At 44.5% G+C, this 70,004-nt stretch overlaps 4 protein-coding genes and 1 long non-coding RNA gene across 8 annotated transcripts in view; 2 read left to right on the top strand and 3 right to left on the bottom strand.

The window, feature by feature from the left end:
* RHOF (ras homolog family member F, filopodia associated) overlaps positions 1 to 8,250 on the top strand; it is an 8,259-nt gene extending 9 nt beyond the window's left edge. Inside the window, exons 1-5 of the mRNA XM_042441699.1 lie at positions 1 to 756; positions 3,692 to 3,779; positions 5,777 to 5,886; positions 6,733 to 6,867; positions 7,423 to 8,250. The exon at positions 1 to 756 is cut by the window's left edge and continues 9 nt beyond it. Coding sequence (XP_042297633.1) covers positions 595 to 756; positions 3,692 to 3,779; positions 5,777 to 5,886; positions 6,733 to 6,867; positions 7,423 to 7,587 — 660 coding nt within the window. The 5' untranslated portion in view covers positions 1 to 594 and the 3' untranslated portion in view covers positions 7,588 to 8,250. The remainder of the gene's footprint in view (positions 757 to 3,691; positions 3,780 to 5,776; positions 5,887 to 6,732; positions 6,868 to 7,422) is intronic.
* Positions 8,251 to 10,727: 2,477 nt separating this feature from the next.
* Positions 10,728 to 30,070, bottom strand: TMEM120B (transmembrane protein 120B). 2 transcript variants are annotated; one of them, XM_042441952.1, is made up of 12 exons: positions 30,017 to 30,070; positions 20,154 to 20,272; positions 19,313 to 19,429; positions 17,590 to 17,649; positions 17,012 to 17,107; positions 15,832 to 15,921; positions 15,026 to 15,091; positions 13,904 to 13,965; positions 13,447 to 13,539; positions 12,545 to 12,609; positions 11,718 to 11,786; positions 10,728 to 11,177 (listed from the first exon to the last, which is right to left on the bottom strand). In XM_042441952.1, the coding sequence occupies exons 1-12, from the start codon at positions 30,053 to 30,055 to the stop codon at positions 11,070 to 11,072; spliced, it is 984 nt and encodes a 327-aa protein (XP_042297886.1). In that variant the 5' UTR covers positions 30,056 to 30,070; the 3' UTR covers positions 10,728 to 11,069. The 2 variants fall into 2 exon arrangements, with proteins under 2 accessions (XP_042297886.1, XP_042297884.1); XM_042441950.1 differs by lacking the exon at positions 30,017 to 30,070 and adding an exon at positions 28,607 to 28,964.
* Positions 30,071 to 31,088: 1,018 nt separating this feature from the next.
* LOC121916537 lies at positions 31,089 to 43,548 on the bottom strand. The gene is made up of 6 exons (XR_006100884.1): positions 43,504 to 43,548; positions 40,515 to 40,632; positions 38,658 to 38,701; positions 38,426 to 38,521; positions 34,089 to 34,209; positions 31,089 to 31,186 (listed from the first exon to the last, which is right to left on the bottom strand). It is a non-coding gene; the product is annotated as an uncharacterized LOC121916537 (long non-coding RNA).
* Positions 34,542 to 43,514, top strand: MORN3 (MORN repeat containing 3). 2 transcript variants are annotated; one of them, XM_042441763.1, is made up of 7 exons: positions 34,542 to 34,678; positions 35,244 to 35,393; positions 37,294 to 37,449; positions 37,701 to 37,858; positions 39,558 to 39,717; positions 41,055 to 41,239; positions 43,322 to 43,514. In XM_042441763.1, exons 2-7 carry the CDS (start codon positions 35,345 to 35,347, stop codon positions 43,412 to 43,414), a joined length of 801 nt encoding a protein of 266 aa, XP_042297697.1. In that variant the 5' UTR covers positions 34,542 to 34,678; positions 35,244 to 35,344; the 3' UTR covers positions 43,415 to 43,514. The 2 variants fall into 2 exon arrangements, with proteins under 2 accessions (XP_042297697.1, XP_042297698.1); XM_042441764.1 differs by lacking the exons at positions 34,542 to 34,678; positions 35,244 to 35,393 and adding an exon at positions 36,268 to 36,326.
* Positions 43,549 to 57,337: 13,789 nt separating the features above from the next.
* ORAI1 (ORAI calcium release-activated calcium modulator 1) lies at positions 57,338 to 67,236 on the bottom strand. Of its 2 annotated transcripts, XM_042441765.1 has the most exons (3): positions 66,801 to 67,236; positions 64,084 to 64,271; positions 57,338 to 60,370 (listed from the first exon to the last, which is right to left on the bottom strand). In XM_042441765.1, the coding sequence occupies exon 3, from the start codon at positions 60,362 to 60,364 to the stop codon at positions 59,804 to 59,806; it is 561 nt and encodes a 186-aa protein (XP_042297699.1). In that variant the 5' UTR covers positions 60,365 to 60,370; positions 64,084 to 64,271; positions 66,801 to 67,236; the 3' UTR covers positions 57,338 to 59,803. The 2 variants fall into 2 exon arrangements, with proteins under 2 accessions (XP_042297699.1, XP_042297700.1); XM_042441766.1 differs by lacking the exon at positions 64,084 to 64,271.
* Between the last annotated feature and the right edge of the window lie 2,768 nt (positions 67,237 to 70,004).

The following is a 70,004-nucleotide window of genomic DNA, read 5'->3' as shown; positions in this document are numbered from 1 at the left end:
CCGTTTGTTCCAAGTGCCCTGTGCCTATTTTAATATTTGAAATTTTAAACTTCACTTTTAACCTGGTTTTAAAAAAAAGTATCTATTTTCAACATTGAATGCATTTAGACTGTAATGTGATGACTGCGTTTTAGTTCAGGGGTGAGGGATGGGATCTTAGCTTGTATATATGGCTTGCAAATCGTTTATGGGTTTGTTCATGCAACTTTGTAACCCGCCTTGATCCTTTGGAAAGACGGTATATAAATACAATGTATTATTCTTATTATGAAAGTGAATGTGGAGGGCTCATAGGGCGAGGCGAGAAACTTCCACTGCCGAGAAGGGGCCTGGGCGCCTCAGTCACCGCATCCTTCCCCTTCTTCTTCCTCTCAAGCGGGCACCCGCAGGAGGAAGGAGGGCCCAGCTTGCTCCTCCTCAGCCGCCTAAAGCGAGCCGGCTTTTGAGAGCGAAAGGAGGCCAGGAAGGGCACACAACGAGGCTCCATCTCCTCAGCCGCGCTTTCCCTCACAACTCTGAGGGACGCGTCCCTGTTTTGTTTTCCCGCGCTTTTGCGCTAAGAGGAAAAGGGAAGCGGCCCAGCTCGTTCTCTTCATGGCAGAAACGAATGGCTCCGTCCGGGGAGGAACGGAGGCGGCGAACGGGGAGAAGAAGAAGCAGAAGCAGCGCAAAGAACTGAAAATGGTGGTGGTGGGCGACGGAGGCTGTGGCAAAACCTCGCTCCTCTTAGTCTACGCCAGCGGCGCCTTCCCTGAGGTAACTCGAAGGGGGATTGGAGGGGAGGCCTGTCACCTCAAGCCCTGGAGCCAATCACAGCTCGCTCGCTCCCCCCTCCCCAAATTGGCGCCTCTCACCTGAATTGGGAAGAGGCATTAAGGCCTAACCTTTGGGCTTCCAGGTGAGGGCGGAGCTTGGACTACAGCTCCCAGGAGCCTCCGCTATTGTGGCCAACGCTCAGCGGTTCTGGGAGATGAAGTCCCAAAAACCTGGACCAAAGACTAACATTTTATTTATTTAGTCTTTATTGTTTTTTTAAAAAAATACCTATGAGCCACTTTGGGTCCCTTCTGGGAGAAAGGCGGCATACAGGTGTCATGATAAAGCAAGAAGTGGCCAGAGGCTGGGAAACATTTTGGGTGTGTGTGTGTGTGTGGTATTTCTTTATTATGACATTTGTATGCCGCCTTTCTCCCAGAAGGGACCCAAGGCGGCTCACAGGTAAAAACATTTAACAACAACAACAAAACACACACAAAAAAAAACCCACACAATCAAATTTAAAACTGTCAAGATCATCTAAATGTAGAGAGGCCTTGGAGCCCCTTTGAGACTAACTGGAAGGAACTGGTTGGCAGCAGGGGCTTCCCTAGGCTTCGGTCTCCTTCCTCAGGTGCCTTTGGGTCTGAGGATCTCAGATGAACTGGGAGCAAAGGCACCTGAGGAAGGAGACTGAAGCCTAGGAAGGCTCCTGCTGCCAACTGCTTTCTTTAGTTAGGCTCAAAGATGCCACAAGAGCTCTCTACAGACTGATTTGACAGATTAACATGGCTATAGCTTTGAATTCTTTCTTTCAGTGGGTCTCAAAGGCGCTACAAAATCTCTACATACAGATTCAAAAGCGTAACAGGGCTATTGCTTTGAATTCTGCCTCTAGGATCTTGGAGCCCCCTTGAGATTCACTGAAAGAAAGAAGTTGGCAGCAGGAGCTTCCCTAGAATGCACCAAATGCATCTGAGGAAGTAGACTGAAGCCTAGAGAAGTGTCTGCTGCCAACTGCTTTCCTCTAATGGGCCTCAAAGGGGCTGCAAGGCCTCTCTACAGACTGATTCTACAGACTCACATGGCTATCACTTTGCATTCTGCTCACATATTTTGGTAGTTTTAACTTGTTTGATGCATCTGAGGAAGTAGACTGAAGCCTGGGAAGGCTCCTGCTACGAACATCTTTCTTCCAGTGAGTCTCAAAGGGGCTCCAAGATCTCCCTCCAGAAAGATCCCATAGACTCACAGGGCTATAGCATTTAATATTAACCTCCGCAGGGAGCAAAAACCACCAAGACAGACTTACACTGGTGTATGTTACTCACGGGATGCCATTCAGTGACTGCGAAGGAGATGACTCCCTCCCCAGCTTCAGTGAAGAATAGACTTTTCCAAACACTATATATGGTGGGACCTTGGTATCCATTTGGGTTTGGTTCCAGGACCCACCATGGATAACGTTTTAGATTTGTAAGCTGCCTGGAGTCTCTGTACTGGGAGGAAGGCTGGATATAAATAAACACAACAACAACAACAAAATCTGTGGACACTCATGTCCCATTAAATACCCTGGCCTAGCAAAATGGTGCCCCTTTATATAAAATGGCCAAATCAAGCTTTGCAATTTGGAATGTATATATTTTAAAAACATTTCCAAGCCGTGGATGCTTGAATCCACGGGTAAAAAAATCCGTGGATACGGAGGGCTGACTGTATATATGTCCATATAAACACAGTTGTCCCTCTGTATCCTCGGATTCGACCTGGATGACCGTAAGTATATGATTTCTAAATACTTTTCAAACTAATCGGCGCCGCTCTTTTTTACCTTCTTTTCACAAAGGGCAAATGAATCATGGATGAGTAACAATGTACAGCAGAACACCGGAAGTCTGAGATACTTTCATAAGAAGTGTATACAAGACATATACGCTTCCGGTATTGCTGGCTTGGTTTTTGGAGACTGGATTGAGATGGAGGGGGAAAAACCCACCTTAAAAGGAGGTTTCTAGGCAAGATTTATTCATAGGTGGTTTGCCATTGCCTTCTTGCCCCAAGCCCTTTGGTGGCTCTGCTCCGCTCAGGGCCCACAACAAACTCCAACTCCCAGAATTCCACAGCCTTAAGCCACAAAGAGTTAAAGCAGTGCCAAACAGGGTTATTTCTCCAACGTGGACGCAGCCCTGGTCTCCCAGAGTCTTAGCCTAATACTCCTAACCTGTGCTGGCTCTTGGTGTGAGACCTATGGGTACAATATATTATGCCCAACACAATTGTCTTTTTCAGTCAAAGGCGTAACAATGCGGCAAAGACCTGTGCCTGGGCTACGATCGCAGGAAAACTCTGCCACTCAGATCTAAACCGCACTGTGGCAGGATGTGCTGATGCTGGGTCTTCCTGTAGCAGCGTCGGCTGTTAGCAAATTTGAGAGGCAGTCGGTTGCACACTCCAATGTGACCGATCTTTTCAGACGAAACCTTGCCCAGCGCTCGCCTGAGCATTACGGACGCACCAGTTTTCAAATGTTAAAAAATAAAACTAAAAATGGTTTCGCAACAAGGGTGGCACAGTGGTTTGAGAGTTGGGCTACCGCTCTGGAGATCTGGGTTCAATTCCCTGCTCGGCCATAGGAACCCACTGGGCAACTGTGAGCAAGTCACCTTCTCTCAGCCTAGGCTTACCTTAGGGTCGCCACAAATTGGAAGCGGCCTGAAGACATGCAGCAGCACATGGCACTGTTGCATAATTTGGTGCAGAATGCAAAATGACAATCGGGCCTGTCATTGTGCTTATTGTCTGAAGCTCAGTTTAAATATGTAGGTGCTGTTTTTTTTGGGGGGGGGGGATGTTACCTGGCAGGGCCTTAGAGGAAGAGATTGTGGAACTCCACAGTATTTACTAATAGAACCATGCTTCCCTCTTCTGGCAGCAATACGCTCCCTCAGTATTTGAGAAATACACCACCAGCGTCACTGTGGGCAAGAAGGAAGTCATCCTACACTTATACGACACTGCAGGTAACCTCACTTTCAAGAAAAGCTTTGTTTATTCTATATGTTTAAAAAAGCAAGTATTGGCAATATCTAGGTTTCCTGTAATTGCTGGAAAGCGATTGCAAGAGCTCTGGGGAAAGCCAATGCAGTGGCAGTCTGTAAATCGGGTTTGTTTTTTAGCATTTTAGGAGCTTATCAGCAGAATAACTAGATGGCTAGTCTCTCTTTTCCATCCACAAAGACACTTGGGAGCTTCAAGTAGTTCTAAGTTTTATAGGGGTGAATGTTGCATTTTCAAAACGGAGAATCACATTTTAATGCTTCCCTTACTCCCTCAAAGGCTCTACTCTGCTTGAAACTTAAAACCGAAAGGTTACCATTTGTGAGTCTGCAGACCCTTTCTCTTCATTACATCTCCCAATAACAATATACAGGCGTAACGTTTAAGTCTCCCTCTTCCCACTGCCTGAGTTTTGTAACATCTTGCCTAAAAAAGACATCTGGAGAGCTTGCAAAGTGACAGTGTAGAAGCTACAACTTCCCCAGAATTCTCTGCAACATATTGGTGACCCCAGCAAATGTGGGGGCATTTCTCAAAGCCTTTATATATTTAGTTAGTTTGTTTAAAACTCCACCTTTTTTTCCTGTATAGGACCCCAAAGCAGTCCCTAAAGCTCCTTTTAAAATCCATTGGCGTACAAAAGGCTGGGCCTTCTCAAACCAGTGGCACCCAAGCTGATGTGCTCACAAGTCACAGCCCTGACAAAACGTAGGTTAACACAGCTACTCTAGGGCTGCTGTTCTTCCCTTAACAACACAGCACAAGACTTACTGCCCTCTCTAAACCAGCTTGTTGAACCTTTCCCCTCCCCATCTCTGTTGTAAGGGTGGAGGCCCTGATGTGCTGGAATGGGTGCTGCAGACACGACCTGTTTCTGTGCAACCCTCCCAGGCTGAGTATCTGTAGCTCAGTGCAAGGTACACCTGTGTGGCTTTTCCAGATGCAAGCATTGACACATGCCCATCAAGAGAAGCTCCCAAGTGTGCTTGCTAGTAATGCTCCCAAATTTTGCCATACTGTTCAAGGAGCTTCGTCTTATCTCAACAACCCTTACCAGAGCATCGTAAGGCAACCTTTTCATGGTTGTCAATGTGATGACAGAGGAAAAGAGGCTTGCCAGAGACCTTGTTGAGTCTCCTGAGTCCCAGCTCCTGAGGCCAAAGTGCAGAGTATGTACCTGAGAGCACACCCTTAGGCTACCTTTTGCAATACTGGCCACTCTTTGGAGTCATGGTCCTGGTAAAAGTCCTTTGTCTTGTTGCGTTATTTACTGCTCCACATAAACACTGGCCATTTGGAATTGCGTAATTTGCCCAGATTACAGGTTTATGTCATTTGACCTTTGCTTTCCTGCTGACTAAGCTAATAAAGCGTGCCACAGCTAGCATGACTTGGGGCTTAACCAAGGTGGAAATCTAAAGTACAGTGCTGTCTGAAGAGTAAGTCAATCTAAGTTGGACAAGCACAGTTGTGAGCAAGCAAGGACTGAAACCACGCAGCGTTGAGTCCTGTGTGTGGAACTCTGCTATGGTTCTCCTGTCCCAGGGGTCACTGTAGTGCTATGATAGCCCCCCCCCCCCAATCACTGCATTGCTGGTGGAGAGGAGGAGAGAATCAGAGGAGCATCTGACTATGTCCCCATGGCCAGATGTTAGCTGAAGACCTCTTCTGCTGAGATCCACTGGGAACCTCTGGATGATGTCTTCAGTTTGCATCTGTTGCTTTGGCTTGACAGCGTAGAGCACAAGTTGCGAGCATTAAATTAATAATAATAGTAATAATAATACATTTTTATTTATATTTCCCGCTTCTCCCTTCGGATTGATGAAAGCCATATGGAAGACGGTTTATAGATATCTCCAACTTCCTTCTTCAGGGGATTTCTCACTATCACACAGAACAATTGAGCAGAGAGACTAGGTTCGAATCAAAACCCTTAACTGTTCCCTCTCTGTTTTAGGGCAAGAGGATTATGATCGCCTACGGCCTTTGTCATACCAGAACACCAATGTCGTTTTAATTTGTTATGATGTCATGAACCCTACTAGCTTTGATAATGTATTAATTAAGGTAAGAAGCTTGACATCTTTGAAGCTAATAATTAAGGGCCTAAAATCCATCCATCCATCCTCATTTGGGCCAGCAGTTCTCAAGCTTTCATTGTCCCAACATTGTGGACTTCTTTTCCCAGCATCTCTCACCATTGGTTCTGTTTCCTGGGGCTTATAGGAATCCAGAACATTTGGAGGGCCAAGTGTTAAGAACCACTGGTCTAGGCATTCAAAGGAAGGAAGGAAACACCTACAGCTTCAAGCACATCAGCATCTTGCCTCTAGCCTTATCTCAGTCCAACTACAGGATGATATACTGGTGGAGCTTATTCTGTACAGTTGCTTCCTCACAAGTTAGAATTGGTTTTGCCAAGCTGGTCATACTCTCAGCTTTCAAAAGACCTATTTGGAACCAGACATATACATGCCTCCTGCCTGAGTGCCAATTCGGTTGTAGGCCTTATTTTTAAAAATAAGATAGGGAGAGACCATATAAACTTGCAAAAAAAACCTTCTGCTTCCAGTCTGAACCTATGAACAAGAGTCCCTTTTCAGGAGTACCTAATACCATAGGTCTGGGGCTGATGGTTGGGAATAAAGGAGTTTTCCAGTGCTAGCCCTGAATTATGGAGCGCTCACCCAAAAGCTATTTGGACCTGGCATCTAGCCTGTTAAATAGGTTGTATGCTGAGATAATGCCTCCCCCCATTTAATTTTGTGATTTTTAAGCTGCTTGTTTGTTCTTCTAGTTCCTTGAATGTTTGCATTCTCTCCACTTCCTCAGAGCTTCAGAAATGTTTCCATTGGTGCCTGCTAAAATGTACTTTGTTTCACATCAAGACACTTTGATCTCTTTTCCTGCCAGTGGTCCCATGAGGTGAACCATTTCTGCCGCGGAATCCCCATTGTACTTGTCGGCTGCAAAACAGACCTCCGGAAAGACAAAGAACATCTACGGAAACTCCGCTCAGCGGAACAGGAACCGATCACTTACAGCCAGGTAGGCACATAGAGCAATTCACAGCAAAGATGTATTGGAAACAAATTTAACTGAGTTCAGTTGAATTTGTTTCTATGTGCTTATGTTGGTAGTCACGGTCCATATATTAACCAGATTTCCCTGGGTTATGTGCAGAGATGAGTGTGTGTGTCTTCAAGTCACCTGTCGACTTATGACAACCTCATGTATTTCTAAGTGAAAGTCTCTCCTCAGGCAGCAGAAGCTACATGGGGCGGGGGCAACAGGACTAACTGTTCCTCCTGAGCATTGCCAGCCCATTCCTTTCTGTTGGAAGACAGAGCTATGTATGCAACATGGCCTGTCTAAAGTCCGCTCAGGTGCAGAAGGCAACACTGCACATCACAGTCAGCTTCAGTCATGGAATGGAGAGGAAGCACTTTCTTATCCTTTGGGTCAGGCAGCAAAAACTCTTTGTCTGCCCACAAAGACACTTTACTACTCCCGGTTAAAACAAACACCTTTTGCTTTTTGACTTTGCTGCTTACCTTTGGCCTCCCTCTGTCCTCTAAGCCACTTGTTGATGTTCTTCTCCAGGGTGAAGAAGCTCGTCGCCAGATGAATGCAGACATTTACCTGGAGTGTTCTGCCAAGTTCCGTGAAAACGTTGAGTCTGTTTTTCGAGAAGCAGCCAGCATTGGCCTAAATGCTATGAAAAAAGCCAAACGACAGACAAAATCGAGGCCATGCGCCATATTATGATAAATTGGATGTTACACGGACCCAGAAAGGACCCATTTCACTTCAACGATAAGCAAGAGATCTGTTTCAAACTTTGTACTGTATATATATATTAAGACTGGATTTTAATAGGAAAGCCAACTCGTTTTCATGTAATTTCTGCTTTTTATACCTCATATGAAGATTATGTATTTTGTTATCTATGGAATGGGACTGTTCCCTGCATGTGTCCAGAATTGGGTTTTTTAACTGCAGTTGTGGGAGGGGTGGGATTTTACTACTGCAAGCAACAAAAGGACATAACTTAGCTGTTTTTAAAATTCTCATAGACGTGCTTTTCTTGCTTTTTGAGAACTAGAAATACTATGTAGTCTTTTAAGCAACTGCGCTATTTGCACATGAAAATAATTCCTTCATTCCTGTTTGGGGCAACATTAAAGGTACTGTGTTATTTGAAAAAGGTCACCACCTCTTCTTATCCACCCTACGGTGTAGAGGAAACCATTCAAGAGAAAGATGTTTAACAAGATTCCAGGTTCAAAGAACCCCTATCATTGAGTAATAGATTACTAGGAGGACCCAACTCTGGACCTGTATAAGAAGTACTCCACCCTGTGTGAGGTGTACATATACATTGTTTCAAATGCAGGCTGCAATCCTGCATCAGGAGACACCTGTTACAGACTGCCAAAATAAAGCTGCTTCGGGTCTCTTTGGAGGTATGCTATTTAAATGATGCATGGGTCTTAAGAGTCCGGAGGTCGCGCCAAAGCCACACTCCATTCCTAAGCACTGGAGTGCAGCTTTGGTGCAGCTTCCGGATTCTTAGGATGCATCCATCATTTAAATAGCATACCTCCAAAGAGATCCGAAGCAGCTTTATTTTGGCAGTCTGTAACAGGCCATAGGTTCTATGATCTCCTATCCAATGAACTCCCTCGCCCATCTTTTCACAGATGCAGTCCTCCAAACCTGTCCCTTCCCTAGTTCACAAAGAATGGGGCAGCTGCAGACAAGAGTCCAGCTCTTTTCTTATAGATATGCATGGCATTCCTGTATGTGCAGCTATAGGAAAATAGCTGGATTCTTGTCTGCACTTTCGACTGCCTAGGAAAGATCCAGATTTGGGAGACAGCAGCTGAGAAACAGTAGGTTTTGGGGGAAGGGATTCTGATGGTTGCACCATTGGTAGACAACTGTGACTTCAGCAACAACCCAAAAAGTGAGTTGTGATGGTAAGAATCAAATTCACCAACAGGAAGCCAGCTAATATTTTTATTCTCCCTCATACGGAATAACTACCTCAAAATATTATCTGTTAAATTCAGTGTTACCCAATTTAGAAAGCCAACTCTGCTTGAAAACAGAAGTCTTACCCCATCTCTCTTTTGTTTCTACCTTTTAAAGAACGGGACTCTTCACTGAATTTGGATTTCTCTCCAAGGCACCAGTTGTCCTTATAGTGATCATGGAGGAGGGAGAGAAACCTTCATCATTTAATTTCTCCATGAGTCTTTTTAAATTAAGGGAAGAAAGCTGTGATGGGCGTAATCTCTTGGAACTCTTGGATCGGTTTCTTCTGCCTGCCGACCAATCACAAAAAGGTGGCAAAAAATCACTCTCGGTTGATACCTTGCACATGGAGATAACTTCTTTGAAAGACTGCATTCGGTACAATAGTTCCAGTCAGGTGCAGCTGGCATGAAAGCCAGAGGAATATGTCGTCCTGCTACATTTGAATGATAAGCAAATGAGAGTGTTGGGTTTGAACCAGAGAGTAAAACGTAAGAAAGCACAAGGGAGAAAAGACAGCAACCTTTCCTCTCAATCCTCCTTGCTCACAGCAGCTTGGAAAAGCTGTTTTGGATGACAGATTCCCAGAATCCTCCAGCTAGCCATGCTGGCTAGAGGATTCTGGGAGTGATTTGCAAACAGTGTGGAACATTTTAAATTATGTTTAAATATTTTGTTGTTGTTATTTGCTGTTTTTGTTTCAACACCCCTTTCTTTATGCCTGTAAGCTACCTTTGGTAAGAAATAAGATATTTTAAGTGGCCTAAAAATATGGAGAATAAGGAGTACACCCACAACTCTAGTAACAACTGAGTAAGCTACTGTAGGTGGTATGTTTGCCACTGAGACCAGAAATGTTTTCATCTTTTGCCCACTCATTTTGCCTGTTCTCGGGCGTTTGGCCTACAGATTTGCAAATGGGGCAAGGAAACAGCTACACCATTTTTCTATCCACCTTCCAGGTGCATTTGAAGGAGGGATGGCTAGGATTTGAGAACATGCCTCCAAACCATGGGGAGGCTACAGAAAACTATAAACCACTCCACAGCTGAGGCAGTTCTTTATTGGCCATCTTTTCCTTTCCCCCTCCCTCAAGGCTTAACAGGTTTGACCACGGAAACGGAAAACATTCATTCGACCTTTCTGCTAGCAAAGTGACAGCATCCATTGAATTTCAAGAGACTTTCTAATTCCTTCCAGCCCCCATTGTCATGCCCTGGAAGCTGGTTTAGTTGGAAGAGAATACATTGAAGAGTCTCAGACCCCCATCAGCCCGTATCTGCATAGTACAAACAGTCTCTATATGTGCCCACGGGAAATGTTTCCTATGGACCGCAAGTGAAGAGCAAGCATCAGGGAACACTCTCAACCAGTCCTGCTCCCAGACAATGGCTACTGCAGGAGGGGAATGTAGGGTCCATGTGCAACATAGGCCCCCTCAAGTTGTTGGTTTTTTTTTAACAATCCCCACTTTTTAGTCCATAAACATCCCTAAAAGGCATGGGAGGCAATTCTGGTACATTTTGGGCCTGGTCTGACCATCCTGGGCTGAGAAGAGGCTTTTTTCCAAAAGGAAGTGACTCAGAAGTTAACTTCCAGATCATTTCCTGTAGGAAAAAAACCCTACTTCTCTAGGGCCAAAAATGTTGTGAAAACACCCACCATGTCCCATAAAGGCACAACACGTTTTCTTTTAGAAATTGGGGGTATAGCCCTCTGAATTCCCTTGGAGAGGCCAATGCAACCCTACAGAAATCCACCCCTGCCTCATAAGCTTCCAAGACGCAGCCTATAAAGGGGTAGCACTAGGTGGAACACACCATGCGCAGTAGCTTGGGAGTAGCCAGAAAGAGTCCAATATCTGGAACTTCTAAGACAGCACTAAATCAAAGCTTTATTCCAGAATTATGGTCTTTCTTTTGTCTCCTGAGAGTCTTTTTCTCAGTAAGGACCAACATCCCAGGAAAGAGCAGAGGCTTGGGGGGAATGTAATATACTATCAGCTGGGAGAGAGCAGCACTTCCAGAATGAGTCAGTTGAGGAAGACTTCAGGGCATGATGCGGATGGCGTTCCTCCATGGTTTGCTTAGTGTGGGGTCAATATTGAAGCAGGAAGACCGTCTGGGGTATGAGTCGAATCACAGTGGAGGAAAGAGCGAAAAAGAAAACAGACCCCAACTTCTAGCGTCTATCAGCACAGTCTTCCTTTTTCACAACTTCTTCAGTTTGTTCTTCTGAAATTTGGTGTGCACAACTTTCAAAGTCGTCAGAAAGTTTCCAAGGAAGAGCACCAGAAATGTGAGAGCCAGCACAAAAACCTGAAAAGAGCAGGGGACAGATGCGTGAGATTCAAACTCCATTTGCACTGCAGAAATAATCCATAGGACTGGAAAAATTCATGGAAGATAAGGCTATGAAGACCTACTAGTCATGCTGTATACCGCATCAGGGGTGGGCACAGTATGGCTTGCGGGCCACTTTGTGGCTCCTGAAATCGCCCTTTTAAAAACCAGCATAATTTACAGACAATTTTTGCCACCAGAACATACAGAAAGCCATGCAAATCCATTAATATGCAAAAATATCCTCCAGCCCCCACAAGCACCTTGTATTACCCCAAACACTTCCATTTTCCTCTGTATTCCCTCTCAAAATGGCAAGAGGGAGTGACATGATGTCAGAGCCACTGAATCCACAGGACTTATATATGTGTGAACTCATCGTTCAACAATGGATTCAATGGCTCTACTCCAGTCGGGATTCACCAACAGGATTCTGGCCTTAGGATGTCTCAGGCACAGAACCAAGCAGCCCAATTCATTAGGATAAAGAGGGATAGGTAAAAGGAAAAGACTTACTTGCCATTCCTTGCAGTCCTTATGCCTTGACAATTCAAACAGTGTGATAGCATTGTAGAGCTGCCAAAACTGACGGGGAGGAAAAAGGAAGAGTTAAAAAACAGGACTCATAGAGAACTGAACAGTCATCTTAATCAAGACTTTGGCCAAATCCTTTATCACACAGTAGCATAAAAATTCCACAGGTGGAACTGCACTTTGGCTTCTCTCTCTCCCACACTCATTGTTTAGCTTTGGTATGGACAACTGCATGAGGGCCAGGATGCAATGTCCCCTCCAGGCCATCTGTGGGTCACACCTCCCCACAACAAACCATTTTTCTCTGCAGTCCTTCTCAAAATGGCAACAAGAAGTCATGTTGCATCACTTTCTGTCACAACTTTGAGAGGGATTACAGAGAAAAACACAGGTGTTGGGAGGTAGTACAGGATTATTGGGTGGTTGTAGGGGGTATTTTCACACATTTCACCAAAAACATTTGACACCCAGGGACCATAAAAATGGCCCTGGAGGGCTGCAAGCTGTACTTTGACCACTCCTGGCTTATGGGGACGTAGCCAGATGTTTCTCTGATCTGCACCACTCCCCACCAGCCACTGAATAGTCATGGATCATTTCAGAGGGAAAAGAATTCTGTGAAGGTCAAAAGGCAGCATATGAAGGCGTATGTTGGACTTTCACCTGCCTATACTACAGGTTGCCAACTCATTCATGTTAACATCCTGCACTGTAGAGCACACGAAACTATACCCATAACCTCTGTTTCTTGTAACAGCAGCACCATCACCCTGATAGTTTTTGCGAAGAAAAGATGGCGTCCAACTTACATGCCCAAAGAACAAGAAGGGAAGCAGGAAGGTCAATCCTCTCCACATCCAAGACTGAAATCCCTCTAGAAAGAGATCAAAAATGTCACAGCTGAGTGAGGCAGCACAAGCATCGCAGAAGCCAAGCACACTAACTTCTTGCATTCTTGAGTGGCTCTCTGGCCAAATGAACCCCAAACCCAAGGAGAAAAATGTCTATAAAGGAACTCAAGAGGATTTTTTAAAAGCTGGGAGGAAGTGACTTAAGTAGAAAATCTAGAGTGGGCTGCTGTTTTTATTGTACACAAGCAAAAGTTCACCTACTGACATGACTGGACATTTTTGTTGGGTGCACAATATACACAAGGTTACGGACGCAGAGTCATGCATGTGGTGCTGAAATTGGTGGTAGTGCTTCTTCCAGGATCCATGTTTATACATGCCATTGTGCGCAAGGGTTGTAAAACACCCCAGACAGAGAGAGCATGCAAGGGGGTCTTGCAGCACCTTTGAGATCAACTGCAAAAGAAGCTGTAGCATGAGTTTTCATAGACTTGGTCTGCTATGCATCTGAGGAAGTAGACCAAGCCTATGAAAGCAAGACCTTTTTGCATACTAATATTCTGAACTAACACAGCGAGGTCCCTGAATTCTCTACTTGACACAGGTATAGGATCTCAACCCTAGTGTTTGCCTTCTCTGGGTCACTCTGCCGCCCCTATTTCTAAAGGCTCAACTGAAGTTTTAAGTGACAGTGATGCTACAAATTCAGGGGCTGAAGGACAATTTCATGGATAGGGGGGTCAGGATTCTTTTGGGGTGGCAATGTCCACTTTTTGCCCTCGATCTCTCAGAACAACACCCCTGGGCTGGAATCAGGCATCGTCCTGTAATGTGAAATGAGTTCTGAACATGCAACTCACCCACAGTGAGATCTAACTGGTTTCTTTCCCCTAACGCACGAAGTCTGTAAAGACAGCCGCTTTGGTAGTAGTATTGTAGAAACTGGACACAACCTGAAGGAAATCAAAGGGGGGGGGGTCATTTTTTAACTGGTGTACTGTCCACAAAGTGTATCATGTTCTTCAAGTTTCCTACCCCGGGTCTGCTCTTCTTAGTCACCTTGTACCTGGAGTGGGCCATTTGTAGCCCTCTGATGGACTTGCTGTGATAAAGCTTCTTTGCTCAGGCACTCATCCGAGTTTCATGAAGGTTTTTTTTACATGAAATAACAAGTTAATGTTGCATCTCAATTGTGTGAAAGCCACTTTCCTCATACTTAGATCCTGCATGGAACCCACGGCCCACCAAGTGTTCCTTCACCCATGGCATACACTGAGAATTGCATATTTATTGGACAGAACTTGCCAAAACACTTACTCTGAAAAATGGAAAAAGCTAAAAACTGGTTGCGGAACATTTGGTACATAAGACCATCTGGCCTGTGAGGAAGAGAGAGAGAGATAAAAACAACAACACACAATGACGTTTTTGCTCCCATGGACATTGTGTCTGAACATATCATAATCCCATCTGAGAAATTAAAATGGAATCAACAACAAGGCAAGAAAACAAATCCTAGAAGAGCTTGCTAAGCCAACAATGAACAGCATTTCTAAAATTTGTCTTCAGGTGTGCAGAAGCAGCTTGCAGGAGCTTGCCAAAGTGGCAGTTATTTCATGCTACACAAACAGTCATTTAAGGTCTCTTTCACACCACATAGTTACAGCACTTTGATACAGCTTTGGCTACATCCTATGGCAATGTGGGATTTATAGCTTCATGAGGCACTACGGTTCTCTGGCTGAAAATTCTAAGTCTCTTCCCAAATTACAAATCCTAGGATGCTGTAGGATGTAAGCATAGCAGTTGTAAGTAGTATCAAACTGCTACAATTGTTGTGTGAAAGAACCATCAATGTCAAAGCTAACTAAACGTGGTTTCTCCCCACATCTGAATGGAATGGTCCAGGAAAGACTTTACTAAGTGCTCTTTCTTCACATTTTGAAATCCTCAAAGCACATTTTTAATGCAACCCCCACTTTATTCCTTCAGCACTATCTTATATATACAGTCAGCCCTCCATATTCATTGATTCTTTATCAACGGATTAAACTATCCATGGCTTGAAAATATTCCAAAGATATATAAATTCCAAAGAGCAAATCTTGATTTTGCTATTTTATATGAGGGACACCATTTTACTATGCCACTGTATTTAATGGGACTTGCGCATCCATAGATTTTGGTATCCATGGGGGTTCTGGAACCAAACTCCAGTGGATACCAAGGGCTTACTATTTCTTCAATCTGCTGTCATCAGCTCAAATTATTAGTCCCAACTAGAGGAAACTCACGGAATCAGTAGGATGCACATTCATCATTCAAGAGTCAATTCAATAGGTCTGCTTTAACTGGGACTACCATCAGGTCTGAGGCCCTAGCGCTGCTGCGTTTCCAATGCTCATAATGCCTCCAAGTTATAAAAGGTCAAGAACTCACCATGTTAACATAACACCAGATAAAAAAGTAGAGACATAATGATGAGACACCCACCAGCCCTTAATCCTGAAAGGAAGAGGACAAAGTTTCAGGCCAGATCATACATTACAAAATGGCAAACCAGGATTACATTCTGGAAATGACATCTTTTAACTGCCGTGGCAGCATCCTATGGAATCCTGGGGTTTGCAGGTTGGTGAGGGATGAGAGGACTCTGGCTGACCATTCTAAATGATTGTTGCTGTGTGCCTTCAAGTCATTTGTGACCTATGGCGACTCGAAGGCAAATCTATCACACGGACAGGAAGCCTGAAGGAGCATCAGATGCATGAAGCAGCCAACTGAAACTAAAAGCTTGCTTCTCAAGACTCTCTTGCTTTCAACAATGCACATCTACACTACAGAAAAAACAACATCTATACAAAATGTGGGCCTGTCACCCCAACACCATCACTCCCCCCCAATGATTTTTTAACATCTTTCACCTGATGAAGCAGCCAGCGGAGCTTCCAAAATTTGCACAATGTGTTTTGTGCATTTTGGCTGGCCAAGAAAGGTAACACTTTGTGGATTTTGTGTTATTTTGCTGTACAGCTATCCCTGAACATGTTTACAGGGTGTTATTATTTAACACGTGGCTTATCCACCCCACTGGAACTCTGGTCCCTAAAATGTGGATTCCCCAGCTTATCAAACCAGAGAGCAAAGACTTTCGGGAGGGCATTTTACTCAGTTCTCACAGCAGTCAAGTCCATTCCCCTTCACGGAGGCAAATAAAGCATTCCACCCATCTTGAGGACCAGTACCTTGAGCCATTGCTGATGAGGATACTTTCCCTTATTGTCAGCGTGCAGTAATACCACACTAAGAGGAAGTTGAACACTTCATCAGTCACCCTGCAGGAGAAAAGAGGGTACATTTTTGTACACCCAGAACCTAAGCAAAAACACTGCCCTGAAATAACCTGCTAGCCACTGTGCCACGGACTCTCCTGAGGTGCAACCACCTTTTCACTCTTGTTTCCTATCTTGTTAAAAACAAACATGGGGTAAAGCACTCCGCATTGGACCTCTCCGGATACTTTGTGGAAAGTGAGGTGAATTTCCAAGGGAGGCAGGCATGTTAACCAAGAAGGTGCTAATGCCTTCCAGGGGAGAGGCCTATGTGCCAGAGAAGTGGTGCATGATCCAATTTGCAGAGGCGCCTTGGGGCTAATACAGTGAAAGGATCCCATTAGATGTAGACAAATCCACTCAACTGGAAAAGCCACACTGGTAGGGGCTCAGCAGAACCCTTTGAGCTGGGAAAGAGTGGGAATCAGCTCCAGTCTGTCTGACTGTAGCTGTGTGTGCCTGCCTACAACAGGCAATGTAAACAGCTGCTGCCACCAAAAATTTGATTTTTTTGACCTGGAGATGCCACAGACTGAACCTTTTGCATACAAAGCATCTCTGTACCCCTTAGGGATGCCCTCCCAAGTGTTGTCTGCTCACATGGAGTGTCTTTGATCTCAATGGCCTGACCTGTATCCCCCCCTCCACCTCTTCAAATTCAGTGTACAATCTGGTGGGCAGAAGCAAGATGGAGTCTACTGACAGCTCTCTGAGTGACTAGCAGTCAGTTGTGAAGTTTACTGACTCCTGCTTGTTTAACCACAGCAAAAACAAAATCAATGTTCTGTCTTAAGTTGTTGAAATGAAGCATGCACAGGTCCTGGGTGCGAGAGAACCAGTGGGGCCTGATCCCCTCTGGGTGGTTGAGGCAGAGGGCACCCTATCTCTGTCCAGAAAGGGCTATAGCTGGTGGGCACCACCTCAACAAGGCTTGAGTAAAAGTACCACAAACTGGGCATTTCATTCTCCCCAGCTGTAGCCAGAATCTGCTCACTGAAATATGATTCTCAGCCTAAGGTAAAGAGGGATGCTTTGTCTCCACTGTAAGGTGAACATTAACACTGTTCCCTGGGAAACAATGATGCAGCCTTACCGGTAATGAAGAACAAATCGGCAAGCAACTGCTCCTAGTAGTAAGATTATTGTCAAGTACAGTTTGAATTTTTCATATTCGTCTTTGTAGGCAAACCTAGAACAAAATCAGGGAAAGCCTTTTAGGATCAACAAAGAGACAGAAAACCAAACTTGCCTTTAATTAAACAACTGAAATGATGAACACCTAAGGTGACCAGGGATATATTTTTGTGTGAACCATCTGTGATCTCCATTCAGGGATGGTAGTTTTCATTATGGGCCTTCAAGTTGATTCTGAGTGATGATCTTTGCCTGGGGTTTTCTTGGCAAGATTTCTTCAGAGGGGGTTTCCTCTGAGGCTGAGAGTGTGTGACTTGCCCAAGATCACCCAGTGATTTTGTCTGGCTGAGTGAGAATTTGAACCCCTTGTTTCTGGAGTTCCAGTCCAACACTCAAACAATTCCAAACAATTCTAGGCTCAGAATTGATTATCTTTAAACAAAGAGTCAGTGGATCTTGGGATTCTTTCAAGTAGATTCCCCCAAGTACAACATCTCTCTATCTCTGACCCAGAAGAGTGGAAAAGCAACAACTTACTTGGCCTGATTACTTAGTAGGGTTACATTCACATTTCCCAGCACCAGATTTAAGTACAACCTGAAAAGGTAAGAGCACAGCACATCAGAACTGCGAAGTGTTCATGTCAAGGTCTGTATTTTCAGAGTGTATTTTTGTGCCTTGGGTTTCTTTCATATTTTACATTTAAATACCAGCATAAGAGGGAGCATCCTGAGCTTTTCTATGACGCACGTACATCAGAAATAGTTTTTAAAGTAGAAAGCGACAGCAGCTCAATGAACAGGGCTAGTGGAGGGCTTTGAGAGCGACAAAATGGCCTTCACAGGCGACGGTGTCCTCATGATGGACCTTAATGGTGCGAGATTCAGGACAGATAAAAGGAATGACCTCTTCACAAAAGCACACTGTTAACCCATGGAATTTGCTGCACTGATGACTTTAAAATGGGGAAACAGAAACTGATGGAGGAGATGACTACTGCTAGTAATTGTGATGTCTGTGCATCTTCTTCAGTATTCGTGGCAGTTTGCCTCTCAATACCAGCTGATGTGGAACATGGCAGGAAGTTCTGCTTGCATTCAGATCCAGTTGGTGGACCATTAGGTCACCTAGTTGGCTCCTTTGGGAAGAGACTGCTGGACAAGAGAGGCCTTTGGTCTCCTCCAAAAACAGAGTTTCATATCCATATCTTTTTTAAAAAAAACATTTAGCCAATAAGGCTTTGAGCTTTCATAACAAGCTTGATGGAGATGTCAACCTGAACCATCACCCTTTCTAACAGTGGCAGAGTTCCTTTTGAGGAGGGGGGATTTGGGATGTTGTAGGCCACCTTGAGAAAGGTGGGATAGAAGTAAATAATAATAATAATAATAATAATAATAATAATAATAATAATAATAATAGGCCAAAAAGGGAATGTTTCCAAAAGCTGTGATCATGGAACATTTCCCCTTCTTCCTTGGGTTCTGCTAATGATTGATCTGAAACAACACACACTAGGTATGCAACTGAGTAGGCCTCAGTTAGGTGCAGAAGCAAGCACACAGTAGGCTGTACCAGTCTCAAATGACAATTAAATCCACCACCTTATGCTCCTCCATGTGCGGGAACATCATACCAGCCTTTTCTGTTTGCTACACAAATAAAACAGTTACATGCTTTTTGAAAAGTCACTTGAACATATGTTATTTTCCTCAAGCTAAAACTCTTAACTTGATTTCAGATCTTGTCTATACAGGTCAACCATGAGGAACATGTTCCACCAACACAGAATGGCCTGTTGGTGCAAAAGTGTAGTATAATGCCTTATTTTGGACTCCAATTCCCAGGATTTCCCAGCCAGGAAGACCACTTGGGATTCTGGGAGTTGTAATCTTTTTAAAAAGAACTTTTCCAAGCTGGGAACGTTGGAGAGCCCCCCATTTTCCCCTGGATTCTACTAATAATCTGTATCCTTGATTGTTCCTTACAGGCATCCTCTCCTGAGAGTAAACCTGCAACTAGGCACACCTGCATACAAGACCTGATCTATGTTAAGCATCTAGGCTGAGAGACCTTAGGCAAACATTTCACTTTGTGTCAGGGGATGACAGGCCCCAGGGAATGTGCAGAGTGGATTCTAATAACAAGGTCACATGCATTTCTCTTGCTGAACAATGCGCTTGTGGGAACTGTTAACGGTTTCAATTACTGAAAGCCCAGGTTTCAGAAAGAACAGCTCTCGTATTAATGAAGCACTTACCCATTCTTTTTGGGCAAATAGGCTTCCATATCGAAGAAGACATTTTGACGGTCTTTGATCTGGTTGTTGATTTGCTGTATGAGCTCCGATTCTTCCAAGCTGCAGTTGTGTTTGCATCTGTGAAGTTGGGAAGACAAACAGAAATAAGTGGTGCTTAAAAACAGCAACACTTTCTTCTAATTCTTCTGGGTTGCAGCAGTTTAACGTAATCAATTTTCAGTGGACGGGCTGCACCAGTCTGTGCCAACCTGACCAAAAGAGTCTTGTGGTACCTTTGAGACTGATTTATTAAAGCAGAAGCTTTCACAGGTGCTGTAACCAACAAAAGCTCACACTATACAAGGTCTCTTAGTCTGTAAGATGCTGCAAGACTCTTTGTAGTTTAAAGGAATCAATGTGTGATATAAAGCACCCTGATGTAGCCCGGGGGAATAAAGTATGTCCCACGGGCCACATGAGGCCCCTGAGAATCTGTTATGAGGCCCACAAACTCACCAGAGTCTTGCCATAAATTCATTTTTAAAGCTGAATTCAACCACCGCAACATCATGATGGTCGAGATTCTCTTGGTCTCCCCACCAGTCTCCACCTCCCATCAATAAAAGCGGTCATTTTCCAAAAGAAACATTATGGTCTCTGGGAAGGGAAGGAGGAGGAATGGCTCTTCACCCATCTTCACAGATTTTAAAAACTCGATTTTCATGTTTTAAAGACCTGTTAAGATGCAAGCCTCCATAATATCCTAAACTGATATATAACATAACATAACATAACATTCTCAGACACCTCGGGGAAACTGACCAGCAAGGTGGCCCAAGTAAGGACTCTTCTGCCCCATTACCTTTGAAAGCTGCGCTGCAAGTCTTTCAATCCCCTCTTTTGCTTCTGTATGGAACTACTGAAGGTGGCCTGCAAGGTGTTCAGCTCCTCAAGCTTTTGTTTGTAGATTTTGTGGGTTTCCTGAAAAAGGAAATTGATAATTGGGATAGGTTGGTGGGAAAAAGCATTCAGAGATATAAAAATGGCAGCAAACAACATTGAGACAATACGTGTAAGGAGCAACAGTGTGGCTGCCCCCACTCTGGTATCCTCCAGGGACACTGGATTCCCAACTCCCAGCCTGGCTGTGGATGATTAGAGTCCACTGCTTTCGGAGGGTGCCAGGGCGGGGGCAGCCATGCTAGTGTATTGGAGGAGTTCAAGTGCAGAGTACATTCCAGATGTAGGTCTGGGCCTTGAGAGCACTGTACTTTGGTTGAATGAGAAGATGCCCCCTAGTTTTGGTGTTAAACTGAAGGGGCAGACACAGATTCATAAGAATTGGAAGGGGTGGCAAGGGCTATCCAATCTACCCCCCCACTCGGCAAAAATGTACAACTAAGCACTCCCAAGAGATGCCCACCCATCCAACTTCTGTAAAGACCTCCAGTGAAGGAGAGCCCACCACCCTCCAAAATACCCTTGGGCAGCTCTTACAGTCTTCCTAATGTTTAGTTGGAATCTTTTTTCTTGTAATTTGAATCGACTGGTTCATGTTCTAGTCTCTGGAACATACACAACACCCTCACTACTTCTCAGTCTGATGAGTGGGGCCAGAGATTATTAATTTTTTCCCAACATGCCAGAGACTGGCACCATATTTCTGTCTATTGGCTACCACTGTTCCTTTCCTGGAAACTCTCCAGGGATTGGCAGCCAATGGCTCAGGGACTGGCATTGGTCTAGGAACCACCACTTTGAGTACAAGAACTGAAGCCTTGAGAGGAGTAGACATCAATGTCCAAATGTGCTGTTTGCAGGTCAAGCGCGAGAAAGTGAACTTGAAGATCACCCAGAAGACACTCAACCAAGTACTTAGGGGCAGGTCATCAAGGAGACAGCCACTGAGGAAATCCATTGCGGTCACAAGCCAACTTGCTGGCATATACTCTGAGCTTAGTAACTGCTTGCCAAGTGCAGCTGTAGCTTGAGACGGCATCCAAGGTCAGCCCCAACCCAACCTGGCATCTCAGAGGGCTGGATCTGGATGGGTCACGAGAGAGGAAACATGCATGGATGATGTCCAATAGCCAATGGACACTAGCATCCAAAAATCCAGAAAGGAGACCAGAGAAGGAAAGCCATCATTTATATACTCCAAGCAGATTTCTCTATTTGTCCGGCAGGGACCTCTGACCCCATTCCAAAGGTCTAATCCCCCCTCCACTCCTTTGCCATCTGTTTCTTCGGAACAGCTGGTTTGAATGGCACTGCCAGCACAATCTCATTCCAGGATCAGAGGCTAGATAAATATATAAATAGAAAAGGAGGGATCTCGCTGCCATTAGTATGAGGGGGAGGCAACACTACCCCCTCCGAGAATTGGTTGCGCAGACAGGCAAGCTGGCACCCAGACACATATACCCATGGACCTAACAACAATGTGTAAACTTTCCACATAAACAAATGTATTTGGGAGACATCGACTCACCCCCACCCTCTCAAACTTGGCTATTTTTTCATATTGATGGGTTACTGGCTAATGGGAAACCCATTTTTTGACCTGGAAATGAATGACACCAAATATTCTGTCTATACCTATTGTCCGACATTTACACTTTTCTAGAGGGTCTCACTGAAACCCACAGGCACAACCCAGTAGCTTATCAACCCCTCTCCTTGCACCGTGTCTCTTCACCGACAGACATATTCAAAAGCTCCAGACTCTGTTCCCTAATAAAAGGCAAATTAAACATTAACCAAAACTTTCCCCCTCAAACTTCCGCAATCGCCACTTTGTATTTGTTTGCAGTTGCAAGGGAAGAGAAAAGCTAACTTCCAGCTAAAGGCCTGCATTCTTTTAGTTCCGCCTAGAGCAGACCCATTTCGTCCATTAGATTTGTCTACATGTTTACTCCACATTCAACAATTGGTTGAATAGGCCTACTACAATTGGGATAAACCAAAAGATGCCAGCCAAAGCTTGCCTCTGTGCAGGCGCGACAACTGTTCCTGCACATGTGTGCAGAATTCTGCCCCCTGCCCTGTGGTCCCCATTTTTCAAATCAGATGGGTGAGCTGCTCAAACCCATATACTAAAACTAAGACTCCCGTTTCATTAAGCTGATTTATGTGGTATTGAGAGGTTAAGCATTCAAAAGAGACTGTTGTCATTCTGGGTGCCAGAAGTGTTCCAAACAACACCTCAAAGGCATCATCTTCCAAAGGAAGGACAAGAGCATTCCAAGAAGTTAGCCATAAGACAGCCTAGACACCTCTGTGGAGGCAATACAGCATGCCAAAGGCTAAAGCATTTGTTTACCCAGAAGTCGAAAGTGATACCTACTTGGAAGGACAGATCCCAACTTCTTGTTTAACAGGTCTTTGGTGAGATGGCCTCCCCAGACATCCTTCTATAACTCCTCCATCACTGCATCAATGCTTAGAGTTGCAAGCCAACAAAATTAATTCCCAGCCTTCTGCCTGGGTTCTGTGGGACATTTTTAGAATGGAGTAGGGAAATCTTTGACCCTACAGCTCACTGGCACCTTGTCTCACATTCAGTTTACACTCCTGGTGAAAACAACACATCCAACATACACAACTGCAGCTGCTGAAAGCATGTCAAGAGGACATCTTCCCTTCCCAAAATTCTGTCTCCTCTGAAGCTTAGCTAGGGTTGTATCCACATTGCAGAATCAAAGCAGTTTAACACTGCTTTAACTGCCATGGTTCCATCCTACAGAATCCTGGGATTTGTAGTCAGGTGGGACACTAGAGCTCTCACAGACCAGGCTGAACATCCCACCAAACTATAAGTCCCAGGATTCTGTAGGATGGAGCCATGACAGTTAAACTGCTTTAATTCAGTAGTGTGGGCACACCCTGATCTGCACTGACTGCCCTATTAAGTCTTAAATAGCAAGGAAGATGTGGACATTACGGCACAGTCCAATTCTAATTCCCACAGACATAAGTCCACTTACGAAGAAGCATCCAGCCAAGTACAACAAAACCTGCAAAACAGACCCCAAGTCCCCCAACCTAAAGGAACCATGATCCTTATGGCAGAGGGATTGGTTGACCCTTTGACAAAGAAATGCTTGTGTTATGGGAGAAAGCTTACATATTTTTGTTCCGTGTTTCCCTGCAGGCGATGCCGAATCTCAAAATGTGGGAGACCTGACAACAGCCGTGATGACGGTGATGTTTTTGAAAAAATATCACTAAAATTAGAATAAAAAGAGATCCTTGAAAACAGGTCTCTTATTCCTTTGGGTGGCACAAAACAAACAGGAAGAAGATTCAAATAATTAAATTAAATCCCTGCTGTTAGGGTTGAGTCCCTGTGGAATGATTAAGAATCAATCCTACTACTGTTGTTTTTTTACAACTGGTGAAGAGAGCAGAAGGTAAAAGACCGAATGGATTCAAGTGGCAGGAAAAAAACAGGAGGCCCATGTGCACTGGAAAGGACTGGCAGGCAATGAATGACATTTAAACACTGTAGCAAGTAATAGGAATGAATTACTTTTGACAAGCAACTCCTCCACCAGACTTCTTCAGCGAGTCAGGAGTGCTTCTGAATTTTCATTCCAAGGAGTTACATGCTTGCCTGTTTAGCACAACCAACTCCCGCAACCTAGCCAGAGCAACCTGGGCATACTCTGCCTACATCCATCACTTGTTCCTCTATGATAAATATTGGGGGGAAGAACGTGGGAGGTTTGCAGGATAGTCAACCCACTGGGTAGAGCTGGTAGGAGGAAGCAAGTCCCAGGGCCCGGCTCACAAGCCACAAAGAACCAACTTTTGTCGAAGTTCCTACCATCACCTGGAGTCTGCGTCCACTCACCATGGGAGAGTAGGCAAGGGGGTGATCTACAACCACCAATGCAGAGCTGTTAACCAAAACATTTTTCAGGAGATGGGAGCAGGGAACCCAAAGAGCTCCTTGTCTCCAGAGAAACTTGCCCATATACCGAAGTCACTTTCAGAGGCCCTTCTGCAAGCACCCATCATCCGAGGAAGGCAGCAAATGGAGGCAGGGACTTTTGGATGGTGGTGCCCTGCATTTTGAAACCCTTTCACCAGAGACACTGCCATGTCATACTGGAAGAAGCCAAAGATGTGCATTTTCAGTCTCCAAAGATTAGGATTTTCCTGCTGTTCAGAGAATCTTTCTAACTGCATTCAGACCCCACTCCAATAACTATCTAGTGGCACTTAAAATACCAGGGTTTTAATGCTGCATTCCACCAGTGCATCTGAAGATGGGAATCAAAATCCACAAAAGCTTATACTAAAGTAAATCTGTCTCGAAGGTGCAACTAGATTCTTTCCCCCCATCTTCTCTTTTTACACTATGATAGACTAACACAGGGATCTCTTTGGAAGATGTTGTTTGTACCAGCTGCTCTCAGGTTTTTAAAATTCTTTGATTGTATCCTTTTTATTGTTTTGCATGCCAACCTGGTAAAAGTTTGGGGCATTTATAAAATTCTGAACAACAGCTAGCCTGCACTTAAGACAAATAAGTGAAAAGATGTTTATACAGTACCAGAGTAACTGGCAAGCCAGAGTGCAAGGCGATTAAATATTGCAACTTGTACAAAACTTGCTGACAAGGGGATTGTGCCGATGTTCCCATGGTTTCGAATGTTAAACTGAGAGCAGGAGGGGCCCTCGGCAAGAGGCACACCCCTCCATCACCTGCAACAAAGCCACCCTGCAAGTCACACACAACCCTCCAAGCAGATTTCGCTTTGCAAGCACAAAACCTTGGCTGAGACGGAGGAAGGAATGCGATCAATGACCTCCGCAGAGGTCTGAAACAGGGCTGGCACTTCCATTTCTCTCCTCCTGGGACCTGATCTTGTTCTTTTGCAAACTAGGAGGGGCCCCACAGCTGCAGCCAAGCAGCTCCAAATGCAGCCAAGCATCCACACTGGTTGCACTAAGCCCCCTGCTCCAAATCATTCTGGGCAACGTACCCTGGACTATGATCCTCTGCATGTGCCAGAAAGCCACAGGAATCATCACGTTCTTATACATATGGGCTTCCTTAGACCTCCGAAGCTACTGGAGTTGGTGGATAAATATTTTTATGGTGTTAACAAAGGGCCTCAACACCCCAAAGGCACCAGATCCCTTTTGATCTTGGACGCTAAGCAGGGCCAGCCCTGGCTGTATGCCATGGGCAGGTTTACTCTTATCTATTTTATTGTTTGTACGTACAGCGCTGTGCAAATCTACAGTGCTATATCAATAAAGCATAAATAATAATAATAATAATAATAATAATAATAATAATAATAATAATAGGGTGGCAGACTGCCAATGAATCCCAAGTGCTGTGGGTTATATTTCAGAGGAAGGAACTGGCCAAACCTTATGAAATTCATGGGTTCCCCATAAGTCGACAGGTTGGATTTTTTTCCTGTCATTCACTTGATTTAAACTAGTCCAGGAGCTGAGAGCAGGGAGAGAAGAAATGCTTTAAAATTAATCCATAATAACACTACAATAAAAAGGACGGGAATTTTTTTTTGGGGGGAGAGAAAAGAGATAATACCAATCTGGCCAATTTGCCTTCTCTAAATAGGTCAGAGAAGCCAAGGGTTCTCCCCCTGCCATCTGACCTCTTCTTTCGATCAGCACAGTTATCCAGATTAAATGAAATTTGGAAAAACAGAGACGATGCAGACGTGGAAAAGCCCTTTCGGATTGCTCTGTTTATAGCAAAGGCCATTCTTCAAAAGCTAAAGAGAGGAACCAGGCTAGATTGTGGGGGTTGGGTGCTTTGGGTGCTTTCGCACAAGATTGTTTTAATAAGCGGTCAGCTTGTGCCAAGTGGAGAAAAGTTCCAAATTCCAGCCTGCCGCCTCTACCTTTCCTGGCCCTTCCAATGTTTTACACGTCTTAATCTGGCAAAGTGTTAATAGGTAAGGAATTTATTACTGGATCATCCCACCTCCTGCCACTGTGGGCTCAACCGGACTGTGAACTCAACTAAAGGCCTTTCTCCACCTCAGCCTTCAGAGCTGTGAGGTCAGCCATGGCCAGACCTCAACCATGAAGTCTCTGCTTGGCTTGCTGAAGGTCCCAGATTCGGATCTGGGAGCCAGATTTTGCTTGAAAGTGCATTTTGACACTGTGGGGTGGTGAGGGTCCTCCATACATTTTGGCTGCAACTCCCATCTGCTCACAGTATAGAGGACTGTGGGGTCTCCACCTTAAGGGTCACATTTCTTAGTTATGATTTTTAGCATTGGGGAAGGCTAGGTTAAATAGGCTCCCTCCTTCCCATCCATCTGTCTGTTGAGGTGCTTTTTAAAGCACTTATTTTTCCCGAGCCTCTCAGTGCCTGCATCCAAACTGAAGAAATAACCCAGGCTGACACAACTTTAACATCCATGGCTCAATGCTATGGAGTCCTGGAACGCTATGGAGTCTGGTGGGGCCACCACAGCTCTTTGACAGAAGAAGGCTCAACGTCTCACAAAGCTACAACTCCCAGAATCCCACTGCTTTGAGCTGTGGTAGTTAAAGTGGTGTCAAACTGGATTATTTCTGCAGTGCGGACGCAGCCAGTGTCTGACACCTGCACAAGTTCCCTGATGGAAGCGGATGGTCTTTTTGGCCAATATACGTTACACATTATATACTGTATACAGTACACAATATACTTTTTGCAGCTACGTCATGAGGTATCTTGGAGATGGGACCCAAGTCTAAAAATGAAATTCATTTATGGTTCGTATACACCTGACACACATACCCTGAAGGTTATTTGATACACAGCAGGACACGGGGAGGCCAGAATTCGAATCCCGGCTTGGCCATGGAAACCCGCTGGGTGACCTTGGGCAAGTCACATTCCCTCAGCCTCAGAAGACGGCAATGGTAAACCCCCTCTGAAGAAACTTGCCAAGAAAACCCTGTAATAGGCTCACCTTTAAGGGTCACCTTAAGTTATAGGTTGATAGGGTCACCATAAGTTGGAAAGGACATGAAGGCACCCAACAAGAACAACAAGCCCTTAGAAAGAGAAGCTCTACAGAGCCTGGAAATAGGTATCAAAGCACTCCTCCTGGGCAAAAACATAGGCAGAGCACTAGAGAGCGGAAAAGTGACTTTTGGGGACCCAAAGGTCATTGAAAAGCAAGCTGGATGAGAAATCCTGGGACCAAGAGTGCCGAGAAAAACCACCTTGACAAGCTCTCCCATGAATAGTATCCCAGATACAACTGGATAATAGAGAAGGATTCCTCTCCAACACTTTTGGGGTGAGGCTTTTTGATGCTGAGCTCCTTAAACATTTTGGGGAAAGACCAGGGGAAATGCAGTCCTCCTCTTGGGGAAAGCATCACAGAAATCATTTGGGGGTTGTTGTGTTTTTGGACTACGTGGCCATGTTCTAGAAGCGTTTCTTTCTCATGTTTTGCCAGCATCTGTGGCTGGCATCTTCAGAGAAGATGCCAGCCACAGATGCAAGAGAAATGCCAGGAAGGAACACTTCTAGAACATGGCCATAGAGCCTGAACAAACCACAGAAAATGATGGATGCCGGCTGTGAAGAAGCTGGAACTGCCTTGGCAAGGGTTCAGAGGTGCTGCTGCATTTGGCAATGCCTCCATCCCCTTGGGAAGCCCTTCCTTGAAGTCAAAGGGACAACCAGACCGAGCCCTTCTCCTTCTGTGAAGTCAAAGGCTTGTGGGTTTTGGGGGCTCTGTGGCCATGTTCTAGCAGAGTTTCTTCCTGATGTTTTGCCTGCATCTGTGGCTGGCATCTTCTCCTTCCCTTCCATCCAGCGTCTAAGAAGAGTGGAGGACATGGCCTCCGGCTGGAAGCAGAGATGCAGGCTCTCTCTGTGTTCTTTGTGGGCAGGAACACTTAGGCTGCTTCCACACGGCAGCATTCCTCCGCTTTGAGCCCGCTTTAACCGCCTGGGCTCCCGGCTCAGGCATTCAGGGCACTGCGGCTGGTAGAGGCACCAGAGCAGGGCTTGGCCTGCAGCTCCATTGCAGAATTGACAGACTTGGACACTGCTTTAACTACCACGACTCCAAGCTATGGAATTCTGGGATCTGTAGGATTGCCAGGTCTGTAGCCTTCCCTGTCAGAAAGCTGGGCCCAGAATGCCACAGCCTGGCGCCAGGGTGCTTCAAGCGGGGTCAAAGTGGGTTAATTCTGCAGTGTGGAGGCAGCCAAAGCAGCCTTTCCTCCATTGTTTCTCCCTCCTTGGCCTGCGATGGGCTTCTCTGAAGGCACCCTGATGGCTCTTAACTCTAGACAGCGGGGGAAAGCGCCTACCTGGAGCTGCTGGAACTCCTCCTCCAGCTCCCTCCACTCCTCGCGGCACTTCTGCAGCGGCAGGGCCATGCTGGGGCGGGCGAGGCAGCCGGGCGGCCCCGCCGATCCTCCCACTAGGCGCCACAGCCCCTCAGCCCCGCCGGGACCGCCAGCCCTCAGCTGGGCCCGGGCCCACGTGCGCCCGTGACGTCACCGCCGGGCCCCGCCCCGTTAGCCCCGCCCTCCCTCCCTGTCATTCAACTAGCAGGGGGCTTCTTTCCCCTTCCATTAATTGCTGGCCCGCCTGGCCTCGCCGCAGCCGCAGGGCGACCCAGCTTCCCAGCTGCCCATCCCTCCGACTGCAGCCCTTTCCGACAGGCAGCAAGCAAAGCAAAGGGGCGATTCGAAAACACCAGGGGCCCCCACTGCGCAGGCGCGCCCGTCCGGCTCTGGCCATTGGCCTCCTGGCTTCCGATTGGGCCAAAGGAAGTGGGGCTTCCGTTTGGCTCCGCCCCCTCTCCCCTCCCCTTGCGGTTAACTCTTGCTCCCCCCGTCGCTCTCAGCTGCCAAGAGGCGCCAGGACAGCTGCGCGGGTTTGCAGCGCCCCCTGGTGGAAAGGCAGCGGAAGGGGAGGGCTTGGGTTCTTGTTGCAAGATCTGTCTCTCTATCTATAGATATAGATATACAGCTCTCTCTCTCTCTAATTGTATTTTATTGTGGATGGGTGCGTTTGGGAGGCTTGGGATACAATGATGATAACTTTTATTGTGTTTAAAGGGTGTTTTATTATTGTTAGCCGCCTCAATCTGCTTGGAGAGGGGAGCTAAAAATAAATAATTACCATTATTATTATTATTATTATTATTATTATTATTATTTCTCTCTTTCTCTCTTTATCACTCAGTGGGGTGGAACGGTTTGGACATTGGACTATGACTCTGGGAGACCAGGGTTCGAATCCTGGCTCGGCCACAGAAAGCCACTCAGGGACCTTGGGCAAGTCACACTCTCTCAGCCTCAGAGGAAGGAAAAGGCAAACCCCCTCTGAACAAACCTTCCCAAGAAAACCCTATAGCTTCGCCTTAGGGTCACCGTAAGTCAAAAATGACTTGGAAGCCCACCACCACAACGACAACAGCAGCCAAACTCTTGCGATACACTGAACAGCTCTGGCGTTTTAGGCATCTGAGTAAATTCTGAAATGCTGAAAATCTGAAAGGCAGAAATTCATACTATCCAGGAGAGCCCACAATAATATATCACTGGTTCCAGAACTCATTCCAGGCTGGTTTTCAAGCCACACAATAAAAAGAAAGTCCAGAGTTGGGCTGGGAGAATAGATAGTAACACTTATGCGCTACTCAACATTTGCAAGCTTTCACATAACCCTGGAGACCTCCTTACAAAGACTCTGCAAAGCAGTTTACTCACAGTATCCCCATTTTGCAGATGGAGAGACGGAGGCTGCATCTGCCCTGCAGAAATAATCCGGTTTGACACCACTTGAACTGAAATTCAAAGCAAAGCTCTGGTGCCACACCAAACTACCATTCCCAAAATTCCATAGTATGGTGCCCTGGCAGTTAAAGCAGTGTCAAACCAGTTGATTTCTGCAGTATGGATGCAGCCATAGGCAAGTTGCAAGTTGCTTTCCTCCTAAGAGAAGTACGCTTTGAGTCACAAAAGCTGTGAGAGACGTATAGGTCTGAAGGGTGCGAGGAAGAAAAGGAACGAAGCGTAGGTATTCTGTCCTGCCCTTCAATCCCTTGCTGTCTTGTCCATGGCGGCTTGCCTAAATTTAGCTGCGGGAAGTCATTTGATCAGGTACAAAGCAAACCTAAGCAGATTCCAGGGCAGATTAGCTAAGATTTCACTTTCTTCTCGGAAGGGCTGCTCAGATTCGAAATGTGCGAACAGCGCCTGGTGAAAATGAATCACCTCCCCTATTCACCCAGCAATGCTAGACATGCACCTTTGGGATACAATCTTAGTGTGCTTCCTGTTTTGTCCCATCAAGTCGGCTTTGATTTATGCCAACCCCATGAATGGCAGCTCTCCAAGAGACCCATGGTAGAAAGAATGCCGTTTGACGCCACTTGGACTGCCATGGCTCCATCCTACAGGGTCCTGGGATTTCTAGTTTTGTGAGCTGCCAGTGCTTTTCTTGGCAGAGAAGGCGAAAGACCTTGTAAAATAAGTCCAAGGTTTCCATAGGAAGGCGCTACAGCAATCAAAGTGGGGCCAAACTGCATTATTTTGACAGTGTAGATGTACCTGCACTTATCTGTTTCTTTTATGGTTAGCTCACCTTTATCCCAGGGTAATAGCACAGTAGCAGTTATTATTTTCATTGACGTCCCATCTTTTCTACAATAATGGGACCCAAAGTGGCTTACAAAACGCAGCCAACATGATGGCTTATACAACAGTTGAAACACAAGCCTAAGAAAACCATGATTTTAAAATCCTGACAAAATACAGGAATAATGATAAAAACAACAGACCTGCTTCCGCCGATGGTTAGTGCTCAAAGGCCTGGGTGAACAAAAAGGTTTGGGCCTCCTGGCGGAGAGAAAGCAAAGAAGGGACCACACCAGCCTCCTGTGGAAGAGAATTTCAGAGTTTAGGAGCAGCCACCAAGAAGGCTCCTCGCCGGGTCCTCACCAAATGGACCCCCGAAGGTGGTGTTCAGGCCTTGCAGACTCTGGGCTGTGCCTTCCTTGACTGAGCGAGGAAGGCCATGGCAAACTACTATTGCATATCCCTTGCCTAAAAGAACCCTATGAAATTAATGGGGCCACAATAAACTGACAAACAGCATGAAGGTACACTACTACAACTGTGGGATATTATGCACCTTGACCAAGCAGTTGTTCACTTTTCACATAGCGTATATCCATGCCCATGTTGTGTGAAGGAAGGATGCATCTGCACTGCAGAAATAAAGCCATTTGGCACCACTTTAACTGTTATGGTGCCATCCTGCAGAATCCTGGGATTTGTGGTTGTGTGAGACACCAGCACCCTTTGACAATGACTAAAGACCATGTAAAACCACAAACCTCAGGATGCCGTAGGAGGGAGCTACACTACTTAAACCTTCTCTCTGGAGAAGAGAAGGTTAAGAGGTGACATCATTGCCCTGTTTAAATATTTGAAGGGATATCATGTTGAGGAGGGAGCGAGCTTGTTTTCTGCTGCTCCAGAGACTAGAACACGGAACAATGGATACAAGCTCCATGAAAAGAGATTCCACCTCAACATTAGGAGGAACTTCCTGAGAGTAAGGGCTGTTCGACAGTGGAACAAACTCCCCCAGAGTGTGGTGGAGTCTCCTTCCTTGGAGGTCTTCAAGCAAAGGCTGACTGGCCATCTGTCGGGGATGCTTTGATTTAGATTTCCTGCATGGCAGAATGGGGTTGGACTGGATGGCCCTAGCGGTCTCTTTCAACTCTATGATTCTATGGTGTCAAACTGCATTAGTGCAGATGGAACTTAAGTGATATAAGACATATTGACTATCTATAGAAGAAACCCTGGGAAGGCCAGTCAGGATACAGTGCTATGTCCCCTTACCTTGTGCCACCAATTCAAACACAAGCAGCTTCAGCAGTGACAGACAGTTCAACAATTCAGCTGATCAAAGATCATGGGGGTACTTTTGTGATGGATCCTGGGTTTTGGGGCATCCTGGTTTCTTCTTTGTAGTCACTAGGTGGCGTGCGGCACCCAGTCTGACCCATTTGTCTTTTGTACCTGTTGGCAGAGGCTGGAAGTGATGACCTCTTCCTTGCACCCCTTCCATCAATAGCAAGCAAGAACCTGACAAAGGACTCTGGACTAGCACACCCACACGCCCTCCAACATTTCACAGATGCAAAATGTGTGGCCAAGTAGCATCAGAGAGTGGTCAAGCATGCAAAAGTATTAATGAGGAAGAACAAACAAGCTAGGAGAGGCTGCGGCAGTTTGCTTTTGCCTGAGCCTCCTGGGAAGGGCAACATTCCACCCCATGCTTTCCTCTCTCCCCGCTTCTAAGTGAACTGAGTTCAAATGATTTTTGTACTTTAAACACAGTTTGCAATGGCTGAAATAAGTGGAGGTCAAAGGAGAAAAAGTGAAGGGGACACTGGGACACTTTAAAATCAGCTTGAAAAACGAGATGACAGAAGGTCAACAGAGATTGTCCCTGCCAAATTCGGACAGTCGGAGGGAATGGAGCCATGGTATTGCAGGTGGTGCCAGGTTCATCCCCCAGCATCCAGGGGTATAGTTGTGGGTGGGTGGGTGGGGCAAAATGTGGGTGTTCCTCAAATAAAAATTCTGCCTCCTGCCATGAAATTTTCCTTCAGTCCCCACATTTGCTGCATTGCAATCACTTAAAACTTCAGTTGGAAATTTAGAAATGGAGCTGAGGCATCCAAAGAGGCAAATAATGCAAACACAGTAAATAGATTTCACTCTGTGATGGAAAATGTTATCTGTTCCCCTTGGCATTCTTATAGGGGGCAATGCCCCATTTTGGCTTTTGAAATTAATACATTTGAAGGAATTTCATGCACAAAGCTGCTCTGCAAGCTTGTAGCAAAATCATGGCACCTTAAGATGACTTGCCCAGTACACATTTACTGTTCAGTCGTATCCTTTCCTTGGATCCCAACCTGTACTTCTAAACACTCAGCTGGAATGCTAGAAATTTGGGGGCTGAAGGAAAATTTCATTGCAGGGGCAGAATTCTCATGTGAGGGGAGCAGCACCTGCATTTGGCCCTCTTGTTGCTACACCCCTGACCTAGGCCAAGTAAGATTTCAATAGACTCACACATTTTCCCTTCATTGAAGGATCCCAAAGCATTTGTAAAGACATTAGCTGATACTCCACATCACATCCTTTGCTACATTGCAAAAGCACAACAAACCTCTGTTTGTGAAGATGCATATCCGGGCACCAGAAAGCGTGCTCCAATGAACATCAGTCATGTCTGATGTGCACTGAGCACATTTCATGTGTATTGGGCATGGCTGATACACATCAGCATATCTGATCACATTGGGCACATCTGACGCGCACTGGGCATTCCTGTTGTGCTCCAGCACTTCCTAGCCAGTGCCCAGACGTGCATTGGGGAGTACACATATGTCCCTTGAAGCCCATTGTTCATGGCACATCAGTCATTCCACCATTGTGCAATGGCTGCCTGTATGCAGTAATGTCACAGCAGTGGCAGACATGGTGAGACTACTCAGTTCTATTTCCTGCACACATAGGTCCATTTACAAAGGTGGAAGTCTCATTCTGAATTCCAGATACGGTTCCTGGGGTTCCATTCCCCCATTCAAAAGGTTCACGAGTGGAAGCTTCTCTGCCCCATACAATTCTGATATTCACATTGTAAGGAAAAAAAGAAGTACATCTGTTGTTGTTGCTGAGTACCTTAAAGTCATTTCCAACTTATGGCAATCACTATCATGGGGTTTTCTGTGGCTGAGTGTGTGTGACTCACCCATGGTTTCCATGGTCTAGCGGGGAATCCAACCCTGGTCTCCAGAGTCCTGGTCCAACTGTTCATGCTGGCTCAGAAGTATTTACACCCCTCAATATCTTAGCTGTTTTGATGATCCTGCCTGCCACCAAAACAAAGACCAGAAAAATCCTCAGTAGCAGAAAGTTTGGTTGAAAACCACAATGGATCTGGGAATGCAAAAGACAGATATTTGGGGGATTTTTTTCTTTTTCATTTGCAATAACTTGAACCAAGTGTTTAAACAGGGGTTGGAATAATGAGGACCACTGATCAAATTGCATGGATCCATTGGTCTCCTCTGGCGCCCATTTGGAGACACAGCCATTACTTTACAAAAGCCTTGAGCAATCCACATCCTCTGGAGGGCAGGGCTAGCTCAGAGTCCATCTCCAGCTTGTCCTCTTGCAATGCTTTGCTTGTCTGTGTTGCCATAGCTACTTCATCCACAGCACCAGCTTCAGTGCCCAGGCTGTGCATGAAGACCAAGACCCCAACTTTCCTCCTGTGGCCTTTAGGTAGAGTCTTGAAAAACTCCCAGAGCACAGACAGCTTTCGCTTGGGGGTCTGAGGTCAGTCTCTTCTCTTGCTGGCTTAGAAAAGGGGACCCACTTTGCCCTGGAGGATTATGTTGAAAGGGTGCCCAAGTTTGCTTCTGGGGCAAAGTGCCTTTGCAAGGTTGGTCTCAGGATGTGAGGAACGTTAAGGACTAGAAACCTTGGGCACCCTTCATAAGAAAAACGCAGGGCTGGAATCATTGGAGGCGGATTGGTGGGACTGAAACTTTTGAGAGCGAGAACAGGTTTTATTTATTGGAGAGATGGGTGAGATACCACCCTGGGTTGAATTGTATTCTAAACTTTGAAATGCAGTACCCAGAACTGAAACTCCTTTTTTGTGGATTTTCTAAATATCATGTTGTTCATTTTAATGCATAAAAAAAATCTTCATCAGTATATTACATTAGCCCGAATCCTTCTGGTCCGTACCAACTACATTAGATCCACTGAGTTAGTTGCTAAATTATGAATCAACACATTGATTCAGTGGGTCTACTCTAGTCAATACTCACAGTTGCTATAACTATTCAAGGTGTGTTATATTGTCTTATATCTGTTTCTTTCTTTTTTAAATCAGCATGTAAAACATTTTTATAACAACAACGACAATAAAACAGCAAAGGCAGCAGCAGCAGTGATGAGGTCTGCATCATTTATGCGCTAACATGAATACTACAGATGTGCCATAAGAGAATCCTACAGAGGACCTTTGAGGCTGAATCCATGGGTGAGTATTATAAGCATATCAAACCAGGGGAGATGTATGGCATGAGGGAAAGCTAAGAACACAGAATGGAGAGGCTGCTCAGAGAACCGCAATCCTCAGTCCATGCTCCTTGGCCCTCTTGGCCTTCTGGAGGTGCATCTACACTGTAGAAATAACGCAGTTTGACACCACTTTTAATGCTGGTGCTTCATCCTATGGAATCCTGGGATTTGTAATTTCACAAGGTCTTTTGGCTTCTCTGTCAAAGAGGGCTGCTGCATTACCAAACTACAAATCTCAGGATTCATTAGGATGGAGCTGTGGTGGTTAAAGTGGTGTCAAACTGCATTATTTCTACAGTGTAGATGAATCCTGAGTGTCTGGAGGTGAGAAATTGTGACATCGTTGTTGTGTACCTTCAAGTCATTTTGACTTATGGCGGCCCTAAGGGGACCCTATGATGGGGTTTTCTGGGTCTGAGAGTATGTGACTTTGTTCTCCATGGCTGATCAGGAACCTTGATTTCCAGAGTCCGAGTCCAATCTGGGTAACTTTATTTCTGGAAATCCAAAAAGTCAAGCATTACAAAAAGGAAGGGGGTTGAAATCTCTTTGCAGACGGAAGCACCAAGAGGAGAAGGACCCTGGAAAAGGTTTTCACATAGAGGATTCTGGGAGCTGTAATCCCCAAGCCTAATTTTTCACAGCTCTGATTCAACCCAATGTCATCACCTGTAGTGCTATGCACCAAGCTGAGGCCCTGGGGAAAGGACTGCAGGGCCCATCTCCTGGGTGACTAGTGCCTCACAATAAACAACCTCCTGAGGTCTTCCCGTGATGTCACCGTGACTTCAGGAGACCTGGGCAGAAGAGCCCAGAACTTTCTCAGTTGAAGGTTGCTTCAAGGAACACAGGGGAACATATTTACCACTTTCCTACCAACCTACCCAGGGGTGTAAGCCTGACCTTATATAATATAATGGCTCCTGAGCCCTTCTGATCCTCTTCTCAAACCAAGAGCTTTCCACTCTTCCCTCCAACCCTTGCGCATGGCACAGTTACTGTGTTGCCAACCCACTATAACTGCCCTGACTCCATCCTATGGAATCCTGGATTTGTAGTTTGGCAAGACACTACAACTCTCTTGCTGAGAATTCTAAGTCCCCCTCCCTAATCTCAGGGGTTAAGCTATGGGGTGGACAGCAAAAGGAGGGTGCTGGGCCCTCAAAGACGGATTCTGACTCCCCCCATGAAATGTTCCTTCTGCCTGCAAATCTCAAGCATTACAGGGAGCGAGGCTGCGTCTGCACTGCAGAAATTATCCAAGTTGACAACACTTCAACTGCCATGGCTTGATGCTATGGAGTCCTGGGGTTTGTAGTTTGTTGTGGCTCCAGAACTCTCTGACAGACGGCCAAATGTCTCACAAAACTACAAATTCCAGAATTCCATAGCACGGAGCCATGACAGTTAATGTGGTGTCAAATTGCATTATGTCTGCAGTGCAGACGCAGCCTGCGACGTGGAAAATCTTCTACATATTTACTCTGTTCACCTTCCCTGGGTCACTTTACTGCCCCTTTTCTTTGGATGACTACATTTTTGCTTCTAAAGGCCCAGCTGAGATGTTTAAGTGCTTGCAATGCTAGACATTTAGGGACAGAAAAATTCATTCGGGGCAGAATTCTTACCGGGGGAGTAAGGCCCTCATTTGGTCCCTTTTCCCCATAGCTACATCCCTGCCTAAACTCTAGGCCCCAGGATTCCTAGGATGAGAAGCTGGCCTCTTGAATGTGCAACCAGCTGATAAAATGGTGCACTGCTTATTTTTTTAATCGAAAAGCAATCTTCCAGGGCAATGTGGTGTTGTAACTGCCTTGTAGATGACTTCTGTGTTTCTTTTCTTCATTGTCCCTCTCCAGGCAGAAACGCCATGCCTACAGTTAAATATCCCAGGAACTTTGAACCCCTTTGGCACAAATGGGATAGAAAGGCTCAAAAAAGTGGTTTGCGGCATACGGTTTATGCCGTAAATGGAGATCAATACACCGGAGAATGGTTGGACAATCTCAAACATGGTAAGGACAATCTTGAGGAAGAGATGAGACAGGTAGATGTCTGCTGAATCTGGGATATAGCCACCCTGTAGGTCCTCATGGCTCTATCTTATGGGATCCTAGGATTTGTAGTTTGGTAGACGGACTTAGAATTTTCTCCTGGAGAGCTCTGAGTCCACCTCCCTGAACTACAGCATTCGTACTGTAGCAGAATTACAGTGAGAAAATGATGTGCGTCTCCTCTTAACATTCCTGCCTTTTGCTTCCCCCAGGCAAAGGGATACAAAAATGGAAACGGACAGGGGCGATCTATAGTGGAGACTGGAAATACGGGAAACGGGAAGGCTATGGGATATACGGCATTCCTGACCCCACCACAAGAGGTTATAGGAAAGTGTATTCAGGCTGGTGGATCAATGATAAGATGTGTGTAAGTCCTGCTCTTCCTAAACCTGTTCTGTCAGCTTACTCCTCTGAAACTGAGTAAAAGGACCCACCTTGCTGAAATCTCACAAAAGCCAAGAAGGAAGACACTACAACTCTACAGATACTATAGCTGCATCCACACTGCAGAAATAATCTGGTTTGACACCACTTTAACATCCACAACAAACGACACTTCCCGGAATCCCAGAGCATTGAGCCCTGAACATTAAAGTGGTGTCAAACCAGATTATTTCTAGAGTACAGAAGCAGACCATGAGAGCAAACAAACTGAAGCTAAATCCAGACAAGACAGAGATGTTCCTGGGCAGTCAAAAGGCAAGATTGGGGAATAGAGACTCAGCCTGTGCTGAAGTCTCAGATCCATAGATCAGGTGCTAGAGCCCTGTCACAATTGTATCCTGGCTTGACTACTGTAACTCACTCTGTGTTTGGCTGCCTTTGGAAACTGTTTGGAAACTTCAGCAGGTCTCAAATGCTGTGTGCACAGAGTATGGTATTTAAATTAAAAACACCAAGTCTAACAAATGAAGTACTGTAAATAGATACAGACCCATTGTGTTCTTGTCCTGAACTTCCTTCCCCTCGCTCTGAGGAGAGAGGCCGGGTCCAGAGGTCTGAGAACTCCATTTTTGTACCAGTTAGCAGCCTGAACATAGGAAAATACAATCATGTCAGACCCTCAGTCCACATATGAGCTTGGTTAGGCTCCTTTTTCAGATGAAAATTCTCAGAACCCCCAAGTTCAAAAAAGTAATTCTTTTAAGCTTTCTTTTGAAACTCACAGAAGGATAAAGTGCAGCCCATGGGCTGTGTCTTGCCCCAGATCCTAATATGAGTTAAAACAAAATACAGTTAAGACAATGGATAATACACATGGTAATAAAATAATAATAAATAATAATCATATTAAAAATATGGCCCAGAATCCTCTACCAATGCATGTTGCGTGACTTTATATATATTTATCTACATACCAGAGGCACCAAGAAACTCTGTTAGTGAACTGCAAAGCTGCATAACAGAGACACTGGCAAGAGTTTCTTGATGTACATTGGCACTCCAATGGCACTTGGCTGCATCTGCACTGCAGCAATAATCTGGTTTGACCCCACTTTAACTGCCACAGCTCAGTGGTATGGGATTCTAGGAATTGTAGTTTGCTGAGGCATCAGAACAGAGCTCTAACAGCAAAGGAGCAACAAAATGGCTATGACGTTGTGTGAAATGTATTGCCATAGGCTATTCTCTATCTTTAATAGCAGATTTAACGGCTTGTGTGGTAAAGTCTGAGGACTAAACAGTCCCAAACACACTGCAGAAATAATCCAGTCTGAGACCTCTTTAAGTGCCCTGGTTCAACGATAAGGGAATTGTAGTTTTGTGAGACATTTAGCCTTCTCTGTCAGAGAGCTCTGGTGCCCCAACAAAGTACAATTCCCAGGATTCCCTAACCCTGAGCCAGGGCAGTTAAAGTGGTCTCAAACTGGATTATTTCTGCAGTATGTTTTGGACCTCAGTGGGTATATAAACTATAACAAGTCCACTCCAGTTTGACTGATCAGAATGATCACATCCTAGTTGGCTGACCATTCCTGTTCTGCCTAAACCTCAGGAGAAAGAGGAGAAAGGTTCTGCTGTTAATCCGCATCATCATCACCATCATCCTCCGTTTGTGATTTTAGGGTTTTGGAGTTAAGTTTTACTCTGAAACAGCTTATTACGAAGGGGACTGGTATGCAGGGAAGAGATACGGCTGGGGACGGATGTACTACAATGATGGCTCCATCTACGAAGGCCAGTGGGTTGAGGATAAGCCAAGCGGGCAAGGAATGCTTCGCTTTAGTAAGTACCACTGCTGGCAAGGGTCCTATGGCATGTCTGCGCCAGGCCTTGGGGGCAGTTTTGTTTGGTTGGGGCATTTCAAGCTCAAGGCAGGACTCTGACTCTCCTTGTGCTTGAGCTGAGTGCCAACTACTTTTAAACTCTGACATTTTGCAGCAAATGAAGGAAACAGAAGACAAAGGGGAAAAGTGGGAGGAGGAGAAAGAAACTGGGATATTTTAATAGCTACTGAAAAGGTAGGATGGCACACCTGGAACTGTCCCTAGCAAACTGTTGGAGGGCAGGAAACCCTATTAAATTTGTGGGGTCAACTAGAAGGCACACACAATCTACAGATCCCAGGATTACATAGGACAGAACCAGGGCAGGGAACATGGGATCCTATACTATCGTTGTGCAGTGGGAAAGGGCCCTTTGCTTGTTTGGAAAGGGCTTTCATCCTGCCTTGCGCCAATTCTTCCAGAGGTGATGTAAGAAACAAGATGTTTAAACATCCCCTCCCCCCGAAAGAAAATGCAATAAAGGACAACATGTTAAAATAACAATCCAGGAGGAAGAGACAAGTATTGACGCAGAAAATAGAAGACAAAACAGTAAGGAGACAAGTTCCACGTGCTGTGAGATGACCAACTGTTTATTCCTTTTAAAATAGCCCAACACGTTTTAACGTGTTGGGCTATTTTAAAAGGGATAAACAGTTGGCCGTCTCACAGCACGTGGAACTTGTTTCCTTACTGTTTTCTGCTTTGAACGTGCTTTTCTGCAGAAAACAGTACGATAGAAGAAAGTGACTTTACCTGCAGAAGGGATTCTGTAAACCGGGCACCTGGGAGTCGCTTGCCGTTGCAAAGATGCGCTGGCCTTCACTGCGTACTCTCTTTCAGTGTCTTGGCTGCTTCTGTCTCTCTTATTTTTCTGCAAGCAAAATACTGTGAGCCAACCCTTCGCCACGAATGCCAGGTTTCGGTTACTCGTTCTGGGCCCCCCGCCAGATTCAACAATTTGATCTTGGACAGGAGTTCACCATGACCCTAGTAAAAGCAGCACCTGCCCCACCACCCAGCCATCCCGCCTTGTCCATTTTGCTGTGTGGGGCCTGCTTCCCTCCACAGCGTCCAAATTCCTTGAATTTGGAAATATTACTTTTTTGGATTAGGACTCCCAGAATCCCCCAGCTGTTGGGAGTTGTTGTCCAAAAAAGTAAGGAAACGGAGGCAAAGAGAGCATAGCAGAGCAGGAGGTTAATGACGAATGCTGCACAACAGAATGAAAATGCAAGGACATGGGCAATAAAATAAAAATAATCCAGTCCCTAACAACCTTGCTGTCAATTGCAGAAAACGAAAACCGGTATGAAGGCAACTGGAAGGATGGCAAGAAACATGGGCCGGGGAAATTCATCTACTTGGATACAGGGCAGCTTTATGAAGGATACTGGGTGGCCGATGCCGCAATGTGTGGAGCCATGTATGATTTTGGCCGGGAAGAAGCTCCGGCGGCAACCAAGTATCCAATCCCAAAGGTAATGTAGGGGTGGCACTGAGTGGGTGGCACCTGCCTTTCTACCTGAGTCTGTCCTGATGCATGTCTCCCCCACTCCCACCTGGATTACCTCTCCACCAGTCAGATTAAGGCTGCTCCCTTACAAAGGGGTAGACTTGAACTTAGAAAAGACTTTTTTTGAACGGCTCACAGAATTCCCCAGCCAACATGGTTAAGATCTGCTGGAAAAGTGCCTCTCTCTGTCCCACCACCTTCCTAGGCTAGTTTGGTCAGAACAAGGGAGACGGGGCCTCCTTGGTGGCTGCTCCCAGACCTTTGAATTCCCCCCTTAGAGAGGCCTGGATGCCTTTTTCCTTGCCCTCCTTCCACTGGCAAGTGAGAATTCTGTTCCATCAGGGTTTTAGGAACAGACTATGACTGGCTTTTAATGGTGTTGTTTTTTTTTTAAAAAAATCCCATCTCTTAACAAATCTGTAAATGGTTTAATTCTTTAGGCCATTGCATTGTGTTTTAAAGTAACTTCTATGTGTATTTTACTGACTTTGTATATGTTTTTAATTTGCTCTGGTTTTAATATTCCATAAGGCATCCTTGAGTCTCACGCGTGGGGAAAAGGCAGGCTAGAAAGGAATAAAATAAATAATACTAAAAATAAGAAATGCTGGAAGTTGTCCCCCTCCAAAAGTAACATTTCTTCCCCCCATCCCCGAAGGGTGTTGAACATTTTGCAAAAGAAGGTGGATTTTGTTGGCTGTTCTGGCTGGTCGTTGAAGTGCAGGGCTTGCGTTTGACTTTGCCTTGGGCCTGTTACAGACTGCCAAAATAAAGCTGCTTTGGTCTCTTTGGAGGTATGCTATTTAAATGATGCATGGGTCCTAAGAGTCTGGAGGTCGCGCCAATGCCACACTCCATTTCTAAGCACTGGAGTGCAGCTTTGGTGCAGCTTCCGGATTCTTAGGATGCATGCATCATTTAAACAGCATACCTCCAAAGAGACCCGAAGCAGCTTTATTTTGGTAGTCTGTAACAGGCCTTGGCTTGCTTAGCTAGAAAGATTGTGGCCACAGTTCCGGGCCCAACATCAGCTTGTGGAAACATCCGCTTTTGTTGCATTGTTCCTCACTAGAATGCCTCTCCATCTTGTTGGGCCTTTTGTGCATTTTGCCCCTGCATATTTCTTGGTAAGTTTGCAAGCAAGTGCAGCCCAAGGCATTGTATGCATAATAAAATAAACCTTCATTGGTTACTGTGGGGTGGAGGAGATGAAGGAGAGTGTTCCAACTTAATTGTGGAGGAACAATCAAGGACAGCTGGATGAAGATAATTCAAAATATTTGCTTTACAAGGCCTTATTTAGACAAGCAACATCCAGACCTCTCCCACCCCATCAAGCAGCCTTAGAAGTGGGATCTTCAGGCTGGTTCATGATCTGGAGCCTGGCAACTGATGGCATTTGAAATATTCTATTCCATATCGTATAGAACCACAGAGCTAGAAGGCATCCCAAAGACAATCTAGTCTAATCCCTGCCATGCAGAAAGACTGAACTAAACCCCTCCCAAGAGATGGCCATTCAATCTCTGTTTAAAGAACTCCACAGAAAGAGGGTCCATGACCGTCTGGGGCAGTCTATTCCAGTCCTGAAAAGCTGTTACTGTCAGAAGTTTAGGTGGAATCTCTTGCAATTCAAAGCCATTGTTTCCTACTCTCAGGAGCAGCAGAAAACAAACTAGCTTCCTCATCTACATGACAGCCCTTTGGATATTTAAAGACAACTGTCATATCATCTCAGTCTTCTCCAAGCTAAATGTACCAGCTCCTTAAGTGATGGGGTTTGGTGTTTCTGGTTCTGGTTTCTTTGACCAGCTTGGTAACCATCCTCTGAACGTTTTCCAGCTTGTCAACATCCTTCTTGAACGGTCATACCTAGAACCGGACACAGGATTCCAGGTCAGGTCTGACCAAAGCAAGAAAGAGTGGGACTATGAACTCCCTTGATCTGAACCCTATAGTCTTCTTGAGGCAACCTAGAAATGTATTGGTATGCAGGCGCACACACACTTATTTGCTTGAAACCTCTTCTCTTGTGTTTTTACTTCAGATTGAACTGGCAGACCCTAAAGGTGTGTTAGATGAAGCAGTTCGTATATTAGAGGATACTGCAGAAAACTTTCCGCAGTCTGAGAAAATATGACGATGGAAGTTCATGACTAAGGGAAAGCCATAGTCAACAGAGAGGTCCTCCTTGAACATCATCATCCCCAAATATACACTGGTACTTACTTGAGCTTATGGCCTGTCCTTCATTCTCTCCTTCTGGTAGTTCAAGATCCTTTGGGTTTCATTTAGCAGCTGAAGTGGAAAGAGAGAGGGAGGATGTAGCTGGCTTTCCTAACATTAGAAGTAGAAGACATTTCACAATTCTTTGTCAGTTACTTACTTCGGACCCTTTAAGGAGTGTGTGTGTGTGTGTGTGTGTGTAATTCTTCCCCACCTTTTCTTGCAGCAGATCCTAGATGCTTAAGACTGAGGATTTTTCTACTGTGCAGCTGGACATATGTGGTGCACTATGAAAATAAAACGTGCCAGAGGAAATAGGTTTTTGCGTAGTTGGCAAGATGAGCTTAAATCAGAAACAAAGGGGTTCCTTAAAACAAACAGATGAAGGAAAGATACAGAAATAGAGAATTAAAAAGATCACTGTTACTTTTCAGTCTCTGTAACCTTATGCTAATACTGTACAGTATATTATGGGGACCATCTGCCTTACTATGACCAAGGAGGATATAGGCAGGTCTCAATTTATATCACATTTGTGTTCCTGCACTCATAATATAAATTGAGACTGATGTAAATGGCAAGATGCAGTTCCAAAGGGAACCCTTGGCCTGCTGTGAGGACAACAATAGAGGGGCCAGAAGGGACACTTATGGTGAAATTATCATAGGGTTTTCTTGGCAAATTTCTTCAGAGGGGGTTTGCCATTGCCATCCTCTGAGATTGAGAGAGTGTGACTTGCCTGAGGTTACTCAGTGGGGTTTTATGCTCGAGCAGGGAATCGAACCCTGATCTCCAGTTGTAGTCTAGTACTCAAACTGCTACGTTACACTGGCTTTCTGGATTTCTCTTTGCTTTTATTCCTTATTTTGAAATCCATGCACCCCCTGTGCACATTCAATAACGTGTCATCTGGTAGTCCCCATTTCATTTTGTCAAATCCTCCAATCTGGAACCTGAATGGCTCAGGCCCCTGGATGGTGAACATCTTGTATGAGATCTTCTTTGAAAGTGACTCAAGGTTTTGGTGGCAAACCCCCTCTGCTGGCAACTCACTGTGTGCCCAAGCATTAGAGAGATCTTTTGGAATCTGAGTTAGTTATCACTGACGTGGAATATCACTTGTAACCCACCATGGAGTCGGTTTTCAGTCACACAAGACAGAAACTGGATGCTGTCATGGAGAGAATCTAAAACAGTCTTAATATAACAGAAATTCTTTCCCCTACCTTAGTCTAAGACTTCTTAAAATAAGCATTTTGAGTCAAAGGACTGATAAGTCATTCTCCCTTGTCCATGTGGGAGAACTTTGGCATTGAATGAGAGCAAAAGTTTTGGAAGCCTATGATGTATCTTTTAAAAAAATGTTATTTAGTTTTGTTATATGGAAAATGTGAAATTGACTTATCAGTTAACAACAGAAACAAAGTCTACGAACAACAATAAGAAAAGTAACAAATAGAAAAGATGAACAGTAAAGATAAATTGAAGATCATAAGGCTGTAATAGCTGGGACATCAATTCTAGGTACACTGAGTCCTTTTGAGATTATCAAAATGGATTTTTCCAGTATTTAAGTTGTGAGGCTGGTGGGCACTGAGGGGATGTTTCTTCCCAAGCAAATAAAACGAATGGGGACAAAATTGCCTCAGATGTGTCCTTTTCAATGTGTCCATGTGCTTTTTTGATCCTGGAAGTCAGATTTTGAAAAAGTGCCAAAGTCCACACTCTGATAGTTAAGTCTTTCAAATCTTGCCACCTCTTAGAAATCTCACTGTCTCTCATAGGGTTTTCTTGGCAAGATTTGTTCAGAGGAGGTTTGCCATCACCTTCTTCTGAGGCTGAGAGAGTAGGAGCTGCTTCTCTGGACACATTCCAGCTTGCCAACACCCTTCTTAAATTGTGGTGTCCAGAACTGAACACAATATTCCAGGTGAGGTCTGACTAAAGCAGACTAGGGTGGCACTACTTCTCTTGATCTGGACACTCCTACTGATGCAGCCTAGATTTGAATTGGCTTTTTTTGGCCAGTACAGCACAAGATTAAGAGACAGAGAATTACCAACTTGGTATATGCAAATGACTGGTCTAATATGTTTTCAGAGATGAGAAAACCAAAATTTGTTCCTTGCAACACAGAAGAAACTTCAAAAGTGTAGAAATGGAACAAGGCAAGGTGCAGCATCAGAGGAAGTAGAGAAATGAACCAACCACGTCCATTTCAGTTTATAACTGCTGTGCGTCATGGGTTTCTGTGCTGCCTCCAAGACTCGTTGAATGTTTATGCCGGTGGGTACAGTGGTTGGAGTCTTCTTCGAAAATGATGAAGACAAAGAAGAAATCAGTAAGACACGAGATAATAATGAAGAGTGCAATGCCCAAGAATGGAATGCAAACATATTACTCAGTGTTCTTTCAGCTGCTGAGGACAGAACTCCAAATGCTAGACAAAACCAAGGGAGTTGGCCTTGGTGCCCGCAGCCAGGCAGGCTGAGGAGGGGGCAGGGCTACTGCCAAAAGCAACTCTGCTCTAGAAGGTTCCATGTGGGCACAAGACCTAATTGTGTGTCACAGAGACCACAAAGAAAAACTTGTGATTTCCAGAAACAACCAAAGTAAGTTTAGCAGGGTTTTTTTTCATTTTTCATTCATTTTTCATTTTTGAAATCTTACCATGCTGCATGGAACATAACCAATGTCAAAGGGTGCCTCTGAGCGCATACAAAAGGCACTCTCCAGTTTCCTGCGCCCTCCTTATTCATGCTTTTGGCTAGGACTTTTGAGGCTCTCTTTTTATGGCTTTAAAAAAAGTGAATATAATCTTGCACCAGCCTCATTGAATTGCCATAAGTCTATAAGGTGCCTACTTGTGCCAGCTTCTTTTGGAAAGGCAAACCAGTGCCTCCTCTTCACATGTGCAAAATATTAAGCATTTCCTGTTGCTGTAACCACTTTCTCCTGCTCTTCAGAGTTCCTGACTCAACAAGCTGTTCATTTGCATTCCACATTTGAACACAACCTCAACAACTGTCCAGGTGCAATCGTCCCAGTTCAACCACACTAGCTTTCCCCAACTGGACACCTCCTGCCCCCTGTAGAAGTGTTGGACTACAACCCCCATCATGCATTACAGATGTCAGGGATGAAAGAGATTCTGGAAAGCAGATGCCAGTCAGAGAAGAGAATACTGAGTGTCTGAACCCAAGGCTCAATGCACCCAAAGCATGGCTGACTAGATTTAAGGGGTGATTAAAGGAAAGACCAGGTCACTCTTTTCTTTGAATGCCTAAACTCTAAAAACCCAATGGAATATTAAGTTACTGCAGTGCTAGAAATTGGGGAACAGAAAGGAAATATCATTTGGGGGGCAGACTTCTTACTGGAGGATCCAGGCCTTCATCCCCCGCCGACTTTCATAGCTACTCCCTTGGGTACTCCTCATATTCCAAAAGGAGCTCCATTTATCTGGAACACTTGCTTCCAAAGCAAAAAAGAAGGCTGCCTAAATTTAGGCTTTCTCGGGCGGTGAAGAGCAGTCCAATTAGTTTCCCAGCTCAAAGCGTGTGAGTGGTGCTATCTCTGGAATGTAGTTTGCAGGGTGAAAAGTTCAGCATGGCCTGACAGTTGTGCTCTGCTTCACCACTCAGTCCGGTAACATGGTTCTTTGAGTGCATAGATAGGCGAAGTGTGGCCTTCCATTTATTTGACTACCACTTCCAGCATTCCTTGCCATTGGTTATGCTGGGTAGAGATAATGGAAGGTGCAGTCTAACAACATCTGGAAGGCGGCACTCAGCCCACTCCTGCTTTTTGCTGCTGCAACCTGTTACACAATGCCTGCAAACAATTCATAGCTTCTCTCTTCATCACAGTGTCATCAGCATAAAGCTACTTCATTGAGCTAGCTAGACCAGAGATATTGGATTTAACTAGCTAGGGTCAAGTGTGCTTTTCAGTGGGCCGTATTGAAAGATGTTAAGGATCACAGTGAAACGTTAAACAAGGAGACTGACTTTCAAGTAGCTGGCCTAGAACCTTTCTCAGGATTTATAGGCACATATATTTGGCATATGGAATTGGACCAGAAAGACTTGCAGAAAGCCAATGCTACTGGGCTTTTTGACGTAATGGGCTTTTAAAGCCACACCCTTGTTATGAATGACAGCATGAACAGAAGCATAGTTTCCTAGTTGAGGGAAGAAATATTCCCACTATATTCTGCACTGGTCAGGCTTCATCTGGAGTCTTGCGTTGGTTCTAAGCATCTGCTTTTAAGGATATAGACAAGTTGGAGCAGATTTAGAGAAGGACAACAAGAAAGGTAAGAGGCATGCAGAACAAAACCTATGAGAAGAGGTTGAAGGAGCTGGGCATGCTCAGGTAGGCAAAGAGAAGACTGAGGGGTGACATGATCACACTATTGAAATACCTCAAGAGTTGTCACAAAGAGAAGGGGGCAGGCCTGTTCTCTGCTGCCCCAGAAGATAGGACTTGGTCTAATGGTTTTAAGTTACAGGAAAGCAGATTTCGACTGAACATTAGAAGGAACTTCTTGACAGTAAGAGCGTTTTGGCAATGGAACAAATTGCCTGCAGAGCTGGTGGCTTCTCCTTCTCCGGACGTCTTCAAGAAGCAACTGGACAGCTACCTGCTAGGGAGATTCTGCATTGAGCAGAAGGTTGGACTCAATGGCATGAAGCCCTTTCCAATTCTATGTTTTCTAGAACATGGCCACATAGCCCGAAAAACCCACAAAAAACCATCTATGTTTCTATGATTTCAAAAGCAGATGGGTTTTAAAAGGCTCCTGGTTCACTTGCTATTTGATGTTCTTTTGTTGTCTGTTTTATTGAATCATTTCCTGTATTGCTATGTATTTTATATGTATTATCTTACTAGAAAGGCCCCTTCCCCTCCACCACTCCCTTCTCCTTCTGTGTCGTGTCTTTTTAGATTGTAAGCCTGAGGGCAGGGAACTGTCCAATTAAAAAGACTGTATGTACAGCGCTGTAAATTTACAGCGCTTTATAAATAAAGGTTAATAATAATAATAATAATAATAATAATAATAATAATGAATTCATATTGGTTATGTGCTACTTTTGCTTCCCCTTCCTTTGTGGTCTCCTAGAAGGGCAATGTTCACATCAAGGGTGCAACTGGCAGCCAATGGATGGATTTCAAAAGCTGTGTGCAAATCATCACTTCAGATCTGTCCCCTTTTGCTAGGCAGAGAAAAAGAGGAGGAAAGAAGATGGCAGCAGAGAGTGGAGATGGCATAGGGAGGAGAAGAAAGGTGGAAAGAAAGATAGCTCTAGCAGAGGGAGGGGAGGTGGGCCAGAGAAAAGCAAAAGGATGGCATCTAGCCCATTACAGATGTAATGTAGTGGTTTGAGCACTGGACTATGACTCTGGAGACCAGAGTTCGAATCCTCGCTTGGCCATGGAAACCCACTGGGTGACCCTGGACAAGTCATACTCTCTCAGCCTCAGAAGAAGGCAAAGGCAAACCCCTCTCTGAACACATTTTGCTAAGAACACATGATGACAGGGTCATCGTAAGTCAGAAACAACTTAAAGGCACATAACCAAAGGTGACTGGGCCAGGACTATCCCAGGCCCTGAGATGTCAAGGCTGAAACCTGAGAACTATAGACAACCCCTTGTGATGTCACAGGAGATGGGCCCCAGTGATGTTACAAAGCACAGCCCCTGGTGATATCATCAGCACAGTGATGTATTAAGCATCAACCACAGCTACTCAAAGGATGCCATTCAAATAACAAACACCAAGTGTAAGTAAAGACAATGAGAAAAATACAGACACACAGTTTTGAAGGCAGCTTTCTCACCCTTAGATTCCTCCTCTGTATCCTGAGGAGCAGAGTATAAGGGCCAGGCTCTGGGAACCCTACTCCAGAGGAAAAAGCACACTTAAAAACCAATGGCTCTCCACTCCTGATTTAGATTTTACGTTTCTAGGAGCTCTCCTCCTACACTGACTCCATTTTGATCTTGCTGATGTAAAACTGTAGCTTGGTTCAGGCATGAAGTGCCAAACCATGCCCTAGAAGAACTAGCCTTAAACAGAGGTTATGCACTCCTCCTCTGCTCACACCCGTTCATTCCTTTCCTCCCTCCTTCTTTCCCTGGTTTGAGGCAAACCAAACTGGCACACTCTGGATTGAATTTGCCCTGGAGAATCAGAGTCAAAAATCAAAGATTAATCCACAGTTGGGTGCCAGTCCTGGAGGAACAGTTACTTTATCAAACTAGGATTTCATGCTGGCTAGAGGATCCTGGGAGTTGTATTCCAAAAGGCAGTTTTTCCCAAGCTTTGGTCTGAAGACATGCCTAAAGAAAACTGCCCCAGCATCCTGCACAGTTCTCTACATTGTGGGAATATCTTTCCACATCAGGACCAAGTTCACCTTCAGAGAAGTTCTCAGGAACCACATTTCACTGGCTGGAGCAGAGCTGAGGTTAAATCTCTTACTGCCAGTAATGAAACCTTTGGAGAGCTGGTTCAACCATTTTGAATGGGGAAAAACCCATGATGGTGTTATGGAGAAAGGGATGTAGTAGCTGGGAAATCCCAGACAGCTGGATTGGGACTGCAAGGTGCCAGATTTGACAGTCTGAGATCCCCCTCTTCCCCTGACCTGATGATAAGGACAAATAAGTAACAAGAAAAGTTGGCCCTCCTCTGTTGCTCCGCAAAATGTTCGTTGTTCGCTGCCAAAGATCAAAACAAAACAAAACAAAACCCAACAAGACAGATCTGTTTCCTGGAAAATAAGAAGAGACGTCATTTCTGAAGAAAGAAAAATGTGGACAGAGTAAACTGGAAAAATAATTTTAATTTTCTAGTTTCATTTTTAGTCATCTTAGCAATTCTTTTCAAACAAGAGTAGGTACAAATTCTTCAGAGAACTGTGATTAAAAAACACACACACACACGCACACAACCCAAACCAGACAGCGTGCAAAACAGAACCAGATTGGATTATTTCTGACAACTGCCTACTCAGTCTTTCCCAGATACAGCAGAAACAAACATCTCCTCCTGGGTGTAGAGAGACGTTACCAACACAATCCCACTGACTTTGCAAGGGGAAAATAAAAAAGCTTTGGCACATGTATCATCTTATAAAAATGGGTACATACTGCTCTCCCCCATTGTTATGTATATGCCTGTACACACCCATTCCAAAGGAAATCCATGAATAACTTACTGCTAGAAAAGTTCCATGATATTTGTCATTTTTCAAAGAAAAAGATGTGGAGTCCGATTCATGTTTTAATGGAACTAAATCGGTCAGTTATACAGTATTTGATGTTATCAACAGTATAGCTTCTGGAAACGCAAGTTTTCAAAAAGGTAAGCGTTACATTCATGCCCCCTTATATAATAAATGACCACATTAAAAAAAAGTCATTGTTTTGTGCTTGTAAATAGTGCATAATTCATGGTGGAGGGGGGGAGAGGGATGACACTGAGAAAGCGTCTCTGGAAAGCTGTAATATGGCTTTTCCAGCCTAATTTCCTTCAAATATCTTGGACTACAACTCCCATCCAGGCAGACTGGCCATCATTGATACCCATTCTGGTTTTCCTGGTTTTTTCCCCTATCCTCCTGCCCCCAGTCCAACAACAGAATAAAATTTTGAGTTCCTTGGGGGCAGAAAACGTTTCTCCTTTATTGTGTTTGTTACTCTTCTGATGTGAGAGATATGAATCAAATTAGGTTTACCCAACAGCTTGAGCATTATTGCAATAGCAGTTCCGCTTCAAAAGAGAAGAAGCTGAAGGGACCGGCGTTTTGCATATATACTTGACCAAGGAATGGGGTGATGCTTACAGAGATGTGACTGAACCCCTTGAAGCCAAACAGCTCTGCTTTCTTAAATGTGGATCCTCCAAATTGAATTCAAAGAGCAAGGCTGCTTGCTGAGCAAAGCAGTGCCTCTTGTGAGAGGTGCATGGCCCAAAGGGGAACATTATTCATCTAGGTATGATTCAGCAATGATTCACCTCCATTAACTTCCATGACATATCATCAAGCTGAAACAGGCACACTGGGGTGTAGGCAGAGGCAATTTTCATATTAAGGTGAGTCTGTCCACAACAGGAAAAGAAACATCAATGGGAAGGGGCTGTCATTCAGTGCCAGGGCACCTGTTTTGCATGGAGAAGATCACAACTTCGGTTCCTGGAAATGCCAGAGAATCTGGGACTTTCTGCATGCAAAGTAGATGCTCTGCCATTGAGTTACAGCTCATCCCTTACCTGAGTGCCTAAAACATACTAGCAATTGTAGGTATTTCATCAGTCCTGGACAGGGAAACATCATATGTTGTAATGATGTACCTCTCCTCCTAGCAAGGAAGGTACATCATTACATTCACCCAAGAAAGGAGACAGTAAAAACTAGAGAAGATCAACCTCTCTTGCTTTCTTTTCCCCAGAAGTTCTCAAGAGCATGCCCAATAGAACATGAAACCTTCATATTGTCTGCAGAGCCTAATTCCAACACCTGCAACCATGTTCCCTACCAGTTTCATCCTCAGACTCTGACTGTGCAGCCTTCATGCCCTCAGCCCCACTTTTTCAAACATCATGCAAGACGAAGAAATCCAAAGAACTTGGTCTCTTCCAACTCTATGATTCTATGAACTTGAAGGCCTTGTACGCTTTTTGTGATTTCAGTTATCACAAATGAAAGTACAGCATTAGCCTAATGGAGGCGTGTCTCAGTTAACAAAGTCTCTGACAGTGCAACACCTTTTTACACCTACCCAGCTTCCCCCTTTCCCTTCCTCCTTCTCTGTCTAGCTGAAAGGTTTTTTAGCAGCATTGGCATTGGAAGCATGGTAAAGGAGAACTGGAGAAACACAGACTTTTTGTGTTGAGTTGCAGCAACAGCTGAAGCGATGCAGGGGTGTACATGCAAAGGCCACTGTGGAAACAAGCAGTGTGGCTGCCGGAGGCAAAATCTGCTCTGCTCTGACGACTGCCGTTGTGAGCTGAGAAGTGCCGGAATAAGGAGCACTTGTACCTTGGAGGAAACACACATGGAAGAGCAAATGGGGGATGCCAAGGACCTTGACTTCAGTCAGGAAGATCTCACACTTGTGATGGCAGGAGACACTTTTTTGTGCCTCCAGCTGCCACTCAAACTAGGAAGGAACATCCTGAGAGTATTGGCCAGCCTGAATAGCATAGATGTTGGCAAGAATCCACTGCCAGCCATGAAAAAGTTAACAAAGTTTGAAGTCTGCACCCCAGTTAAAGTAGACTTTAATTGTCCTGTAGATAAGCTAGAACAATCTTTTAAAAACTTATTTTCATATCTAACTGTTGAATAAATAAAAGCTGAAGCATATTGAAACTGTAGTACATGCACTGGTAACCTCAAGACTTGATTTTTGCAATGCGCTCTACATGGGGCTACCCATGTGCTTAGTCTGGAAACTCCAGTTGGTACAGAATATGGCAGCCAGGTTGGTCACAGGAACAGCAAGGAGTGACCATAACACACCAATACTGAAGTCACTCTACTGGCTGCCTATTCGTTTCCGGGCACAGTACAAGGTGTTGGTTATCACCTTTAAAGCCCTACATGGCTTGGGCCCAACCTATCTAAGGGATCATCTGCTTCCATACAATCCGTCCCATACACTCAGCTCTTCTGGGTGGAATTTACTACAGCCCTTAAAGACCAGATTGATGACGACCTCCCAGAGGACATTTTCTGCAGCCGCTCCCAACTTATGGAATAGCCTGCCAGACGAGATGCATCAAATTACTAATATAGAGAGCTTCAAAAAAGCCATTAAGACGGATCTCTTCCGGCAAGCCTTCCCGGAATAAAATACTCTGCCACGAATAAAACTTCCCATCTATCAAACTCTGCCCATGGTTATTATTTGGATTTTAGCATGTTAGTTTTAATCTAATACTGTGTAATCTTGTTTTGGGGGGGGGGGGTACTATGTATACATGGATGTATTTTAGCTTTTTGTATGCTGCTTTCATTGCCTGGCAAAAAGCGGGATAGAAATAAATTTTTTATTATTTATTATTATGCAATAAGCAAAGCTTGAGCTGGGAAAAAGCCAGACTCTAGCCAATTCTATTGTAGTCATGTTTAGAATCCTTTACTGAGCATGCAGTACAGCAGAACAGAGGGGCAACGGGAGAATAAGCAAGCAGCCTACCTCACCAGCTATCCTCAGGCCTTTTTAAAAAGCATAGATCGAGAAGTCTGGCCACTAAAATGGAAATGCAAAGCAGAGGCTGGTGGAATAAAAGTCAGCCAGGATGCACTTTGGAAGAAGCCTTCAAGTGGTCTCGAGAAGGTTCAAAATGTCCCATCCCACTCACAACATATGCAAGGCTTCGTTGCATAAGTGCATAATATTAAGGTGTCAAGGTGTGCTAGTTGTGACTAAGTTGTGACTGGATGAGAGTGTAGTAAACTGGCAGGTGTAGTCCATGATGCACTAACAGTCAGTCATGTAATTAGCTAATTAGGCCAGGTGATTGTGTTAGCCAATTAGCAAAGTATAACTGCATTGTAAGTCTGTTGGAAGCATTCTCTGTACATGCTCTCCATGCTGTTGGAAGCATTCTGTACATTCTCTCCATGTTGTTGGAAGCATACTGGCTGTATTGCTCTCCATGCTGCTACAGTGGTAAGGTAACATTGACATGCTGCTGAACTAGGAGTTTTTACTGAGCTTCAATGTTTGCTGCTATGTACTGTGCGATTTGTACTGTTTTGTTTTTTGCTTCCATTTTAAGACTTCTGCTGAGTAAAGATATTTTTGTTAAACACCTCCAAAACTCTGCTGTTGTTATTTTTTGCCTCAATATACACACCCTAACAATTTTTTACTTCTGGTACCAAATGTTCTGTTAAAGAAATAATGCCCAAGAACAGGCTGGCTTCATTAATGGCCTTATATCTGTACACAGTTGGAATCATCTAGGGTCTCAGTTTTCATAATTTCTGAAAACTGGCTTTCACATTTTTAGATTTCACCCTCCCATGACAATGGCTAAAATCTCATTTTCTTATTTTTTTAAAAAAAGTATGTGAAGATTAGAGCATTTTTTAAAAAGTCATTCAGTTTTTGAGACGTTTAGGAAAACACACATAGGGTAAGGGCATTCATTTCCACTCTGTAAAGGCAACATTGACACTCTTCTGAGAACACAATGCTCTGTCCAAAGTATAAAAGAAACAGTGCAGGTACAAACATGCACACTTCTGGAAATAACTTTCTAATTCAAACATGGGGCCTGAACAGACAGGCCAAAATAAAGCTGCTTCAGGTCACTTTGGAGGTATGCTGTTTAAATGATACATGCATCTTAAGAGACCAGAAGTTGCGCCAAAGCTGCACTTCAGTCCTTAGGACTGGAGCATGGTTTTGGCACAGTTTCTGGCTTCTTAGGATGCATGCATCATTTAAACAGCATACCTCTAAAGTGACCCAAAGCAGCTTTATTTTGGCCTGTCTGTTCAGGCCCATATCCAGCATTTCCAGCCTTCAATGGCAGCCCCTGGGAATTCTGCCCAAGAAAGAATTTTGAATGCCACAGTATCTTAACACTAGAAGCAATTCACCTCTAAAAATGAAGCAACAAGGATTGTTTCTCATAAACAAAGAAAACAAAACACATTTCAACATTTCTTCATAAATACCTCTGCAGAGAAAAATCTTCAGTGCATCAAAAGCAAATATTTATCTATTACAAAGTTTAATGTTCTTAAAGATCCTGAATGTATCTTCCAAGCAAATATGGAAGATCCCTTCTAAGGAACAAGACCTTAAAAACACAGGCAGTAGCTTAATATTCCAGTACTAGCAACTGCTTTATTCATATTTACTTATAAGCACACATTTTTGAAAAACGATTTATAATATAATGGCCACTTTGGCTGGAAGGAACAGATGAGCTCTTTTTATCTAAGAGCCATTTGCTTTTGCATTTTTATTTTGTCTTCACTTCCAGAGCTCAATGAATGGCCAAGGGTTGCCTTCCCCAACTGAGATCCCTCCAGATATTTGTGATTGTAAGTGCCCAAATCCGCAGACTATGGTGCTGGGGAACAATGAAATTTGTGGTTCAGAACATCTAGAGGGCACCAAGTTGGACAATGCTCTAAGGCAGTGATGGCGAACCTATGGCACGCGTGCCAGAGGTGGCACTCAGAGCCCTCTCTGTGGGCACACACACTATTGCCCCAGCACAGAGTTTGCCAGAGTTTGTTACTAGAAAGCCAGAGGGAAATGGCACTTTGCAATAAATAAGTGGGTTTTGGGTTGCAGTTTGGGCACTCGGCCTCTAAAAGGTTCACCATCACTGCTCTAAGGCAAGGATGGAGGACATTTAGCCTTCCAGTTCTTGACCGACTGCACCTCCCATGATCCTTCACCATGGCCTATGCTGGCTAAGGCTGATGGCGGCTGCAGCACGGGGCACCTATAGGGTCACACATGCTCTACTCTAGGCAAAAACCTGAGGCTACAGCATTACTGGAACAAAGGCCTGATCAGGAATTTGACATGGGACACCACTGCGAGTCATCCCATATATATGAACAGTAGAGAAGTCTACAAAAAGCATATCAAAAAGATGTCTTTTCTCTCTTTCAAGACAATGATTGAGAGCTGAGACCTTTTGGCCTAGATAATTCCACGTGGAACAGCAGCAAGTGACTTTTCAAAAATATTAACACCATCAATACCTCAATAGGAGTCAGAGCTTGGGAAAGGTATACTTGATATGCTTCCCACCCCACTCTAAGGGCTCTTGCACATTATTCAATTATGTATTCGCTAACCGTCTTGATTTGGTAGGCACAGCCCCAATTCATCTTCCGTCATCCCATTTTTTCAGCTGCTTTTAAAATGTCCTGGTTTCTCTCTCCTTCTTCCACTTCCCCCCTTCATGTTTAGCTTACAGCAATTGCTGAAAACTGAGTTCAAAGTGCAAAAATAGTTTGCACTCAATGAACTCAGCAGGGGGAAGAGGACAGGAGAGGGTAGAGCCTCACCCTCCTCTCTAGACCCGGGCAAAAGTAAACCACTGCAGCAGTCAGTTCTTAGTTTACAGTATGTGTTCTTCCCCATTAATAACTTTTGCCATTTTGACCACACTCTGATGTTGCTTGGCTGCATATGTTGCCACTTTCACCTGGGAAATTATAGCACTATGAATCTACTTGAAGTGCCATGGTTCCATCCTATGGAATCTTGGGATTTGCTATTTAGAGAGCAGCATTTAGAATTCTTATGCAAAGAGCTGTAGTGAGTCCTCAGAATACACACTGCAGGATAAGCTGGGATTCAGCCATGGCAATTAAAGTGGAATCATAGCATGGTATTGTGAGAAAGGGCTCTGGGAGCCAAGAAGCCAAGAAGAAGTAAAAATCCCATATTCCTAAGGTACTAAGTGGGGGGGGGGGGGATGACCAACATCCAAAAGTGGAACCCTTCAGGAGGATGCTCAATTCCAGACCAATCTATGACATCTTTCAAGCATCCCAGGGGGGGAAAGCAGTAAACTATCCCTAGATATTCCAGTAGTAATTTAATCCAACTGTCACTCTAAAGTGCAAATCTCAGTAAATCCAGCACTAAATCAGTATAAACTAGCAGAGCAAAACCAGAGCTTGGAAAAATTATATTTTTGGACCACAGCTCCCACAGATGGTGGAAACTGTGGTCCAAAAGTGTAATTTTTCCAAGCTCTGGGGAAAACACCTTTACGTGTATTTTTGAGAAAACAAGGGACACTAAGCCAATAAAGGTTTTAAGAACTTGCCTCAGTCAGAATTCAGCAAGCAGTCCATCATGCACTCTCTGGTGATTCCTTGGGGCCTGAGGGGGTTAAACAAATCCATTGGCACATTCTTCCTACGCCAATAGTTTAATGTAACTGAGCCAAAGTTTCTGTAGCTGAAAAAAACACATAGTCTTTCACAGTTTGCCCCTGCCTCCATCCTCACCCTTCTTAAGCTCCCCCTGTCTATTTGAGCTGATAAACCCTAAAGAACGGAGGTTTAAAAACCAATAATTACAATTATCCTGGTACTTGTCACCCCTCAGGTTCAGAGGTCAAGCTATTTTGTATGTCCAAGTTCCAGATTTCAAGAAAGAATCCTAGCGCAGATTGGGGGGGAAATCTTCTCCATTTGAAGCCTAAGGAACTGAGCTGGCATTAAGAAAGCTTCCTACGTTTACCTTTAAAAAGTTATTTTATTTATTTGACCTAAATCCCACACTTCTGGAGGTTCCCAGGAAAGCTACATTCACGATTCGTTGAAGTGAAATCTGGCACTTGCTATATACATATAAAATCCTTAGCTCTTGAGCAATCACTCTACAGTTTCTTCTGAAACCCCAAACAGGCCTGGATTCTATTGCCAGAGGAGAAAGATTTTCCACAATGAAGAGGGATTTGATTGCACTTGCACTGAAGTTTCTGTTCCCTCTAACCATTAGGTAGAGATGTAAAGGCCTGGAGGAAAAAATGAGGGGAAAGCCCCCCCCCCCCCCTTTTTTTCCCAGGGAAAAAAAAAAGAGAACAAGAAAGTTTTACTATTTTCTTCACAAAAGCAAAACACACCTCTTCTCCTACTCCATTTCCCCTGTTTTTTTCTAGTTTTCCTCTGAGCCCTTCACACTTCTGCTACTAGCTAACTCTCCCCACTTGGCATCTATTAACTTTCTCAACCTAGGGACCTAACACTGATTTTTTTAAAAAATATATATAATTTAACTCAATTAACTAAATTTATTAAGTCTAGTTTTACTAGTCAGAGTGCTTCCAAGCCCTTTATTAAACTACACCTCCAGAGAAGCTGCAGCCATTAAAAACATATTTTTTCTAAACTGCTTGCAGTGCCCATCTCACAGCTGTCAAGTTACCCAATTCAAGTTATACAAAAGGACAGTATATAAAATAAAGTTGTAATATGTGGCAACAAGGCCTGAAAGAGGATATCTTTCAAATGTAAATTTCTTACCAAGCCAAGCTATGATTACAACGTGGGAAATTTACTGTCTGGACTACAACTCCCAGAATCCTCAGCCATCAAAGCCACAGGCCACACTGAATGGGGATTATGGGAGTCATCCATGCACAACATCCTTGCTGTGGTGGTATTCCCCAGCCCAACAGAGAAAAATAATATTTATTTTCCATACTGTTCCCACCTTATGCATATTTACTTAGAAGTAAATCCCACTGTGTTTAGTGGGCCTTACCCTTAGGCCAGGTTGTTCAGGAATGCAGCCTTTAACTGTTAACGTGTTTTTTGTACTTCTTGCTTCCTCTCCACCTCTCTTTCTCTAACATTATACTTTACTCTTTCCTTAACAGAAACAAACCAAACATGTATGAGGAACAACCCACATTTTGCCAGTACAAAAGCTCAATTCTGCATAATCCTTGCCAATCAAAAGCCAATTTGTTCAAACTCTCTGATTTTGCACCGTTCCATTGCTCTTCTGCTAGTTATGGGAATGATTTGGGAATTTCGGAGGGCTATAATTCATCACTCTAAAAGTCAGCCACTCCCCAAGCTTTCTAGATATTAACAGGCACTGCTTGTGTGCTTTTAAACATACCGTTGCATCCATGAGGACTAGAGACACAACCTTTCATTTACCAAAAACGAAGGCTAAGATCTGGGAAGCTGAATTGTTCTGCTGAGAGTTGTTCTGTTTCAGCAGCACCCTGCCATACCTACAGCTCAGTATCTGTCTCCTACTCCTACTCTCTTGGGGTTTCAGGCAGCCTGTGGATGATTCCAAACTAGCATCTGGAGACTTTCATTTTGTGTTCAGGTTGTGCACTGTTCACCATGTTCACTGTTAAACAGTGTAAAAACATGTTCCTTGCTTACAAGGCTTTAATTTCATCCCCCACTACCCCACTTTGACTGCAAAGAATGTCCACCCCTCCCACCCCCCAATGAATCACCTTTTCAAAGAAAACAACCTGCATGAAACTGGAAAAAGCAGGGGCCTGTGGGCAACATGGCAGAAATACTCCTTGGGCATTTGTGCCTGTTTAGTCCTTCAAAATGTTACTAGAACAGACCACTGTTTTCTTTTTTAAGAGCACTAAAAGCTTAGGGTACAGTACTACTAATCTCTCTTTCCAAACAGAATGCCACAGTCCAGCCAAATTCATGCACAAGGGAGTCAAGAGTACACAGTAGAAATATTTGCACTTTGTACTTGCTTAAAAAAAAGAGCAATAATTCTTGGGTTAGGTTTTTTTTTATGCAAAATGGCTGCCCGGAGGCGGCAGGGTGTCGCCTCTGTGGTCCAGTTGATCTTGCAGTCGAGCAAACTCGGCGAGTTCATTCAGTTCCTGGAACTGACGGTCAGTCTTGTGCGTCACCAGCGACCGGTAGAAGTGGACCGCAAATACAATGAATATCAAACCGAAGGGAACCATGATGGTGGTGGAAGTGATAGCTGCCGCCTCACCAGCTGTGATAGTGGTATTGCTAGCCCGGCTGCCGTCACCTGTCTTCTTCTTCAACGGGTGGAACTTGACCCAGCAGAGCAGGACGACCTCCGCCAGAAACAGCAGAGTCCCGATGACGGTGGAGAAGGCCCAAGCTAGCTCGATGTGTCGGTGCATGCGCTCGTGGGGCGACTCCTTCACAGAATTGAGGTTGTGCACATTGCTCACGGCCTCAATGTTGGGGAGGATGCAAGTGCTTATCATGAGGGCAAAGAGATGGACGGCCACTAGTACAGTGGTACAGGCACTGAATGCTATCAAGAGCCCTGGCGGGTAGTCATGGTCTGCATCAAGCTGGACTTCCACCATAGCCACCTGGAAAGGGATGGAGGGGGAGAGATTTTTTTAGAAAATGAGATTTCCGGAGAAGCTTACCCTCCCTTGTACACTCACATGGACACACACACAACACAACCTGCTCAAGATCCTACATCATTCTGACATAGCATTAATACCCACCAGCAGATTTATGTTACGCTAGCAGACCACAAAAGAAAGGTGAGGTATAAATTCAGGCAATCAATAATACAGTGGTACCTCGGGATACGAATTACCCAGGTTACGAATTTTTCGGGATACGAATAAATCCCATAGGGATTTATTGTTTCGGGTTACGAAGGTTTTTTCGGGTTACGAAAAAACTCTGGCGCTGTTTAAATGGAGCCGCGGCAGAGCCGCGGCTTTTTTTCCCATTAGCGCCTATGGCAATTCGGGTTACGAAGGTTTTTCGGGTTACGAAATTAGCCGCGGAACGAATTAATTTCGTAACCCGAGGGAGCACTGTACTGAACTCCACTGTACTACAATATTACAAGACCCCAGGGCTTCTTATTCACAGCAATCTTAACATGAAGGGAACTGTCTGGAAACCAGGTCTAAAAATGACAGGAGGCACCCCTCTTTTAAGCAACCCAGTGTTTGAATATAGCCTTCCAGGCAATGGCACCCATCTGTACAGGCCTCTGCCTAGATATTTGCTTGGCACCTGCCTGTCTTTCAAGCAGCAGGTGGAAGCATTACTACTTCAAGATGTCTCTTCACAGAATCAGATTTTTACTTGAAGCTCTTTGGTTCCTTGAACGTATCCTTTAAAAAAACAACAACCAGACCTTGGATGTAACTAGTTATATGCAACAACGTTATTTTGGGGTATGGTGAATGTGTAGGTACTGAGGAAATGAAATTATATTAGAAAGGTAATTGAGTGTGAAAAACATTACCGTACTGGCATAAATGGTACCTATTACATATTTTTGTTGTTGTGCGTCTTCAAATTTTTTCTGACTTATGGTAGCTGTAAGGTAAAGATATCACAAAGTTTTCTTGGCAGTATTTGGTTGGGGTGCGTGTGCCTTCTTATGAGGCTGAGAAAATGTGACTTGCCCAAAGTCACCCAGTGGGTTTCCATGGTCAAGTGGGGATTCTAACCGTGGTTTCCAGTGTCATAGTCCCATGCCCAAGTCACTACACCATGCTGGCTCCTATATACTGGGTATTTTCTCCCAGGAGGTGCCCCACGCACTGGGTATACTGGGTCACAAATAACAGGTCATGTCTTGAGAGAAAGGTGAGGAAAAAAAGGAAATAAATACATAAATATAACAAGACTTTCCAGTTCCTTTTAAAAATGATTTTTCAGTTTTATACCAGTCTCTTCTTTCTTTTTATTTCTTAAAATATTTATATCCAGCCTTCTAAAAGATCTCAAGGCAGCACATGATAAAAGCTGATCACTCCTAAGAGTTTCCAGTAACAGTCAACACAACTAGCAGCATAACTCGATTATTTTTTGAAAAACTTTTCCAACACTAGCTTGAGTAACAGGAGCCCATTCCTTAAAAAACAAACACCCCTCTTCATGCTCTGAAAATGGCATTTCTTTTGTAAAAGCACCCATATCCATCATTCTGGCTCTCTTTATGATGCAGTCATCATGTCTGCATGACTTCCAAGATCCTCTGGAAGTCTGCTGTTCTGGGATTCCATGAATGGCATCTGGTTACTTTATAATGCTCTACAGACTTCTTGGAGGAGGAAAGCGGCAGTGGGGAGCCACAGCATGCATCCTTTTACAATAAAGAACCCCAGCGCTGATGGCTTGCTCTTCCAAAACCACACAAATAACCAGAGTGTGGAAAATGTCATTTTGGCAACAAGGAGCTCCCTAAAACCCCAGCTGGCTGGGGGATTCTACAAGCCCTAGTCTACTTTCTACACTTAAAACCAGGGTTAAACAGCCAACAACCTTTCCAAAAGCAGCCTCTGCCAACAAATCCAGCTCACTTCCTTGCAGGACAATACAGTATTATACAATGTCACACTCCAGTTGGCACCCCGTGGCCTCTCCCCCCCGCCCTTTGCTGTTCCAACGAAAAAAGAAGAAAAAAGTTTTTAAGCATGTTCTCAGGGAGGTGTTGGCCTGCGCCTTGGACAAAAGCCAGCATCACTTCACTTGGCACAGGGGTCGGCTGTGACGCAGGTATCAAAACTGTGCCTGACAGCCTCCCCCCCCCCCAAAAAAAAACAACAACCCCATTTCCCATCAGGAACAATGACTGGCTGCTGGGAAGAAAGGACAGAGGAAATTGGAAGCTCCCAGAATGGGAAAAGGAAGAGATGCATCCATCAAAAAAGGTGCCCACAAAATTTCACATGTTGAAAAATATGACCAGATCTGATTTCTGATAACACTGTGGTCCTTAAAAAAACCCCACACTGGTGTGTAAGAACTAATACCTACCTGTCTAGGCCAATACATACACATTCAGTCAAACTAAGGTGCAGAAATAATCCAGTTTGAGACCACTTTAACTGTTCTTGCTCAGTGCTAGTAAATTCTGAGAACTGTAGTTCTGGGGGACATTTACCTTCTCTGCCAGAAAGCACTGGTGCCAGAATAAAACTACAATCCCCAGGATTCCCTAGCACCAAAACAGGGCAGATAAAGTGGTCTCAAACTGGATTATTTCTGCTGTGTGTTTTGGACCTGAATGGCAATTAGTGTTGCAAGCAGTAACTGGTCTAAAACCAGCCAACTGGTCATTACCCCATAGGCAGAGAACCTATAAAAAATCTTTTAGGACAGCATCTGGCAAAACCACCTCTGAGGATTCCTTGCCGAAGAAAACCCTATGAAACTCATGGGGCTGCCATCAATTGACAGGCAACCTGAAGGCACCTACACACACGTCTTAATGTTAACGGGGGAAGTTTAAAATAGCTGCTCTTAGTCACATTCCTTTTCCTCTCTTCACTGTTTGAAAGTGATTTGTGATTTTATAATACATCCTTCCTTCCTTCCAGTTGATTTCACTGCAATTGTCTTTTAATCCTTGTAAGCCACCCAGCAAACAACTGCACACATTAAAAAAGAGGAGTGGTTGGGCTTCCTCTTTTTTAAAACTATTAATAGAAAGTAACCACCAGGAAAATAATGAGGCAAACACCTTAACTGAATGCCAGAAACACAGGCCTAACCTCAATGGCGAGATCTTCTCCCACGATGGGCACAACAGAGATTACCCTCATTCACCCTGCAACCAAAGAAGCCTTTCCTAACCTACTGCTCTCCCCATAGCTGCCTGTGGGGTAATGGGAGTTGTAGTTCCACACATCTAGACTAGGCTGAAGGAGGCTGACCTGTGCCTTCTGACTTCTTTCAATTGTGGAAGGTGACTCTGCTCACAAATATAACCTAGCACCTCCTCAGGGCATTAAATAGCCACCAGTCACTTTTGTAAGGCTGCAAGCTTTGGCTGTAGCTGGGGAAGTCATGTCTTTGGAAAGGGCTGCCAAACACCTACCAGTGTTTTTTGTGGGGTTTTCGGGCTATGTGGCCATGTTCTAGAAGAGTTTCTTCCTGAAGTTTCACCAGCATCTGTGGTTGGCATCTGTGGCTGGCATCTCTGAAGACACCAGCCACAGATGCTGGTGAAATGTCAGTAAGATACTCTTCTAGAACATGGCCACATAGCCTGAAAACCCCACAAAAAACTATGGATGCCGGCCATGAAAGCATTTGAGCCTACCAGTGTGTCTATGCAGTGAGCAGCCAGAGCTCAGCCAGCATGCACTGTGCACAGAAAAGCCCCAGGTTCAGTACTTGGCATCTCCAGTTCAAAATGGATCAGGGAGCAGGTGATGAGAAAAGCCCTTTGTCTGAAACCCTAGAGAGCTGGGGCTGCCAGGCAGAGGAAAAGAAAGAGGAGCGGAGGCCCTAGAAACAAAACAAAGACAAGAGAGACAAAAACACTCTCTGAGTCCCCAGGTTTGCAAATTAAGTGCCCCACACAGAACAGAAAAGTACACCCCACCTCCCAAAATCTGGGGCAGAATGATAGTTTGTGCGTTTTGGAAATGCCTTGAGAACTTCTGACACACTTACAACAGTTTTCTGTAAAAGACCTCCAGACACGGCTTTCCTTGTCAGTATAATTTCACTACATGTATGTGGTTCTGAAAGGGGTCATCTGGGCTCCTAGCCCCGAGTAGCCCCTGCCACAACCAAATCTGTACCAAACCAGTCTGAGCTGCCAGCAAAAGCACGGCTAAAACAAGGGTACAAACGCCAGTTCTAACCCAGCCCCAGTCCACTGCTCTTTTGCTTGTGCCACCTGTATGTGCTTAGCAGCGGGCTTCTTGGAAACAGGCCACATGCAACACTTGCGCCTAGGGATTGGTTTTGATGGTTGCAGCTGCAAAATTAAAGCATTTCACTTGGGAGGAGGCATCACGTGCCGCTGCCCCAGGAGCCCCAACCGGAACACAAGTCCCCTGTCAATCCAGCTGACGTCGCCTCCCCCGAAGAGCCTCAACCTGTTTTTAGCCATTGAAGAACAGCAAACATTTATCTGCTCGTCGGCCGGCTGCCATGCGGAAGAGGCAGTCTTTTGAAACAGCATCCGCTTTTCTTGTGCCGCAACAGCGCTGTGGTTTCAGAACAACAGTGTGCTAAGAAAATGTTAAACCCTTTAACACTCATCACTTTAAAAGCACAAGACGCAGCTGGGGAAAGGTTCACGTCTGAAGATGGCTTGCAAGAGGAGAGAGACATGGGCACCAGACAAGCCACATTTTTTCCCTCTGGCACAGCAAACTTTACAGAAACCCAGGGCTATTCTTTATTAAAATATTTACATCCTGCCCTTTAACTGAAGATCTCAGAGCAGCTTACAATACAATGAATGCTAAATGATAACTGTCAAAAACTAAAAATATCTTAAATTGTTTACCAGTCAAAACCAGACAATATAAAACTAGGGGAAATAATTGAAAACAATGCCAACCACAGGACATGTGCTCATGAATGAGTCCTGAAGGCTTTAACAAAGAGCCATGCTTTGATCTGGCACTAGAATGATGCCAGGGCTGGTGACAATTGAGCCTCCAATGGGAGGTTATTCATCATAACCATACATTTTGCTGCAGACTGTTGTGGAATTCATTATCTTAGCCACCCGTACAACAGCTCTGTAAGGCGGGTCATTCTTCTCATTAGTCACAATACTCCAGATGGAGAGGCTGAGAGGGAGAAAGGTCAGTGTCATTTGTGGCTGCAGTGCGATTTGAACAGCTCACGCTTCAAGCCACTGCACCACATCAGAGCCCCAGTTGAATGGGATTTATTCCGAAGAGTCTTTATGGCCAGACAAAACTTTCAACTGCAATTCAGAGAAGCTACTATTGAGCATTTTTGCTTTGGCTCTTACCACACTTGACAGAGGCTTGTCTCCCACAATTGCTGGCAGAAGCAATTTATCCTGCCTTGGCCCATTTTCTCTGAGCCACATCTCAGGCACTGCAACAGCTGTGCTGCCCAGGCATCCTGGGAATTGCAGTAACTTTGCCCAAGCACTGGCCATTCACCTCACAAGAGCAGAGTACAGTTCCCTGCCAAAAATTACTCATCTTCTGTAACATAATAGACAAACGCACCCCTATGAGAAATTAGTCTAAGCCAGAGTTCTCTCTCTAAGACAGTGTTACACTGCAAGGATCAGTTAGATCAAGTGCAGAAAGTCTAAATAAACACCTGGTTCTTATAATTTTAAATTAGGCCTGCCACCCAAATAAAGAGACCTTAGCCTTAAGTTTATCAATTGATTTTGTCAGCACACATTTCAGTGCTGAAACACTTGGTTTTAAAGGGGGGGGGAACCTGTGTTCAAGTAATTGATGCAAAGGTTGTAGCAGGGATAGTCTTAAAAAGATGGATTTTGCTTCCCCCCCCGATACTCACAAAGGAGAATACAGCTTCTAACATGTTGCTCATCTGTATTTTTTTAAAGAATGAATTGAACATAATGATTTTCATAGGACAGATTTTAGTTAAACAAAAGGTTTTTGTTTTCAATGAAAAGCTACACAGAGTTGCAAGTCTACATAAAATGCCTTTTAGAATAACTTCATTCGCAAAGATGTCTCAGCTCAGAAAAGTTCATTTTGGACTACAACTCCCAGAATCCTTCACCTACTGGCTAAGGGTTATCCTGCTCTCTCCTTCTCTACTACCTTATGGAACTTTTGTGAGTCTGAAAATTCAAGAGTCGATATAAACAGAACTCTTCAACAGGATAAAATGTGCAAAACGTGAGAACCTCAAGGTACTTTGTTGTTGACCATGCTTCTTGGCTGCTTTGAATCCTTTCTTAGTAGAAAGGGGGAATAAAAATGTAAAAAAATAAAATAAAAGCCCACTCTGGGGGGACACGGAAGGGGTAAATGAGTCTCATGTTTCCCAACTCACCCTGTAGAAGAAGAAAGCTGTTCTGAAGGTTATATTTTCATTAGCAATATGGGTGAGCTCTGTTCTAAGCTGGTGGGGTAACAATGCAGGAACAGGACAGACAAACAAACCCTGGGAGCACGCAAAGGTTCATTGATACTACAGAGCGCATCTCCTGTACACTGGGGGATGAACCATGCTGCACAGGCAGAATTCTACGCAACCAGAACTCAGACCCCACCAGGAAATGAGGAATGTACACAGCATTTCTCTCAGCCGTTCAAAGCAGCTTCACCTCAGCTACAAAGCAAAGGACCTATTGGACATATGAAATATAATGAAGTATTAGGGAGTGTGCAATATACAGTCCACTCTCCACATTTGCAGCTTTGATTAATATGTTCTCTCTAGGTATTTCTAGGTCCTCCAGCGCAAATCTGCTGGAAATTGACCACAGAGTTTGTTTATTTATTAATTTATTTCATTTATATGCTGCCTTTCTCCCCGGAGGGACCCAAAACATTTAAAATCTCACTAAAATTCAAAACAATTAAAACCACCTACCCCCAATATAAAATCGCATAAAAATATACCAAAGTTAAAAACACGCTAAGTTTGGACTGAAGGGCTTGCAGATTCGTAGAGAAAACCCTTCTCTAGGCATTTGTAGGTCAACCTTGGGCAGATGTTCACAACAGAGTTGCACTGGAGGACCTAGAGATCCCTTAGGGAGGTAAAAACATGGCGCTTTTGTTATTTGCGGTTTGCCCACATTCACAGGGGTCCTAACCCCAGGGAATGTGGAGGGCCAACTGGAAATGCAAAGGACAGTGACTATAACTAGACCATAATTCTTATGCAGGAGGAAAGTTTTGCCTTTTCTCCACTGAGCCTATAAATGCATGCTTTTTTACTACCACGTCCCAAATCCTTCATCCAACATCCAAAAAAGCTCACTTTTCCAGGCTTGGCCTAAGTATACATATTTGAAGGGGTTTTTTTGTACTGCAGGTTGAGTCTCTCTTATCCAGAAATCCATAAAATGAAATCCTCCAAAAGCCCAAACTGTCCCTGCGGGAGGCTGAGACAATGACACCTTTACCTTTTGAGGGTTCAAGTGTATTGCTTTGCTTTCTGAGGGTTCAGCGTTCACAAACTTTGCTTCCCGCACGAGATTATCAAAAAACCACCATTATGTCTAAACTTACCCTTGGGCTCTGCTTATAAGGTGTATACAAAACATAACTAAATGTCATGTTTAGACTTGGCTCCCATCTCCAAGATATTTCCTTACCTTCGTCCAAAGATTCCAAAATTAAAAACAAAACAAAACAAAACAAAAGCACCCCCCCCCAAAAAAAAATCCCACCCACTTCTCACCCCAAGCGTTTTGGATACAGGAGCGTCACTTCTAGTCCGGAAACTAGACATCCCACGCTGGCCTCCTATGGAGACACTTATTTGGACCACCACTTTCTACAGTCCAGAAAGGAACTTTTCCAAGGTCCCAAACACACTGCAGAGCGGCGGCAGACGTAATCCAAATCTGAAACCACAACTGCCTTGGCTCAGTGCTAGGGAATTCTGGGAACTGTAGTTTTGTAAGACATTGAACCTTCTCTGTCAGAGCGTTCGGGTGCCACAACAAACTACAATTCCCAGGATCCCCCAGCACTGAGCCAGGGCAGTCAAAGCGGGCTCAGATTTGGATTACTTCTGCAGTGTGTTTTGGGCCTCAGTGGGTATAAACTACCACTCCACTCCAGTTTCATTGGTTAGGCTGACCACATCCTAGTTCGCTGACCATTCTTGCTTAGAGCCCTACCTTGAGCTTGACATGCCCGAACCAAACACAAAACTGCCCCCAAGGCCTGGCGCAGACATGCCATAGGACCCTTGCACCTTGTATTAAATGTTATGATAGTAAAAAACAGGCTTGTCCTCTTTGCATTTTCGAGTTCCGATCACACCACCCGAATTACACTCTAAACGCTAGAGATGTGATAAGCCTTGGGGGGTGGTGGGGAACAAATATTCAGAAAACAACTGATATTGTTATAATTTTCTTCTTCCAAAGCCGTTTTACTCTTTGGGGGTGGAACGGAGAGGGAAAGAGTGGGAATATTTCTTGTACCATGTTTGATTAAAAGTTTAATAACAAGATGTTTTCACTGTTGAAGTCAAAGGCTTTCATGCTGGCATCCATAGTTTTTTTTGTGAGTTTTTGGGCTCTGTGGCCATATTCTAGAAGAGTTTATTCCTGACGTTTCGCAGCAGCTGTGGCTGGCTTCTTCAGAGAATGCCAGCCACAGATTGCTGGGAAACGTCAGGAAGAAAATCTCTTCTAGAAAATGGCCAGAGAGCCCAAAAACCACAAAAAACTAAAGATGTTTCCTATTTACTGCTCCCCAAACCTTGTCTAAACCAACATAATGGTGAAGACTTTCATTGTAATGCTTATGGTACGTACCATTCATTACATTTTCTGAGGCATTTGTCTACGAGGCCATTTGTAGCAATTTCCCCTGCCCTCTTTTTGCCCTTTGTCCAGACAATGCAGGCAGCCTTGATTGATTGCAAACTTTCTACCATGTAGGAAGTGGCAGCCCCGCAGCAATCTGGCCATCCCTATTATTATAACTCAGATTTAAAACACTTACCATTTTGCTTCCAATCTACACATAAAATCCAGAGTGACACCAACGTTTCTATTACGTCATCCCACTATGTTGCCAGCACTGCCCACTGCAAGTTTGCTCCTCCAAAGTCCACACAAGGCGCCCACCCCATCTGTCAAGCTGGCACTTTGTTTTTCAACCTTAGAAATTTGGGGGGGAAGGCTTTAGAGTTTTTTGGGGTTTTAAATTGTTTTTTTTTAATTTCTTTTTAATTGTATGATGTTTTAATTCTAGATTTCTGTAATCCACAGTGGGCAACAGAACGCGACGCTGCTGTAGACATCCTCCTGCCTCGCTTCAGAATGTGCAGATATGGGGCGGAATTTCGGGTAGCTTCTGGGGCCATTTACTCCAGAATGTAATGCCCTTGATTACTGTGCATACATTTCATTTGAAAATCTTCACCTTACTTACATTTTAGACAATTTTTGGGGCATCTGTGGCTGTCTTTCAGAGACGTTTTATTTTATTTTGTTCCTATTGGTAACTTATAGGTTATTTGCAGATATGGATGTGTCCAATGGAATAAATCTCCCCTTCCACCAAG

This window comes from Sceloporus undulatus, chromosome 10 (assembly GCF_019175285.1).
Source record: "Sceloporus undulatus isolate JIND9_A2432 ecotype Alabama chromosome 10, SceUnd_v1.1, whole genome shotgun sequence".
Taxonomy (NCBI): Eukaryota; Metazoa; Chordata; class Lepidosauria; order Squamata; family Phrynosomatidae; genus Sceloporus; species Sceloporus undulatus.
Note: the sequence above shows the minus strand (reverse complement) of the source record. Positions and strands in the feature narration are given on the sequence as shown.

Excerpts from the sequence above, each read along its gene's own strand:
- TMEM120B (XM_042441950.1), bottom strand. The coding sequence starts at position 28,675 with ATGGCCCTGCCGCTGCAGAAGTGCCGCGAGGAGTGGAGGGAGCTGGAG. Across the intron at positions 20,273-28,606 it reads AGGAGTTCCAGCAGCTCCAG|GAAACCCACAAAATCTACAA; the intron begins GTAGGCGCTTTC and ends TTCCTTTTTCAG. Across the intron at positions 15,922-17,011 it reads CGATTTGTTCTTCATTACCG|GGTGACTGATGAAGTGTTCA; the intron begins GTAAGGCTGCAT and ends TTTCTCCTGCAG.
- MORN3 (XM_042441763.1), top strand. The coding sequence starts at position 35,345 with ATGTGCCATAAGAGAATCCTACAGAGGACCTTTGAGGCTGAATCCATG. Across the intron at positions 35,394-37,293 it reads CTTTGAGGCTGAATCCATGG|GCAGAAACGCCATGCCTACA; the intron begins GTGAGTATTATA and ends GTCCCTCTCCAG. Across the intron at positions 37,859-39,557 it reads GGATCAATGATAAGATGTGT|GGTTTTGGAGTTAAGTTTTA; the intron begins GTAAGTCCTGCT and ends TTGTGATTTTAG.
- ORAI1 (XM_042441765.1), bottom strand. The coding sequence starts at position 60,364 with ATGGTGGAAGTCCAGCTTGATGCAGACCATGACTACCCGCCAGGGCTC.